Here is a 72,089-nt window from a genome sequence, read left to right on the forward strand (position 1 = left end):
TACGGTAAGCACCTTAGTGCGAACGATAGCACATACTGATATAAATAATTCCGCAGCGCCGATATCTCTTCGAGACAACTATAGCTTAAATCAGCTTAATTCTCCCGAGCACCATCGAATTCCTTGAGGATTGTAGGACCACGAGAGTGTAGAACTTGCGGGGCTTGTTTACAGTCACAGACGGCGCGCCTAACAAGTGTAATGCTTTGAGAACTTGTCCGGTCCACTTGTTGACAACCTGTTACCCTCTAACGAACATGGCGTGGTAGTGTTTACGAGGCAGACAGGAGGAGCAAACAAGCACTAATTTGTTAAGAGCGTACACTGAGATATCCTTAGAACTGCTCGTCGTGACGTACAGTCGGTGGACATCAGAGGGACTGACAGTCCGTAGTTTTGACGCTCACGAGGCGGCGTTCACCTCGGACACTCATTATTTTTATTAGAGTTTCAGCATACTGCCTGTCGAGGGCAGTTTTTGCTCCATTTCATGACCGTTTACGTTCTAGACAGGGATAGGAACTCTCATTACTCTTGCTCAGCTGCGTGTTGGGCAAAATATGGTGCAAGGATATAAAACTTCGAGACCTGTTTGAACTTGTAAGGACTGGCCTAAGGACAATGGTGTGGAAATAGACTGTTTAGCTTTTCCATATGACATAAACACAATGAAGGAACATTTTGAAATAGCAGCAGATAAATTGTAATGTACTTCATTGCAATATATTGTAATAACAACTAGACGATAACCGATTTCGCCGCTGTGGCCGAGCGGTTCTAGGCACTTCAGTCCGGAACCGCGCTGCTGCTACGGTCGCAGGTTCGAATCCTGCCTCGGGCATGGATGTGTGTGATGTCCTTAGGTTAGTTAGGATTAAGTAGTTCTAAGTTCTGGGGATTTTAGTGGGCAAGCATGTAGTCCACATCAACCGATACACCGGGGCCCCCATAGACCACGTTCAGACGGTTTCAGACCGAAGTGCAAAGTGCACTACCGCGTTATCATGCTGGAATCTCAAATCGCGCCGCATGCCCCGTAGCACTTCTTCCAAAACTCTGCCAGCTCTTTTTGCAGGAATATCAATACCTGGCACCCGTTAGGTGGGAAGGAACGATGTCCGGTCCAACCACGAGACCATTGCAGATTCCCGCCCAGACACTCATGCCGAAGGTGTGCTGAAATCTTCTTGATGCCAAATGTGGCTATTTCAAGGTTCAAAACATCTTCCCTGTTCAAATGCACTTTGTCGGTGAAAGAAATTCATTTTGGAAACAGAGGAATATCCACGCATCTGTGTAAGAATCAGTTACAGAAATTGACACGTGGCAAAAAATCCGCCGGGGAACATGGAATGTACGTTCTGAGGGTGATACGGCTGCAGTTTGTTTATGCAGAACACGCCAGACCGACGAGTTAGACACGTGTAAGTCACGTGCAATTGCTAGAGTAATCGTCGATCGGTTTTGTTCAACTTGATGAAGCACTTCCACTTCGAAAATGACAATGGTTCAAATGGCTCTGAGCACTATGGGACTTAACATCTGAGGTCATCAGTCCCCTAGACTTAGAACTACTGAAACCTGACTAACCTAAGGGCATCATACACATCCAGGCCCGAGGCAGGATTCGAACCTGCGACCGTAGCGGTCACGCGGATCCTGACTGAAGCGTCTAGAACCGCTCGGCAACTCCGGTCGGTGAAAATGACAATGCGCCTCCTTCTTGGAACACCACAGTTTGCTCTGTCGCTTATAATTTCTCACTTTCCCGCAACCATTGTTCCACTGTGGCAAGCATGGTGTGAGATGGAGTCACACGATTTGGAAAGTACTCGTAGTACAGATGCTGAGCTTCTTTTCAATTACGGCGAGCTTCACCGTAAATTAACAACATATTGGTGTATTCCGCGAACTTGTACTCAGGCATCCTTTTACTGCAGAGCCGGCCGCGGTGGCCGAGCGGTTCAAGGCGCTACAGTCTGGAACCGCGCGATCGGTACGGTCGCAGGTTCGAATCCTGCCTCGGCCATGGATGCGTGTGATGTCCTTAGGTTAGTTAGGTTTAAGTAGTTCTAAGTCCTATGGGACTGATGACTTCAGAAGTTAAGTCCCATAGTGCTCAGAGCCATTTTTTTTTCAACTCAGATCCTTTGGTTCTCTTCTTCTATGATTTACTTCCACACAACATTGTACTTCGGACGTATATTGTCGGAAATATCTTTTTCAAATGAAGATCTATGTTTGATGATAAATGATTCCTTTACCTGTTCCGGCCTCTTTACATCGTCTTTACTTTGTCTGGAATGCTTTATTTTGCTGCCGAGCAGCGGAATTCCTTTACTACGTACACTGCATCGGCCTCAGTTTTGTTTGATATTAAGTTTGCCTCTGATCTTGTTTCTGCTGCTGCATAATATTTTCATTTCCCTTTGGTTTACTATTAATCCATATTTTGTCCTTAGCATATTGTTCATTCTGTTCGATAGATATTGTGATTTTTCCCGACGTTCACAGCTAACAGCAAAATATCAGCGAATCTTATCATAGATGATTCCTTTTACCCTGAATTTTAATCCCAGTCCCAGATCTTTCTTTTATTTCCTTCATTGCTTTTTAGATACACAGGTTGAATAGTAGAAGAGAAAGATTGTATCCATACATTATGCCCTTTTCAATCAGAGTACTTCTCTTGTGGCCTTCCATTGTTATTGCTTCTTGATGTCATACATATTTTATGTTACCCACTTTTAGTTTTAGCTTATACATGCTTTTCTGATAGTTTCAAACTTCCTGCAACAGTTTATGTCATGGGACGCCTTTCATACGCTGACAAATCCCATGAAAGTACAGAAAAACTTGATCATAGCGGAAGCCGTATAATTCTGAAATATGGCCAAACCGTCTGTCCAGAAGCATTCAATACACTTTCATATGCTAATTTTGTGTGTAAAGTGGAACGTGCCTAAAACTGAAACGGAATGCAAATTTTAAGACTTAACCCTAGGACGCCCAAGCCTTTTTTTCTAACTTGGATGCCTAAGGGGAGGGTTCGGCGAGCCCACAGGTATTAAATAAGTTTACTGACGAAAAATTACAACTTTCAAAATTGTTTATGTATTTTAACTAAGGAATCGGTTTATAAATGTTGTTAATTGTTATAAATATTGGATTGAGTGCATAAAAAATTGACATATTACAATACAAAATACAGATGTGTTCATATACAATAGACTACTCTCGAGTCCTCAACTTGAAGGCAAGAGACACACTTCACGATTTTTTCTGAATGTGTGTTACACACGTGTTTATGACACTGTCCACAATACTGTTTTGGTTTACTTAGATTGTTGTACTTCTGCTTCTTTGTTTTAGCTTTTCTTACACAAACTTGGCACCGACCTTTCCCTGCAGGAGGCTGACGTGCTTCTGTTGTCACTTCTTTGATTTCCTTTTGTAGAATAGTCTCCATTGATTGAACAATTTGGTTAGATAACCCTCTTGCATTGGCACTTCTTTCTTCTACCTGCAATTTCACTACTTCCATCCCAGCTTGCAGAAGATAAAGTTTCCGTTTGTTGTGTTTCTTTTCATTCCATCTTGGATGTTGCTGGATAAATATAGTGGTTGCATTGATGGCACAAATATCGATGAGAGAGTAAAATACAGATAGAGGCCATCTCTTTGTTTCCCTCTTGCAGATGTACATACGCGCCATTTGATCAATGGTATCAATTCCACCTTTAGTGGAATTATAATATGCATTTATCTCGGTTTTATTCTTCTCTCCTCCAACAGTGCCATTATCTTGGTGCATTGTTTGACAACATCAGTAAGTTTTTACTTGGTTTCATTTTTGCTGTTTAGGACACCAAAGTTACTGGAGGCCTACCTGTTGGGAACTGCACTAATTCACTGCAAGTTTACAAGGTAAATAACAGCTGACTGACATCAACAATCACTTCCTCTGAAAGTAAACCGATTGTTGTGAATATCAAGAATACCAACCAACAAGAAACAAACTTGCATTGTTGTAGAGATGAGAAATACGAAATCCTACTAAGGGAAACTTTCTATAGCATGGAAGCCTAAGGGGGGGGGGGGGGGGTTGTTGGACCCATAATAAGTTTATTTATTTTTTCTTTCAAAGCAGGAATTTTATATAAAATATATTGACACTAACGTTTCATAAAATAGCCAACAAACAATAACTCAAAGGGAATATGTAGTATGAAAGTTACTTGGGGAAAAGCAGGGGACATAAAAAAATTGTGGTTTCAACGAACCCTCCCCCCCCCCCCCCCCCCCCCCCCGCCTTAGGCGTCCTAGGGTTAATTAATAATTCACTTTATATTGCGGAGCTTGTAGAGTACTCCTGCAGTACGGTCTACATTAGTTATTCACGACTCTGCTAGGTCGCTATGTAACACGAAAACTGTACGGCGCTGACAATGCTGTTACGCGGCGCAAAACCAAGAAAAGGGGTTCGGCGCAAGCTGGCGCTGCGGGAAAGGACATTAAACCGCCCCGCTCTGTGCAACAACGAACAAGCTTCGCACAGTGTCGGTACATCAAAGGAAATGACTCGTTCATGAACGCTTTGTTTGTTGGCGTTTCTCGTTTCCTATTATTATTGAGATGCGCAGGCGCACACTGGAACATTGTTGTGCAGCTACGAACACTCTGCTGCAATCTATGCAATGAAAGAGGTGGGTGTTGTTCCGTAAAACAATAGTTTTACCCTGCAAGGCCAAGCGTTCCAAAGAAATGCATTAGCATTATTTTCTGCCAGTTTCAGTTGACCAGTAGCATTTTAAGTGATAACATGATGTCGAACAAAAAGTATGTGTCACTAACATTTAACGGAATGGTTAAGGTAATCGAGGCGAGTGAGAAAGACGCGAAATAATGATCCGTTTGAAATGCGGTAAAACACAAATTCATGATAAAATGGTTCAAATGGCTCTGAGCACTATGGGACTCAACTGCTGAGGTCATTAGTCCCCTAGAACTTAGAACTAGTTAAACCTAACTAACCTAAGGACATCACAAACATCCATGCCCGAGGCAGGATTCGAACCTGCGACCGTAGCGGTCTTGCGGTGCCAGACTGCAGCGCCTTTAACCGCACGGCCACTTCGGCCGGCTAAATTCATGATAACTTAAGAAACAAGTGTAAGATAGGGATTAGTGGATGAAAGGCAACGGGCAAATGAAAAGAAAGGCAAAGAAGACTGGAAATGAACAAATTAAAACAAGACAGTGTGGGAATGGTTCGTAAGTGCGCTGGTAAAAAACTTACCTTTTGCCTGGACGCATGTGGCAGACTGAGGCTCTGTAAGTCGTTACATGGCGTAGAAATACGGAGTTTAAGGCATTCACAGAAGGGCTGAACAGCTTCAAAGCTAGGCACAACATCGTGTGGAATGAAGCTTTGAGGAACTTAATGATGTTTAAGAAAGTGTAGCAACAGCATGAAAGACAATACCGTACAACGTAACTGAGAATTATGACCGGAAAGACGTACTCAGTGCGGATGAAATGCAATTGTTTTATCGTGCACTGTCTTCGAAGTAGAAAGTGCTCCGACGGTAAAATGTCCAAGAAGAGACTCATTGTACCGCTGTGTGGAAACATGTCAGGTGAAATGGAAAAGCCACTGGTGATTGGAAAGACGGCAAAACGGCGTTGTTTCAAAAAATTAGGCGTCAGTAAGCCTCCAGTCACATGTCGAAGCGATAAAAAGATGTGGATGGTGAGTGGTTCTATGGAAGAACTACTGCGATCTTTCAATGCCAGAATGGAAAGAACAAATCGCCGAGCTCTGCTTTTCTCAGACAGTGCAACCTGCCACCCGAAAGTCAAGTTATCAAACGTGAAGTAGTCTTTGTTCCTGCCAGCTTCAACCAGCCTCACACAACCCATGGACCAGGGGGTTATTTACACATTCAAGTCCCAACATAGGCGGTTACTGACGCAGTCTCTTATTGTTAGTGTAGAAGAAACCGAAAGTGCATTTGCTCTTGCATGATCAGTTTCTGGACGCAGTAAGTTGGATTGGCTTGGTACTAAGGGAAATAAAGCCAGAAACTATTACTATTTGCTTCAACAAAGCAGGATTTGGAGGTGAAGGACAAAACGTTTCTGTGGCCATCAAAGCTTAAGAAAATGCAGCAGCAATTGCTGTATTAATTAAAATGCGAAACATTTCATGTAGTGCAGATGACTACAATCGAAGTGGCGACTTTCGTCAACTCAGTACACTTATATTTCAGCAACAGATTTGAAAGAAATCCGGAACACAGAAGATGATCAGGAAGAAAGAAAGGGAGAAGAAGAGGAGAAAAATGATGTCTTTAGAAAAATTAATGCGCCTGAAGAAGCTACTGCACGGATAAACGTTGTTATCCAATTTGCAGCACACAGAAATCCTCCCAGGTAATTAGAACTGTTGTATAGTGCAAAAAATTGCTAGATGAAACAATTTTGAAAAGGAAATTCAAACAGGTTACCCTTCCTGATATGCGACGAAAAATATGAAATACGAGGGTTATTCGGAAAGTAAGGAACGATCGGTTGCGAAATGGAAAATACAGTGAAAATCTGATGAAGCTTTGCACAGATGCGTTGGGCACTGTGTCTAGTACGCCATCGATCACATCATGTCGCTCTTTTCAGATCTGAGCTCACAGTGACATCGTAAAGATGGCTAGAAATTTGCGTCCCCCGCCAAGTATGAGGGCCTGGTGAAAGATTTCGCCTGTAACGTAACTTTCATGCGGTTCGTTCTACACGACAATTCTCGGCCGAAATCTGCAGGGGCAATGAAGATGCTCCTGCAGCGTTTTCGATGGTAAGTGTTTGATCACCCACAATACAGCCTGTAACTGGCTACCCCTGAGGTTCATCTCTGCTCAAATGAGTCGCTGGCTATGAAGATAATATTTTGACACAGACAACGAACTGCAGTCCAGAGTAGAAAACTGTCGAAAAGCACTGGCGGATGTCTTCTATAACGAGGGGACTGGAAAGTTGGTACAACGCTACGACAGATGTCCAAGTCTGAGCTGTGACTGCGTAGAGCAGTAGCTGGAAGGTGTAGCTAACTGTTGCAAATAAAACAGTTTTGATTTTCACTGTGGTTCTCATGTTCCGACCTATTGTTCCTTACTTTCCGAATAGTCCTCGTATAAAGCAAATGAACACAGGCATAATATCATTGTACATCAACACTAAAAACGAATTTAAAATTGAAGTAAAAATACAAAAATGCCGTATGTTTATTGGTTATTGGAAAATGTAGTGTTCTGTTTTAAAATATACCCTAAATGAAATCTACTGTGCAAGAATGAAGGTATTTAAATACTTGCATAATTACAAATTTATACTTTTGTGCGCGATGCCTGACAAATTTTGTGTAGCCTCGTGAGTTTTGTGTAATCCGGAAACTTCACCAATTTGGAAAGTTATTTTTGGCCCATGCGATTCTATTTCGAGCAGGTTTCACTGATACTGATTCTTCTTAGGTCTTGCTTCCATTACCGAGCATAGTGTGAGATCTTCCTTTGTGGTGTCCTTACATTTCAGTATGACAAAAATGGTAATTATCTAACAGATTCTCTATTTTCCTCTCAATTTACATGACAGTAATGACTACTGCAGTTCTTCGGTGGACCTGGAGGCGTATCTGAACCTTGTCCTCCCCAGTGCGACCTCAGTGTCTTAAATACTGCACCACCTCAAGGGTTGTCAGTGATGGACCAACGTTCCATAAGGTGGATGACCGAATGTCCTGTCTGATCGGTATACAACCCAAGGTAAACACCACATTTAGCGCCAGAGAAACTTATATGAGGAAAGCATTAACAACGTGATATTTAAAAATATTACGACACGGAGCCACACTTCTTGCCAGCATTTGACGGAAACGGTGTTTCCACATCCTACGCTGCCTTTCCCCACTCCATTCCCACCGAGCGTTCCTGGATGCTGTCCAGTTGCTGCAGCTGTAACTGTAGCTCATCTCGCGAAAGTTATCTGTACAAAAACAATAAGAAAACTGGATCCACGATAGAGAAAAGGATCGATATTCCAGGGTACAGAGGCAAACCGATGTTTAACAGCTAATTATTAATTTCGTCGTTCAATTAGCCCTGACAGACGTTGTGCTGAAGTTCATTTAAACTAATTACAGAGAGGGGAACTCAAGCAGTAGCGTGAAATAATCACGTATGTCGCCAGCAGCAGATGTAAATACGAGCAGCAGGTCACGGGTGACGTACGACACGTGTCGCGGGCAGTCGGGAGTCGGGACCATTACAGCAGACGTAAAGACGCGGTTAACAAAACGAACGACGCGCGCGAAATTGCGTGCGACGCAGGATTTAGTGGCGACTGTCTCGAACACGGGTACCAAAGTAATGTTTCCATTTTTTACCGCTCCTCCCGTAAGGGGCCCGTTGTTCACTACGCGAACACCTGCAAATATCGTGCGGGCCGAGCATCGAAAAATCAATTAGCCCGGTATTAGCATAACAGCGCCGTATTTCCGTACTAGAGGAAAATAAAACGAAGGAAAACGTCATAAAGTCTGTGTCGCGGTGGACGGGCGTGTGTGTGTGTATTTGCCGGTCGCTGGACACGGCTTGCGTCGCCCCTCACCTCACTGTAAGAGTGAGTACCTGATTCTTCTACACACCAAACCACGAGCGTTTTCGCAATAAATACGGTAAACGCTTCATACGTTACTGGTACACCCAACTGAACAGGGAAGTGAAAACAAACAAAGGAAGGGAGATACCTCAGTACACATCACAGCGTAGCACAAATTTATACATGGCATACATAGGGTGTTTCAGGTACGAGGCAAGCACAGTGTTGTGCCGAAACGAATACCAGGGAGACAGAATCCGATCGAGACATACGCTCCGGACCGTTTGTCGGACTTCAGCAGGCGTCGTACCTGTTTAAGTCGAACTATGCAAATAAGGAGCGGTCTTGCTTGAGAGCAAGTTAGAGAAAATCGTTGAAGGATTGCGCAATTCAAACTGGTGTGCAAGGACATAGCCAGGATTTTGCCAAATGGTAGTGGCGGGGGTTTCCGGTTTGTTAAAGAGGATATTCAAAAGACTCATGTTCTTCATTTATTCTTTCACGTTTATCTATTTTTTAATTTTTATACATAATTTTCTTTCGGGAGGTATTCATTCAAGTATTATCTCGTCTAAATTTAAGCAAGAAAATATTTTCTTAAAACAGTATGACACACATTATATGTTGCTGAGAAATAAGCAGATTCACAATTAAATTTTTTTTTGGTATTATGATAATTTCACTCTATTGCCAAACGAATTAACATTATAACATGCATTACCCTTGCTCACTCTTCTAGTACAGAGTTCACTCATAAAACTAAATAGGTTCAAATCTCTTTTGTCAATGGCTATTTTTCACCTTCAACAATCTTGTATTTAAACATAACAATTATCTGAAACGAATTCAGAATTCTTTCACCACATCAAAGTATCCCAGATTCGTCAATTCAGTTTCATATTTTGTTAAAATGTCTTTAATTTAATTAAAACTCTGCAATTTCCCTATTTTATCGAGAATTTTAAAATTATTTCAAGAGTCAACTTGAAACTATAGCAAACACAGTTATATATTAAACAAAACGGAATACACAAATACTGTGACGTACAGTTTCGGGATCTTAACGTTGATTCAAATGGCTCTGAGCACTATGGGACTCAACTGCTAAGGTCATTAGTCCCCTAGAACTTAGAACTACTTAAACCTAACTAACCTAAGGACATCACAAACATCCATTCCCGAGGCAGGATTCGAACCTGCGACCGTAGCGGTCTTGCGATTCCAGACTGCAGCGCCATTAACCGCACGGCCACTTCGGCCGGCTCTTAACGTTGATTCACGCATTGATTTCAACTAGACTTCTAATATATGTGACCTCATAAATCAGTTTGTATTTATCACAAACATCCATGCCCGAAGCAGGATTCGAACCTGCGACCGTAGCGGTCTTGCGGTTCCAGACTGCAGCGCCTCTAACCGCACGGCCACTTTGGCCGGCTCTTAACGTTGATTCACGCATTGATTTCAACTAGACTTCTAATATATGTGACCTCATAAATCAGTTTGTATTTATCCGTTGTAATATGGTTATACAGCCTGGATGCTAAAAATGCCCTCTACTATGTACAACGTATGTTATAGTTCGTATAACTTTTATTTACAAATACGCTACAGCTGTGATGGTTGCATTTGGTGTTCCAAGGATATACAAATAAGAAATTTCATTCTAGAACATCGTTCTTGTAGTAAAACTGGAAGACATGATAAAGTTTGACTCCTCTTCGATGAAGCCTTTTCATTCAAGTATCTTTAAGAGAATTTGTATCGTTCAGGAAAGAGGCGAATTCGGAAGGAATTGGCTGTGGCCTGTAGCACGGGACCAGCTCCTGCACTTGCCTAAACTGAAAATGGGAAACCATAAAAAAACTATTTTCGAGATTTCCGGAGGATAGATTCGAACCACCTCGTGTCCAAGTACAGAGATTGCTATCTCAGTGCCTGAAGCTGCAGAGCTATCCCTGTCGGTAGAAAATTTGCAAAGAAAACTGGTTGCTGTGTATTGTTTCAAAATAAAATGCATCACAACAAAAGACGGAATTCTGATACTGCATGTCTGATAATGCATGTTTGGTCATTTGATAGTCCATGAATGCATGCACATTTTAAGATTTAATGGTACATGGAATTCCTGACATCAATTATCATAGTATTATAAGAGTGTAAATAGATTTTGGCCGAAAGTAGGAGGGTAGTGGGGGGGGGGGGGGCGGTGGCGAAGGTCGCAGTCAGCTCGGACGAATCGAAACAGCCCGCGGAAAAAACCTTTTACAAACGAACGAATTGTGAAATATGCTGTCATCACATATCCGTTGCGCTCCGCTCTCCTTCCCCCCCCCCCCCCCCTCCAGCCCCCCCCCTCCCCACCATTGACAGGTTTTCGTAACTGAGTACTATCTGGGTGACCAGACTAGGCGCTATTTTGCCATTTGGGTCACTAATGATAGCATTTTGAGCAATTGTTTTAAAGAAATGGAGAGCATCGTTTCAAAACGTATTAAATGCAGCCGAGATCAAAATACAATTTGATGCATTTTCACCCCAGTTGTGGCAAGCTCTTTAACGCTGTTGAGTAAGATCGGCTCACTATAATTTAGTGTTGAAGAACACGGATCGGAATAAATCGTATTATGTACATGGCAGCAGACGGTCCAATATGTATTATGTTCATGGCAAATTTCCCAGCGTGCATTATTACCCCGCTCTTCTGCTTGCAATTTCCACATTTTCATCTTACAGCTCACAGTACGCTGTTAATTATATAAATGTGGACTTTCGTTCACCACAGAGAGATATATACCCGCGAGAGAACTACGGGAAGGAAGCAGAATGAGATTTAAAGTTGCTAAAACTAAAAGACAGCGTAAAAATGAGGCTCAGTAAGTAATACACCTGATATATTTTACGAATGATCATTTTCAGTGAAATTTGTAAGTCAGTGCATCGATGTGTTATTTGTATGGGAAAAATTGCACAAATGCATGCTTTTTGATTGAGCTTTATATTTGTAGTTAGGACCTGACGAGACGTGCTTCGTTTTAGGTACTTCAACCGAGATCCACATTTAAGTAATTTTTAGCCGCCTTGTAATAACAAAGAAGGCAGATTCAAGTGTGGAAGCATCGTAGTATTCCACCTGGCGAAAACAAAAAATAAAGCTCACATCATACGGAACAAAGTGGAACAAGATCGCAGACTCAGTTGTATGGTGAAGAAATGGAAGCGTTAAGAAGAAAAGAGAGTTAAGAGGAAAAGCACAATGGAAATTCCATGTATAAACCGCATTACTTGATGTTAAGAAACTGGGATGTCGATAAACTGTTGAAAACAAGATTTGAAGACAACTGAAAAGAAGTTGATATTTTGCAGTTTTAAGCACTAAACATCGATGCAACATCAGTTGAAACTGCTAGGCCGACTCATGAGGACGATGACACTGTCTGCACGAGGAAGAAGGACTAACTGCAAAACTGTAAGACATCGATCTACCATCAGCAACATGATGGTCTGTGTTCGACAGTAAAATCAATGAAAAATTGAAATGAATGTTTCAAGCCATATCACGTGAAAACATGATTGGATCAAAACGTTTGTCGCTGGGTGAACTGGTTCAAAAAGTAGTAAGTGCAATTTGAAAATTCAAATCGCGCCTTCATACATTGGGAAATGATTTCGATCATGACTGATTCTGGTACATAACCAAAATATTTAGTTCCTGCACTCCAGAATTTTGACATATTTCGTTTGGTTAGGAAAGAAAAACCTTTCGTTTTTGCTTCCTGTAAAATTGTGATTTGCGCAAATAATACAACTTGAAAAGATGCTCCTCTCACGCAACCATCGCTTTTTGGGCGACATCTATGTTGATCAACGCCGGTTTTGGGCTACACAGGCAAACCCAAACGTATTTTTAGCATTTAATTTAATTTAATGTCATTTGTAATGATGTTTAGCTCTCCGCTGCCCTGTGAAAGAGTGAAATAGTCCAGTGCTAGCATTAAACTGCTGTAGACAGGTAATTAGACTATTATAATAGTGCACACAAAAACAAAAAAACAAAAAACGGCGGCACTTACATTAAATTGAACTGCAAGTAAGAACTGAACAGATTAACAAAACAACAGCTCATGAATGCCAAAGATTTACAGTAGTTGAAGTTAGCTAAACTAGGGTTAGGCGATAGCCGATAGTGCTATTGATATGTCGATGTTTTAAATCTATCGATGGCGACGTTTACTATCGGTAGTGCGCATCCCATTTCCGTCGTATGACTGAAAATCAAAATATATTTCAGTTTCACAACAATGCAGCTGGGTCGTGCGCAGTTTCGTACAGGTGATATGGAAGGGAGGGGGGGGGGGGGGAGGAGGGGGGAGGGCGGCGGCCGTCCGAACCCACCGCACGCCCACACTTTGGCTGCGCCCTTGTGGTGTGCCAATCGCATTCACTCACAGATCTATGCACGGACTACAGCTGAAACCTTTCTGATGTAAGGCTACAGTATCTGAATTGGTCATTCGATAAACTATCGTTAAGTGCGAGGTTCCAGAATGACTTTGAGCACTTAGGCAACATACGTGCCTGACAAAAAGTGACAAACACTCAGAAGACATGGTCAGATGTCAATGTAATTTGGTACAGAGACGATCTCTGCGACGGATAGAAAGGCTACCAGAGCGCATTAGTGGTGTACGCTGGCTGGCTCTTAGCACTATGGGACTCAACATCTATGGTCATCAGTCCCCTAGAACTTAGCGCTACTTAAACCTAACTAACCTAAGGACATCACACAACACCCAGTCATCACGAGGCAGAGAAAATCCCTGACCCCGCCGGGAATCGAACCCGGGAACCCGGGCGCGGAAAGCGAGAACGCTACCGCACGACCACGAGCTGCGGACTTAGTGGTGTACGTTTTCAGTGTTGTTATGATGCCTTGTATAGTACTGTAAGGGATGTGAACAGCGCCAAACGTTGAGTGATCACTCCAAGGGCTCGGGGATTCCGCGTGCCCGCCATCACCTGACAGAGTTTGAAAGGAAGTTCATTTTAATTCTCCATTTCGCCTGCTGTTCTAAACGTGCAATATCCTGACATGTGGGGCATTCGGATGCGAGTGTGGCGTGATGTTGCACTACATGAGAACGCGAGGGCACACATACTCGTCGACAAGCTTTCGGTCGACCACCTCTGACCACGAAAAGAGAGGACAGCCGTATTGTACAGCCATTACATAGTAGCCCCTTCACATCTGCACCTGCGATGCGACAACAAGTGATAGATTCCCTGCAACGTACTGTGGCATTCCGCATCATTGATCAGATACTAGCAGCGGAATGACTAGGACATTACGTCCCATGTGTAGGCTGCTCTTACAAACGGCTGCGACTGGAAGTGATGTCACGACGCGGAGGTGGTGTCGTGCTGGTGAGTGAAGTCGCATCCTGTTCACAAAGTAGTTGCGGTTCTGAACTGCCGCAGGTGAGCATCGTCAGCGAGTGCTGTTATGATCAGTATCATTCTTCAGGCTGAGTGGTGTTACTCCTGGAGTCGTGGGGGATGGGGAGACATCAGGTGTGATTTCAGGTCGCGGCTGTTAGTGACTGAATGAGCTCTGATGGCACAACAGTATGTCACGGACGTCCTGCATCCTCATATGTTACTTCCCATGCGATGGTACCATTGTGCCATTTTCCAACAAGACAATGATCTTCTTTACATGACCAGTGTCTCTGTGAACGCTGTCAGCTGAGGTACTCCTTGGCCACCGTGATCCCCAGATCTGCTCCTGATAGAACATGCGTTGGACCGGCCTAGTGCCATTATCCTTGATATCAAGGAGCATTTACAACAGTTTTGGTTCTGCTTACCTCAGGAGAGGAGTCAACGGTGTTATGACACCATTCCCAACCGACTCGTTAACGGCATCCACACCAGAGGTGGTGCAGTGTTATACTGATATGTGAGCTCACACTCCCAAGTGTGATTTTATACTCACTGAAATAAGATCACATACCCCCTCAGTCGCATAAAGTTTCATTTCGTTTCCTTCTCCCCTTCTAGGTGCTTCAGTTGTTTGTGGTGCCGTATAGATGGGAGGGGGATGGCGTGGTTTGATTCGAGTTGTTGATGGAGTAATATAGACGAAGGTATTGAGATTGGGCGAGGAGGTGTGGGAATTTGATGAGGTGGTAAACGATTCATGTAGGTGAAGGTAAACAGATGCGGAAGGCAAGGCGGAGTGCATCTAGAGGAAGTGATAGAACTTGGAGTGAGCAGATAGATGCATCGGCTATCTGTATGCAATGCAGAATTGACAAATAGTTGCCTGGTGACGCGGATCTACCTGGTATAAAAAGATACGGGCAGTCTAGCTAGCACGATGCCTGTGCATAAGAGTTAAAAGGAAGACTACGGTTGTAGAGAAGATCTTTGTAAGCCACACTTTTCTGAGTTGGTATGAAGAGCAACACCACTGGACAGTGGATGACTGGAAACGAGTGATCTGAACTGATGCAATCACACTACTCACTCTGGCAGTCCGATGGAAGGGCTTGGGTCTTGTGAATGCTTGAGATCATGTGTAGTGCCAACAGTGAAGTACGGAGAAGGTGATGTCACAGTATGGGGGTGGTTTCAGGGGTAAGCGGCGGCCGACTTTTTTGTTTTAAAAAACGCGAATTTTAGAAGGATATGAGTACTTTTTTCAGCATTGTGTACTGCATACAGTAGAGGAACAGTTCAAAGTCGATGACTGATTGCGTCAGTATGACAATTCACTCTGCCAGGAAGCAGCATCTGGGAGACAATTCGCTGTGGACAGTAACTTTCCTGAAATTGTCTGACCCACCCAGGCACTCGACCTCAGCCCAATGGAACACCTTTGGGATGAGTTAGAACGTCGTCTTCTCTCCAGACCCCTGCGCCCAACGTCACTACCTTCTCTGGCTTTGGCTCTTGAAGAAGAATGGTCTGCCATTCCCCCCACAGACATTCAGGCACGTCGCTGAAAGTGTCCCCAGCAGAGTTCAAGCTGTTTTATAGCTGAAAGATGACAAACCCCTTACTAATGTCCATTATAGATGTCTGGATACTTTTCATCAGATAGTGCACGGGCGATGTTGACGTAAGAGAGGATTAATCAGATCAAGATTTTTTTGGGTATGAAGGCTAGAGGGAGGAATGGCTCTGAGCACTATGGGACTTAACATCTGAGGTCATCAGTCCCCTAGAACTTAGAACAACTTAAACCTAACTAACTTAAGTACATCACACACATCCATGCCCGAGGCAGGATTCGAACCTGCGACCGTAGCGGTCGCGAAGTTCCAGACTGAAGTTCCTAGAACCGCTCGCCCACGCTGGCCGGCAGTGGAAGGAATCAGTCCACATCATTGTCAGTAGCGTTGTGAAACCGAGTTATCTGCAGTCACATCTTCCCTCCCACAAACCCACCCTACCATCACTGGTGGCCCAATTACTACTTCAACAAACATCAGTACTGTTCTGCCCAGCGCCAAAAGTATATCACACAAGCCACAGTACAAGAAACATTCCACACATGGACTTTACGCATGATGTCAATTATTCGTTCGGCAAAGTGTAGCAACGTAACAGGCACCAAATTTGACTTGACACCAAAGCCTTATTTCCTTGTTATTTCCCCCGCTCTCGTTTTGTTTTCCTTTCTTCTCCTCACTGCCGAGATGCGCCGACAGCTGGTTTTCTGTGTAGAAGGCCGCGTCCCACGATCCGGCGCGTGTCTGCGCGAGCCGAGGCGTGCCGTCACGCGTGATGCTGGCGCGGGGGCGTGTGAAGCGACAATGGCGCCTGCCGTGGCCGCGCCGGGCCGGGGCGTGTCACTTAGCAGCTCTGCCCGCTGTAATTACAGCGCTTGCCGTCCTAAATGCCCCGCCGGCTACGCCCGATTAATACTCCCCACTCCGTAATGACGCCGCGATCCGACATAATGGCGGCCCACGCCCCCACAGCGGCGGACCGAGCCGGCCTTCGGCGTTCCGCACAAAACGCCGCGCTCAGGAATGTCGCCGTCGCCGTGCGATACCTGTCAGCCCACAACGCGAGCTGAGCTGGCCGTGGCGTGGCGTACGGGCCCGGACACACAAAGGTCGAGAGCGGGGACATCAGAGAATCACGTCTTACTACGGGATCACTTCGCTACAGAAATTCCTGAATTTAGTACAAAGGAAAGGTGATGTGAGAAGCGCTAAAGAGCTCTGTAAATCCATGTATGTGGTATAGGACAATGAAGATCGGGATGAAGCACCGGTAAGACTGGACTCGAATTTGAGAGAACGTCTTTCTGCATTCGCAGTTATGAATATGAACCACCCTCGGCTGCATATTAGAAGGACGACAACGAAAATTTCTGCCTGACTAGGACTCGAACCCGGAAATCCCACTGTACGCAAGCAGTCGCCATAACCCCTCAGCTGTCTGTGCAAAAATCACTGCGAGACCCAAGCTCTCTTCGGACATACATGTCCGAAGGAACTTAGAATCGTACTTCTTAATAGCACAGGCATTAAGATTTCGTATTTTTTCGCTAATATCAGGCCCTCGACTCTCATGAAATGTGTCCGTAATGGACGGAAACCTACGTAACGTAGCTGTGCAGGAAAAGGACATGTGAAAGTTTGGATCTGGCTATGATTCGTTCACGGACAGCCGATTAAGGTGACGCGTAGAACAGAAAATTCGGTTTCGAGATCCGGTCCGGTAGAAATTTTCATTGTCGTCATTCTATTATAGAACCGAAAGTGGTTTATATTCGCGACTGCGCGCACCTTTCCTGTATTTCTTGATTTTTTGGCGGCTGTAGTCGCGATAGTGCCTGTTCCTTTGGACATGGGTGCATGTCCGAAGGAACATTGCTTCATTCTTCTTAATAACACAGGCACCGCTATTTTGTGTTTCTAATACCTGACAGGCCATCCAGATTTTGGTTTCTTGTAGTCTCCCTTAAGTGCTCATGGAAAAGACGGAACTGATAAGTACGCGGACGATTTCCCCGGTCCGATCTTCTACTCCGTCTCTAATGCCCTAACCCTACAACTTCCTTCCTTCTTCCATTATCCTATCCCATTTCTATCTCCTGACTGGTTTGGTGTTTCCTCTCGTGTGCTAATCTCTGCATTTCAGTGTAGCACTTCCACCCTACTTCCTCAGTTACTTGTTGAATGCATTGCAATCTGTATATTCGCTGCTGTCTTACACATGTCCCTAAGTCATGTCTCCTCTTTTCAGCGTTTTCTAGATGTTACTTTCTACGCCAATTCTATGGAAAACACTCACCCTTTATCTTAACAGTCCACCTAATCGTTAACATTCTGCTACAACAGACTTGTCAAACGCTTCAAATGGTCCAATTGGTCTCAGCACTATGGGACTTAACATCTGAGGTCATCAGTCCCCTAGAACTTAGAACAACGTAAACCTAACTAACCTAAGGACATCACACACATCCATGTCCCAGGCAGGATTCGAACCTGCGACCGTAGCGGTCGCTCGGCTCCAGACTGTAGCGCCTAGAACCGCACGGCCACTCTGGCCGGCGATCACTTTAGTAGACATGTTGCTTTTTCTATGTGCTGTGCCAATAAATCTCAGTCTTTGGTTTGCTTCCCCACAACATTTAAGTTATTTGTAATTGTAATCCCTAAATATTTAGTTGAATTTACAACCTTTACATCGTGTAAACGAAATATAGCGGATTCCCTTAGTACTCATCCGTATGGTTTCACACTTTTCATTATGTATAGTCAATTGCCACTTTCCGCACCATACAGATATCTTAACTAAATCATTTTGCAATGGGTTTTGATCATCTGCTCACTCTACAAGACTGCAAATGACAGCATCACATGCAGCCATTCTAAGAAGAGCGCTGAGATTGTCCCTTACATAGTTTATGTATATCAAGAATATAACGGTCTATAACACTACCCTGGGGAGCGTCAGATATGACTTCTGTCTTACACGATGACTTTACGTCCATTACTGCGAGCCGCGCGGGGTTAGCCGAACGGTCTAGGGCGCTGCAGTCATGGTCTGTGCGGCTGATCCCGGCGGAGGTTCGAGCCCTCCCTCGGGCATGGGTGTGTGTGTTTGTTCTTAGGATAATTTAGGTTAAGTAGTGTGTAAGCTTAGGGACTGATGACCTTAGCAGTTAAGTCCCATAGGATTTCACACGCATTTGATCATTACTACGAACTGTGAACTTTCTGTCAGGAAATCACGAATCCAGTCGCACAACTGAGACGGTACCGCACAGTCACGCAATTTGTTTGGAAGTCGCTTGTGAGAGACGGTGTTAAAAGTCTTCTGCAAATATAAAAATATGGATTTATTTCGACATCATCTATCGATAGCAACCGGCCGGTGTGACCGAGCGGTTCTGGGCGGTTCAGTGTGGAACCGGCGACCGCTACGGTCGCAGTTTCGAATCCTGCCTCGGGCATGGATGTGTGTGATGTCCTTAGGTTAGTTAGGTTTGAGTGGTTCTAAGTTCTAAGGGACTGATGACCTCAGATGTTAAGTCCCATAGTGCTCAGAGTCATTTGAAACAATATCGATAGCACTCATTACTTCGTGAGAATAAAGAGGTAATTGTGTTTCACAGGAACCATGTTTCCTGAATCAGTGTTCGCCATTTGTCAATAAATCATTATCATCGACCGAATTCACAATGATCGAACAGAGTATACGTTCAAAGATCCTACTGCAAATCGATGTAAGTGATATGGGTCTATCATACAGCATATCAGTCCTGTTTCCTTTCTTGGATATTGGTGTGGCTTGTGCTACTTTGGGCACGGACCTTTCGACGTGCGAGCTGTTGTATGTGATTAATAAGTACGGAGCTATTGTATCAGCATACTCTGAAAGGAACCTCACTGCTATACTTTCCGAACAAGACTTATTAAGAGATTTAAGCTGGCTCATTGTATCTAGGATATCTGTTTCTAAGTTCCTTATGTTGGCAGGAAAGAAATACACGCAATGTTTCAGTTACATGAGTACATAACCATTTACGCAGTGAGCGACAGTAATACGGCCTCAATAGTCTCATGCATACTTACACAAATGAAAAAAGAAATAAACTCCTATCATTAACTAGATACATCTACACTGCTGGAAAAAATCCGCTGGCACAAAGACTGTGTTCAGTGCCACCAGGGTACAATATGTGCAAAAAAAAATTCAGAAGTGTGTGAAATCTTATGGGACTTAACTGCTAAGGTCATCAGTCCCTAAGCTTACACATTACTTAACCTAAATTATCCTAAGGACAAACACACGCACCCATGCCCGAGGGAGGACTCGAACCTCCACCGCGACCAGCCGCACAGCCCATGACTGCAGCGCCCAAGACCGCTCGGCTAATCCCGCGCGGCAAAATAAATGCATACTGAGGGGTTGTAGTGTTAGTGATTCCTGTGTCATGGTCACTTTTGTCTCAACAGCAGTAGCTTTACCGAGTTTAGAGGTGAACAGTATGTGCAACATTCAATTTAGGGTACATCCATGTCCCGTCGACGAGTACGTACACCTGCAGCAGCCTCAGCCATTTGAATAGTCCTGCAGGAACCTGGATGGAACGAATCGACTCATATTTTTCTCAGAATTTCGAACGTCTTCCGTCACTATGTATTGTCGAACGCTTTTTGTAGGTCAACAGACCCTATGAATAAGTCTTCATTTTTCCTAATTCTTACATCTGCTATCAAGGGCAACACCAGTACAGCCTTTCTGGCGTCTTTACGTTTCCCAAAGTCACATTCATCGTCATATAACTGATCCTCAATTTTCTTACCGTTATCCTGTGTATTATACTTGTTGGTAACTTGGATGCATGAAATGTTCAATTGTGGGATTGCCATCACACTTACCTGCTCTTGCCACCTTCGGGATTGTTTCGACGACATTTTTCCGAAGGTCTGATGGTACGTCTCCAGTCTCATAGATTCTAGCAGCAACTTGGTTGCCGCATCCACCATCAATTCTTGATATTCTGACGGAGTGTTATCCATCCTTTCTGCTTTATTCGATCGTAGGTCTTCCAAAGCTTTGTTCCACTCTGGCCCTAATACTAGATCCCCTATGCCTTTCTTATAGACTCGAGTTTCTTCTTTCATCTCATCCGACAAGTCGGATACCTTAGGTTTATTACTTCTACCTATGACGCCTTTGCGTTTAACAGTGGAATTCCCGTTGCACTCTTAACGTTGATGCTCTTCCTTTTAATTTCACCGATTGTTGTTTAGACTTCTATTCATTCTGCAAGAGTCCTACCAATGATCATTCTTTCTTCGATTTTTTCACAGAGTTCCTGCAACCGTTTCGTCTTAGCTACCCTGAATTTTCAATTTAATGCACTCCGTGGTTATTTATACTGCTGTAGTCCTGTCTTCCTCTGAACACTTCTGAACTTTCTTCTTTCGCTGATCAACTGAAGTGTTTCTTCTGTTATCCAAGGTTCTTCGCATTTGCCTAACATGTACCTATATTTGTCTGTACAGCTTCTGTGACTGCCCTTTGTAGAGATGCCCACTCCTCTTCAGCTGAACTGCCTACTGTGCCGACTTACAATAAGGCCTCTGTCCAAATCTGTCAGGTAATAACACCGTCTCACACGAGTACACGGCATCTCTCTGTCCTTCAGTGACCACACGTCATCTGAATCTGCTCACGCCCCGTGTATATGCTGCCTGTCTATCTGTCACAGAGCCGGCCGCTGTGGCCGAGCTGTTCTAGGCGCTTCAGTCCGGAACCGCGCTGCTGCTACGGTCGCAGGTTCGAATCCTGCCTCGGGCATGGATGTGTGTGATGTCCTTAGGTTAGTTAGGTTTAGGTAGTTCTAAGTCTAGGGGACTGATGACCTCAGATGTTAAGTCCCATAATGTTTAGAGCCATCTGAACCATATCTGTCACAGAGAGTCGCAACTTTAATCATTTACACACCCTCCGACGGGATGTACTTGTACAGAGCTACGTTGACATCCGACCGTATGTTCTGTGTGTTCTACCTTTTTTGTCAGGCAGTGTGTATATGTATATACTGCCCAGTTACATTAGTGCGACCATCTATGAAAAAAACTGTATAATCAACTTTCGCAGCGCCAGACGTACGGGAAGAGAGTCAAGGAGGTTCTAGAAGCTACCGACAGAAATGTGAAGCCATGCCGACACCAGAGCCGTGCCATCTGCGGTGTGTTCCTCGGATGAGGATCCATGGCGCGAACAGCCTGATCGAGGTGGTCCCACAGATTGTCGATTGGGTTTAAATCTGGTGAATTTGGGTGCTAGGGACGCACGGTAAACTCATCCTTCTGAACTACTCTCCTACACTGCAAGCGGCGTGCCCTGCTGGTAGGTACAATAATTCCGAGGAAATGGTTCAAATGGCTCTGAGCACTATGGGACTCAACTGCTGAGGTCATTAGTCCCCTAGAACTTAGAACTAGTTAAACCTAACTAACCTAAGGACATCACAAACATCCATGCCCAAGGCAGGATTCGAACCTGCGACCGTAGCGGTCTTGCGGTTCCAGACTGCAGCGCCTTTAACCGCACGGCCACTTCGGCCGGCTTCCGAGGAAAGACAAACTGTATGTAGGAGCGCACATGGTCTTGTGTTCATCCATTGCGCCTTCCATAAGGACTAGACATCACCACGAAAACATTCCCCAGCCCATAACGCTCCCTCCACCGGCCTGCACCCGTCTGACAGTTGTTGAGTGGTGTCTGCTTTCAGACGTTTGACGCCGATGGGGCATAAAACGTGATTCAGCTGAAAGGGTTATTCAGTATACGTCCAGTTACGGTACTGGCTTGCGAATTCGAGCCTTCGTCGTCGATGAACAGCAGTCATCATGGATGCATGCTGCAAAGGCCCGTACACAGCAAAGTTCGCTGAATGATCACTGAGGAGGCACTGTTGGTAGCCCTTTGGTCCACCTGAGCTGTCAGTTGGTCAACGCTTGAACGTGTATTCTCCTGTAGCAACACAGCTGCCTCGGCGCTAGTTTTGGGTAGTACCATTTTGCCATCTATGGTACACTTTAATCACGGTGGCATACGAACAGTGTACATGCCTAGCCATAGCGGAAATACTTCCACCCTTGACCTGAAAGCCATGATCGTACCCTCTTGGACGTCAGATAAATCGCTGTGTTTCTGTGTTATGACAATGACTGCACTGTCGTCCACATCCAACTGTCACACTCTATACCCTCCACTGCTAATGCTGCCACCAGCCATCTGTGAGTGGTTGGTTACTACACTTTGACATCGAACATAGGGAGTTATTAATGTGACTGGACCATACAGGTATCTACACAGTGATTCAGCTGCCCCTCCCTACACATGGTTTTTATACAACTTCCAACATTTTCAAATACCATGAGTAAGATTTTCATATTCTCTCGCTCGCTACGTGCAAACTGTTAGTTTGACAGAAAAAGGTGAGTAGAACATTTTTGTAGGAAATTTAATATAGTTAAATTCTGTACTGGAATACGTTTTCTTGAATACCTCGAAAATCGTGAACTCCAGTCAAAACGTATCCCAGTAAAAAATTTAACTGTATTAAACTTCCTAAAGAAAGGCCCCTTTCATTTTTTTGTACGACTAATAGTTTTTGCATAGTGAGCGAGAGAATACGAAAATCTCACGCCTGTTTTTGAAGGTGTTGCGGGTTGCATAAATCCTATCGTTAGGGGCACCAAATCACCCTGTATATACAGGGTGAGTCACCTAAAATAACCGCTGGATATACTGACGAATCGATTCCACAGACCGAACGTGAGGAGAGGGGCTAGTGTAATTGGTTAATACAAACCATAAAAAATGCATGGAAGTATGTTTTTTAACACAAACCTACGTTTTTTTAAATGGAACCCCGTTAGTTTTGTTAGCACATCTGAACAGATAAACAAATATGTAATCAGTTCCGTTTGTTGCATTGTAAAATGTTAATTACATCCAGAGATATTGTATCCTAAAGTTGACGCTTGAGTACCACTCCTCCGCTGTTCGATCGTGTGTATCGGAGAGCACCGAATTACGTAGGGATCCAAAGGGAACGGTGATGGACCTTAGGTACAGAAGAGACTGGAACAGCACATTACGTCCACATGCTAACACCTTTTTATTGGTCTTTTTCACTGACGCACATGTACATTACCATGAGGGGTGAGGTACATGTACACACGTGGTTTCCGTTTTCAATTACGGAATGGAATAGAGTGTGTCCCGACATGTCAGGCCAATAGATGTTCAATGTGGTGGCCATCATTTGCTGCACACAATTGCAATCTCTGGCGTAATGAATGTCGTACACGCCGCAGAACATCTGGTGTAATGTCGCCGCAGGCTGCCACAATACGTTGTTTCATATCCTCTGGGGTTGTAGACACATCACGGTACACATTCTCCTTTAACGTACCCTACAGAAAGAAGTCCAGAGGTGTAAGATCAGGAGAACGGGCTGGCCAATTTATGCGTCCTCCACGTCCTATAAAACGCTCGTCGAACATCCTGTCAAGGGTCAGCCTAGTGTTAATTGCGGAATGTGCAGGTGCACCATCATGCTGATACCACATACGTCGACGCGTTTCCAGTGGGACATTTTCGAGCAACGTTGGCAGATCATTCTGTAGAAACGCGATGTATGTTGCAGCTGTTTGGGCCGCTGCAATGAAGTGAGGAGCAATGAGGTGGTCGCCAATTATTCCGCACCATACATTTACAGTCCACGGTCGCTGTCGCTCTACCTGTCTGAACCAGCGAGGATTGTCCACGGACCAGTAATGCATGTTCCGTAGATTCACTGCCCCGTGGTTTGTGAAACCCGCGTCATCGGTAAACAGGTAGAACTGCAACGCATTTTCTGTTAATGCCCATTGACAGAATTGCATTCGATGATTAAAGTCATCACCATGTAATTGCTGATGTAGCGACACATGAAACGGGTGAAACGGTGACGATGCAGTATGCGCATGACACTACTTTGACTCAGTCCACCGGCTCTCGCAATGTCCCGTGTACTCATGTGTGGGTTCATGGCAACAGCAGCTAACACACCAACTGCACCCGCTTCTCCTGTAAAGGGCCTGTTACGGACCCGTTTGCGTGTTACGACCATACCTGTTGCATACAGTTGGCGGTAGATGTTTTGCAATGTGCGGCACGTTGGATGCTCTCTGTCCGGGTACCGTTCTGCATACATCCTGCAGGCTTCAACTGCATTTCGTCGACACTCGCCATAGATGAGTATCATCTCCGCCTTTTCAGAGTTCGAATACACCATGGTCACACTACACTATCACAGACGCCTGGTAACACGGTGTACTACAGTTGGTCTGCGTGCGGAGACGAATGCAGAATAACAATAGCAGCAAGCGGTACATGCGGACACTGCGACAGCTAGACCAAACCACAACAGTGCACTACAGCCACACTCGTAAACACGGTCGTCATCGTAAACACGTCCCTGCAGATGCTGCTTGCCGACCGTGGCCCGTGTTTGTTACTACATGCAACTGACCGACGGAGGTTTCAAGCGTCAACTTTAGGTTACAATATCTCCGGATGTAATTAACATTTTACAATGCAACAAACGGCACTGATTGCGTATTGGTTTATATGTTCAGATGTCCTAACAAAACTAACGTGGTTCCATTTAAAAAACGTAGGTTTGTGTTAAAAAACATACTTCCGTGCATTTTTGTATAGTTTGTATTAAACAATTACACTAACCCCTCTCGTCACGTTCGGTCTGTGGAATCGGTTCGTCAGTATTTGATGTGGTTTACGAAATATATCCAGCGGTAACGTTAGGTGACTCACCCTGTATATTGACTGAAGAAGAGGAATGGAATATATGTGCACTATGCCATCAAAGGTATCCGGACACCTGCTTGAAAATGACTTACAAGTTCGTGGCGCCCTCCATCGGCAGTGCTGGAATTCAGTATGATGTTGGCCCACCCTTAGCCTTGATGACAGTTTCCACTCTCGCAGGCATATGTTCAATCAGATGCTGGAAGGTTTCTAGGGGAATGGGAGCCCATTCTTCACGGAGTGCTGCACTGAGGAGAGGTATCGATGTCGGTCTGTGAGGCCTGGCACGAAGTCGGCGTTCCAAAACATCCTAAAGGTGTTCTGTAGGATTCAGGTCAGGACTCTGTGCAGTCCAATCCAATACAGGGATGTTACTGTCGTGCAACCACTACGCCGCAAGCCGTGCATTATGAACAGGTGCAGGATCGTGTTGAAAGATGCAGTCGCCATCCCCGAATTGCTCTTCATCAGTGGGAAGCAAGTATGTGCTTAAAACATCAACGTAGGCCTGTGCTGTGATACTGCCACGCAAAACAACAAGGTGCCCATGAAAAACACGACCACACCATAACACCACCGCTTCCGAATTTTACTGTTGGCACCACACACGCTGGCAGATAACGTTCACTGGGCATCCGCCATAACCACATACTACCATCGTATCGCCACATTGACATTTTGTACCGTGATTCGTCACTCCACACAACGTTTTTCCACTGTTCGTCGTCCAATCTTTACGCTCCTTACACCAAGCGGGACGTCGTTTGGCATTTACCGTCGTGATGTGTGGCTTATTAGCAGCTACACGACCATGAAATCCAAGTTTTCTCACCTCCCGCCTAACTGTCATAGTACTTGCAGTGGATCCTGATACAGTTTGGAATTCCTGTTTGATGGTCTGGATAGATGTCTGCCTATTACACGTTACGATCCTCTTCAACTTTCGACGGTGTCTGTCAGTCAACAGACGAGGTCGGCCTGTACGCTTTTGTGCTGTACGTGTCCCTTCACGTTTCACTTCACTATCCCATCGGAAACAGTGGACCTAGGAATGTTTAGGAGTGTGGAAATCTCGCGTACAGACGTACGACACAAGTGACACCCAGTCACCTGACCACGTTCGAAGTCCGCGAGTTCCGCGGAGCGCCCCATTCTGGTCTCTCACGATGTCTGATGACTACTGAGGTCGCTGATATGGAGTACCTGGCTACAGGTGGCAGCACAATACACCTAATATGAAAATCGTATGTTTTTGGGAGTGTCTGGATACTTTTGATCATACAGTGTACTTATGCACAGTAATATGTACTACGGCAGTTAGCAGAGCATTTCTTTGGCACATTTACACCTACTAAACAATCCTGTGTTGAATCCTGCAGCTCTTGTTTGACCATTTCTGTCTCTGCTGTCAATCCACCTTGGTAAGTATCCCAGATTGGCGAGCAATTATGAGGAATTAGACGTACTTGGGTCTTGTGAACGGCCTCTGTCGTGCGTGATTTACATTGCTCCAGGATTTTTCAAATAAATCTGTGACACTACATGTCCTTCAATATCTACATACATAGTCATCATGCCAACACACTGTGCATAGCAGAGGATACCTTGTACCACTGCCAGTCATTCCCTCTCCTGTTCCACTCGCAAAGGGGGGGAGTGAAGAACGACTGTCCATATTCTTCCATACAAAATGTGATATCTATTTCCTTACACGAGTTGTGCTTTGTTGGCAATAGACTCATCCTGCAGGTTGTCGCAAATGCCTGCCTTGTAAAGTTTCACAATAGCGTTTCGCGAAAAGAACATCTTCTTCCTTTCAGGCATTCCTGTTTGAGTTCGTGGAGCATCGTTTTGATCGAGCCTGCAGGTAATAGAGTTAGCAGTATGCCTCAGAATTGTTTCAGTGTCTTCTTTTAATCCGATTTGGTGGGGATCCCAAACACTCGATCAGTACTCAAGAACTGTATGCGGTCTCTTTCATAGATGAGCTACACTTTCCTAGAATTCTCTCAATAAACCGATACCGATCACTCTGTTTTCCAGTTACCAACTTTACGTGCTCTTTAAATTTCATGCAACATTACGCCTATTTAATCGAAGTACCTGTGTCAAGCAGCACACCATTAATACGGTCTTCGAACCTTTTTTGGGTTATTTTTCCTACCCATCAGCACTAACTTACATTTTTGCACACACAGAGCAAGTCGCCATTGATCAAATCGAATGGCAATTCTGTCCAAGTCACTTTTATACCTTCCTACAGTCAAATAAATATGACGCTAATAAGGACACTATGGGATCATCAGAAAACAATCGAAGATCACTGCTGGCCCTATCCGTCAGAGCGATTACGTATATAGAAATTAAGAGCGGTCCTGTAACACTTCTCTGGGGCTATCCTCACACGATATCCATATCTCTGATGAACACTCGCCGTCCAATACAACGTACTGGGCTTCATTACTTAAAAAGTCTTAGAGCCATTTACATACAGGATAACCTATTCCGTATGCTCGGACCTTCGCTATCTGTCTGTAGTGTGGTTTTCGACATTGTCTACCACTGAGGGCTACATATTGAACCTGGAGCATCGATGGGAGTCCAGATAGCGACACTGGTCTCTGGTGAGAGTTTCCTCAGCCGTGGGAAGCCGCAGTAGCTGATCTTCAACGGCTCATATAACCTACTGATTGTCCATTCCCCGCCACATATAACAGAATGCCATTTACTGATGCTGTGGATCTGCATGCACTCGCAGTCTTCTGCAGTTACGTGTGCGAACGTTCCTTGTATGTGAGACTCCCTCCTTACAAGTAAGACTTGTTTTTATCGAAACGGCCACCATAAAGCTTCTGTAATTGCTTCGGTGTCGTAAAGGCTTATTATTTCGCAGAAGGCAGGTGGCAATCTCATAGTTACCGCTGGACGAGAATCTCCTGACTTATTGAAGTTTCGTTCCGCTGACGGTCTTATCTGTAATCTGCCTTGCATCATGAAGCCATCTTAGGAATCATGATTGTCTTGATACTTAAGTTCGCATGAAACTAATAACAACCAAATGAAAAGACGCTTCTGTGTATTCCTGAGCGCACGCAGGCCGAACTGCCAACGGGATGTCTCCCTGTATATTGTAATTTTCTAAGGAAAATCAGGAGGTTGATGACCTGTTAGCAAGCTGCCTCCCGCACTCGGGGAGGCACGAATCAGTTAGTTTCACGTTCCCTTGATCGTTTGTATGATAAACCGGGTGATGTGGAATGAGTCATTACAATCACATCGCAGTTATTTTGTAAATATACCTACGTGCTGATCCTACACAAAGCTTATTTCAATATTATTATTACATATACAGATGTGAGTTAATAATTCCTACCCACCATCTTTCACCACAGAAACTCTTCTGCTGAATATGTGTCGCCAAGGAGAAATTTTTTCAGTTTAGTTTCAGATTTTACTTTGTTGACTGTCAGCCACTTTAAATCGCTGGTTAAGCGATCAAAAATTTTGGTTGCTGCACTGTAAGCCCCTTTCTGAGCTGAAGACAACATGAACGTGGCGCAATGATTGTTATTTTCTCTTTTAGTACTGTAATTATTTACAACAAACTTAATGAGGGAGTAAATATATGTGAAGCATCGTGAAAATGCTTAGCGCCTTAAAACAGATATCTACAAAATGATCTTGGGTGAAATTCGCATATTATTCGTACAGAACGAATTTGAGCAATGAAGACTTTCTTTCTTACAGATGAGTTATCTCATATGATATTATTGACTGAAAATGCACAAAATATGTCAAATTATTAATTTGTATCTCGTCAAGATTTTCAATTATTCTCAGTGCAAATGTCTCTGAACTTAGTCATTTCAGAGTTCCAAAATATGCTTTTTCCAGTTTAAATTCTGATTAAAAATATGGCCACCTAAGAATTTTAAAATTTCCACCATATTTATTGTTGCTTTACCATGCATTACACTTATCATTGGTGCAGTACTTCTGCCTGTACGGAAATAAATATATTGTAACTTAAAAAAAAAAATTAAATCCGATTCCATTTACAGAAAGCCAGTCAAATACACGGTTAACAATAATGTTTCCCATTTGTTCTGTTGCGGTATGTATGCTTGGACTGATTACAATACTAGTGTCATCTACAAAAAGAACTGATTCTGCTTTCTGTACATTAAAAAGAAAATCGTTTACATGGTTGAGGAACAATAACAGACCTAAGATTGAGGCTTGGTGAACCTCATATGTGACTTGTTCCCAGTCAGAATAACGTCCCTTAACTACATAGGTCGAATAAGTACAACTTTCTGCATTCCTTTGGTTATATATGACATTACCTGTTGGATAGCTACGCTGTCAGTCCTATAAAACTTCAGTTTATATGGGAGAATATTGTGATTCACACAGTTAAATGTCTGAGATAGGTTGCAGAAAATACCAGCCGGCACTATTTTGTTATTTAATTTGGTGAGTGAACATGTAAGTGGCATTCTCAGTAGAGCAACTCTTCTAAAATGCAAACTGTGATTTGCTGTGGTTATTATTGTCGCTGAGCTGAGATACTATTCTAGAATATACCTTCCCAAAAATCTTGGAAAGGTCGGTAGTTGTTGACATCTATCCTATCATCTTTCTTAAGAAGGGGTTTAACAATGGCATATTTCAGTCCTTCTGGAAAAATGGCTTGAGTAGTGATGCATTACATATTTTAGATGAATCAGAGCATATTATATGGGATTATGTCTTTGGCGCTCTATTCAAAAGACTGTCAAATCCAGATAAGCTTTTATTTTTGAGAGAATATAAAACATTCTTAATTTCACAGTGAGTAGTTTGCGATATTAATATGACTGAATTTTATGAGAGTTGCTTTTTCAATACACAGCTGTGATATTTCTCTTGAACTGTTTGCCCCTATCCTTTAAACATTTAAGAAATGATTATTAATTGTATTTAATGCCTGTGATTCATCACTTATATAGCCGCTTCATTCAGTTCAATACTGGTTGTCCTGTTTCTCATTTCACTACCTGCCATATAGCCTTATAGCTGTCGTCAGAATCAATGATTTCTGATATCGAGTGTATGTTCCTTGATTTTTTATACCTTTTTTTATTAATTTTGAGTAGCTGTTGTGATGTGTAACTACAGCAGGAGCTTTACTTGTTCTTGTCAACAGATATGTTTTCCTTTTCCTTTCGTAAGATACTTTAATCCTTCCAGTGATCCCGAGAAATTTCTAGGTTATGCAGAAAGCTATTTCCAAATTATGAGATCAATTTACCATGCACTAGATTAAATTTTATAGTAGAATTTGGTTCGTTATGAAGTTCACCCCAGTTCATGTCTTTTAAACTGTTCGTAAAAATATGTATTCTGCAGTCATTGATTATTCTAACTGATTTACTTTGAGGAGTATCTTATTTATTCTAACTGTATATCATAATCAGAGAGAACATTTGTTACTTGATAAAGAGTTATTTTCTTGCTTTGAGCTTCACCAAAGAAAAGAGTATCAGTTGGGGTCCTAGTGTCTTTATCCACCCATACTGGAAAGTTAATTATTGAGATGAAATTTTAGGATCGAAATACGGTTTTCAGAACATTTTTCCCATCAAAATCCTTAAGTACCGTCATCGCTGTGCTTAGCGAGGCTGTTCCCTGCTCCACCTACTACAACAGCCCTATCCTCTTTGTCAAAATCTTTGCACAATTTCCGTATGTCTTTCTTCACTTGGCTAAGACCAGTACTTGTGGGCTGGTACCGTATTCCTAATTTTTCCTGTACACCTGGCCACCGCCCTTACCACGGCTACCACATACCTACAAGACTCTTTAGTTTTTGCTCTCTTTTGGTATTGACGTACACTTAGTTCCTTTGCTAGAATTCTGCTGCGCTCCACTGTGACCTACTGCACGATGATACTCTTCCCCTCCTAGCTTCAGGTAACAAGTCGAATTTATTCGATACTGTAAGCTGAAATATAGATGAAGATGTTGAAGAGTTGTTCCCCTTTCGCCCATCGCCTATTGCTTATTACTTTTACCTGGTTCCACGATCTTTTTCCCCCTTCAAAATATCTACTTCAGAGTTCGCGTGTTCTAATTCAGCGTGAAGGTCATAGGTCTTTTCCTCCTCCTCAGCGACTCTCTTGTCTTGTTTGCAGAGCCTACAATTCGATGTGAGATCGTCACTGAGTTCCCTATTCAGTTCCCCACTATTCACCCTTTGAAACTCCAGCCGCCGGCCGATGTGGCCGAGCGGTTCTACGCGCTTCAGTCTGGAACCGCGCGACCGCTACGGTCGCAGGTTCACATCCTGCCTCGGGCATGGGTATGTGTGATTCCTTATGTTAGTGAGGTTTTGTAGTTCTACGTTCTAGGGGACTGATGACCTCAGATGTTAAGTCCCATAGTGCTTAGAGCCATTTGAACCAAACTCCAGCCAAAAATTTACACATACTATCCTACGGCACCATCCACACTTATCACGCGTTTCAACACAGATTAAACCCCTAAGAATAGAATTTAATCACTTAACGTACTTTACACTTCACGAATTTTCGTTATTTACGAGTTGCAAGAATTGGTCCTACAGGTAAGATATGTAATGCAAAAGTTTCATTATTTGTTCTTAAAATAAGTATCATCTTAATTGTAGTATCTGTTAAGTATCTCATTCACAATAAAATGTGACTTTTAATGCAAATGTTTCTGAATGAAACAAGATTTACGCTACTTTCCAGAAACAAGAACTCAGTGACGAATAGAGATTTTGCACCTAAAGTGCTGGAAAAGATAAAAGGAAAATTAAAGGGGGTTCTCTAAGTTTACTGCGCCAAGACATAAACAAAAATGCGACTGCAGCCTGACTTTGCGATCTTTTCGTGGTTTCTGGAATAATATGTAAATAAAAGTGAAATATTTAACAGTAAACTTAAGAACACAGTAATACATGTATTTTAATGAGCAGTCAGTACTGAATCAACTGTAATTAAAATCTAAATATCTTGGCCTTATGAGAGCGCAAGAACTCTCATGTCTCGCCTGGTTGCATTGAACTGAATGACGTTCCCGGATCGAATCCGCTCGATGGATTAACGACGAAGGCTGCCTGGCTTTAGACGGTTACCACATCCGACTAGGTGAATAAAGGGCTGGTACCCACATCTCGCCTTAGTTACGCGATTCGTAAACATTTAAAAAACTCGCACACTTGTGCACGGGCTAATACCAGACGTTGGGTACACAAACTCCACCCCATCGGGAACGGAGTGTCTACAGGAAGCCTATCCAGCCATCCGTTACCATCAATATCGCCAAACCTTATAGTTAACATTCCGACCCCGTGAAGATATGGGATAAGGCCAGGAAAAAACAAAATCCGAAGGTTGAGGGCGACGTTGTTGTTTGCTGAAGGTCCACTGATGAGACAGCGTGGAATGTACGTAGGCTGAATTGATCTAAAAGATGGGCATATAAGAGAAACAGCGCAAATGATACAAATACTCGACAGTACGAGGGCTGTTCGGAAAGTAAGGTCCGACAGGTCGCGAAGTGGAAACGACAGTGAAAACCCAATGAAGTTTTGCACAGGTGTGTTGCACAGTGTCTCTAGTATGCCTATCGATCGCGTAATATCACTATTTTCAATTCTGAGCACACAGTGAGCACGTCAAGGTGCCTAGAACAATAGTGTCTCCTACAAACCAAGTGTGCACGACTCGAGGTTTTCCCTGGTTTTATGCAACCCCACATATGGTACATGTCATGCACTTCTTTCTTCACGATAATATTCTAGCCAGCTCACTGCAAAGGTAATGGGACGCACCTGCAATGGTTTCGGTGGGAAGTGTCTGATGAACCACAATACAGCCCGGACTTGCCTCCCTCTAATGTTCTTCTGTGCTCATATGAACCGCCGGCTATGAAGACAACATTTTGGGACAGGTAACGAGCTGCAGACCAGCGTAGAGAAGTGGCGGAAAGTACATGCAGATACCATCTTTGACGAGAGTATTGGAAAGTTGGTACAACGCCACGAGAGGTATCTAAGTCCGAGCGCCGATTATGTAGACAAGTAGCTAGAAGCTGTAGCAAACTGTTGCAAATAATATATTTTTTATTTTCACTGTGGTTTTCATTACGCTACTGATCGGACCTTACTTTCCGAATAGCCCTCGTACATTACACGGTGATTCCGTGGCGACGTTAAGGAATGTATCAATTTGAGGTAAGGGACCCTGGTCTGGAACCTAGAGTCGGAAGTTATAAGAGAAAATCGTCATGATATCACTGACAGAGGAATACACGTACCGGTAATGTTGTTGCCAATATTCTACTGAACAATTTTCCATAACTCTTAAGTTATGCATTTTAGAATCGATTTTCACCGGACACTTTTTTCTCGTTTTGGTCCATATTACCTCCCCAAAAATATGGAAACTAAAGGGCTTCCAGTAGAAGAGATGTATTGTACAGTAACGAGGATGAACAAGTGCTCACAGTTCTTAAGGTATGCATTTTGGAGCCTATGTTTACTAGACTTTTTTCTTGTTTTGGTCCATATCATCACCCCTGTAAGTTGTCTGTCCTACAATATTAGCAAAAATCGGTATCAGAACGATTTTCGCTTACAACTTTCGACTCGATCGTTCGCGGACCAGGGTCCTTTACCTCAAATTGTTGTATATACTCTTGTCCATTATCTCTGATAGTCAGTAACATAAACACAAAATCACTTTGTGTTCGTATGATCATCTGCATCACAATGACACCCTCCACCACGTATATTACATTGTGTAACTGAGAATATCTGATCATGGATTTCGCTGTAACCAATCAGCAATGGACTGAATGAATGTTATTTTAGTGATTGATTGCCGTTATTACCAAGTCAGTCATTTCATTTTAGACACTCATGGATTTTTTCATAATTCAACGAGAAAATAAATAATCTTATTCATTTCCTAATCTGTCATTTCAGGTACATTAGTACTTGCGGATACATGGATGGTTACAGAGGTTCTTCACGGTCTACATCAGATGATGTATGTTGCCAATGTTCAGCGATTTCCGCTTGAAGACGGAGCCTTCTGTATTCGAAATAGATTGCATTTAAACTGGAAAAAATGCAGCTGATTAGACAAGGAAATAAAAGGAGAGGAATGAGAAACTATTTATTTTTCTCAGTAACTTTTTCTGCCAATATCCCCACTATTTCTCAGCACTACCGTTTCTACAAAGGATTTCTCATGTCTGTTACGCATAAACTTGGATATTCATGTTGAACTTTCCTTTTGAAATTTTCAAAGTCCCCTAAAATGCAGATATTAGTTGCGACACTTCGCATATTTGATGGTTACAGTCATAGAAGGCAGCAGTACGTGAGAGAGAGGTAAACGATCCTAACTCCGATTTCCGCAGCTTCTACCTAGAACCACATCTGTAATACACACACGCTACTTCATTTGTAGAAAAACTACAAGGACCATTCATGCACAAAAGAAAGAGGCTATTAAACACTCATCGGACCGACCCTTAAATGCAGCTCATCGCTCTGGGACCGTTAACTCATAAGGCTAAGAACTGTGCGCTTCGTCACAGTTTAATACCATAAGCACGGGAGTCTCACGGAATGCCATACTAGAGTGGTTGACGCTACAGGAGAGTTGCTATTTGTTGCGTAGACTTATCGTTAAAATTCCGAGGGCCTACTGTGAAGGAAGAGCCATGTATTACATTTCTTTCTGCCAGACACTTCTCACGATATGGTCATTACTGTGAAATCGGACTTTGTTGTGGTGGTCGGCGGGGAGGAGGGGGCATCGTCAGACTTGTAATTAATTTGATACACCCCGCCAGGACTACTTCTCACTTACATCCAACGAGCTCATACTGATACTTACACAAACATTTAATACAATTACAGTTATCTAACACATTGTTTCTATTTTCCGTCCGTCCCTTGTATGGTTGTTTGTAATTGTATTTGAGACGCCAATAATCTTTGGTACAGGTATAATGTGTATCATAAAACTTAACAGCTGCCAACCGAGATGGGACACGGCAGTTCGAGCTCTACCGTGTTCCGTAAAATCATTCGGCTTTATTTATAAAATAAAAATCCCATACGGGAGTTGTACAGGGTGCGTGAATCAGATTTTACCAATGTCAGTGCAGAATTTGTGTGTGGTAGCTTTAGTTTAGAACTGACTTTTGAACTGGCGAGGTATAGATACTCGTACCCATCATACATCTACGTGGATACTCTGCAAATCACACTTAAGTGCCTAACATAAGGTTCATTGAACCATCTTCACAATAATTCTCTGTTATTTCGCTCTCGAACAGCGCGTGGAAAAAACGAATAGCTAAAGCTTCCCGTGCTAGCTCTTTTATTACGATGATCGTTTCTTCCCATCTAGGTCGGCGTCAACAGAACGCTTTCGCATTTGGAGGAGCACGTTGGTGATTGAAATTTCGTGAGAAGATCCCGCCACAATGAGAAACACTTTTGTTTTAGTGATGTCCACCCAAATCTTGTATAATGTCCTTGACACTTTCTCGATAATACAAAACGCGTAAGGATCCCACTCTGCGTAGCAGTACTCAAAAAGAGAACTGATAACTACGCTTGGCAGTCCTCCTTCGGCGTCTTTAGTAGATCTGTTGCATCTTCTGTTATGCCAATAAAACGCAGTCTTCGGTTCGCCTTCCCCACAAGATTTTCTGTGTGTCCTTTCCAATCTAAGTTGTTTTTAGTAGTCATTCCTAAGAATTCAATTGAATTTAAGGCTTTTACATTTGATTGATTTGTCGTGTAAGCTATGTTTGACGGATTCCTTTTAGCACTCATATGTGTGACCTCACACTTTTCATAACTAGGACATGGCTGTAATATACGGTATTATTTTCAATAAACTGGAAAAAGCTTAGAATAATCGTTATCATGAGATATGTTTATATCAAAATTCTTCGACAACTGGGGCAGGTTACAAAAATTAATATCCTGAATAATTATCTAAAGAAAATGGTTGTTGCCGGTGCACCAGTTGTGAATGAGGAAGGCAACAGCGAAATGGGAACGGCTGATAGTGGATCAGAAAGCACCATTCGCTACCCAGTATAAGTTGGACTGCAGAGTGTGTGAGTGTGTGTGTGTGTCCAGAAACAGTATGAAAAGCTTGTAAGGGTGTTGTAACGCCAGTTGTGATGAAAAATAATTCTTAAGAAAAAAATTCGATGAGTTTCATCGTTCCCATTTTAGCTGGCGTTGAAGTTAGCTAATTAGGTCATTGCGCACACAAATCCAAGAAGCCATAGGCGGTGTTGCCAAACGTGTTCTCTGTAGAAACTGAAAAAAAAAGACACTGGGAACCATTGGACGGTAGTGAGTTCAGTTCTTGCTACCGTGCAATACCTAATTTTTGTATCGCTCTGTAGTTCTGTTTGAGGAATCAGAATGAAGAACACGCTTGGCAGCACCATCTCTGGCAAGCTGCTTGAATTTGCGGCGCGCGACGACCTAACTTCATACCCAGTTAAATCTGAAACGGTGCAACGTATAGAATGTTTTCTTAACAACTATTCTCAGCTGAACCTATCCTGTGATAGCCTTACAAGCTTCTCAGAGTGTTTCTGGCCACCCTGTATAGATCCACAGTATTATTCAGAAAGTAAATTAATTATCATTCATTGGAATGTAAATTGGGTATAAATAAACTGTATACAGATGGAAACAATAAGTTTTCAAGTCGACAAGTTATCGATATGCCCTCTATTGCTGCACGACAAACATCCAAATCTGTCTATCACAAAGTTTCGTCCTGCGCATATTTCGGGCAGTAAACTGACGTTCCAGATTGGCAATCTGGCAACACTGCATTCACATGTACGGTAACTAACTATGTTAGCAAGTACAACAGTGCTGTGCAATTGGTAGAGTGGATAGCGTTTTGGTTTAGCATGCAGGAAGTCGAGGGTTCGGTTCTGGGTCGGGGCTTATTTGTTCATACAGCAATTACAGTGGGTCTTCTACAAAACATTTTCAGTTACGTAATACGAACACATAAATGTAAGTACAATTGTTTTCATTTGTCAGCTTTTAAAGAAGCCTTTTGCACGTCGTGGACACAAAGTTTCGCGCCACTACATCTACTAGATTCGAAACCTGTTTTCTCTGTACCCTCCCCTAATGGTCTCATGAAATTATTTGCAAAGCTCATTGCTAGCCCTACTGATGACGTGAGGCCTAATGAAAAGTAATGAACCTGAACGTGGCAAGAATAATAGTTGGTTGTAATCAATAGGACTATTGGGGGACGGTACACAGAAAAAAGGTTTGGCATCTAGTAGATGGAGTGGCGTCCACGACGTACAAAAGGTTTATTTAAAAACTGACCAATGAAAACGATTGCACTTCCGTTTCTGTGATCGTAGAATGTAACTGAAAATGTTTTGCAAAAGACCCACTGTAATTGCTGTATGACAATTATGACGCCAGATACCGTACCACGCAGACAACTTTTAGCAAATAAAAACAAATAAGCCTCGATTCAGAATCTAACCCTCGACCTCCTGCACAATAACCCAAAACACTATCGCCGCCCGGAGTGGCCGAGCGGTTCTAGATGCTAAACTCAGGAACCGCGACACCGCTACGGTTGCAGGTTCGAATCCTGCCTCGGGCATGGATGTGTGTGATGTCCTTAGGTTGGTTAGGTTTAAGTACTTCTAAGTTCTAGGGGACTGATGACCTCAGCAGTTAAGTCCCATAGTGCTCAGAGCCATTTGAACCAAAACACTATCCACCGCACCAACAACACAGCACTTCATCTCTCTCCTGGCAGTGGTAGTTACTGTACACGTAATTACAATGTTGCCAGATTGCCAATCTTTAATGTCCATTTATTGGAAATTTGTGGTAAGGTCTTAAGGACCAAACTGCTGAAGTCATCGGCCCCTAAGCCTACACACTACCTTATCTAACTTAAACTAACTTACGCTGTGGCAACACACACACCCATGCCCGAGGGAGGACTCGAATCTCCAACGGGGGAAGCCGCACGGACCGTAACAAGGCGCCTCAGATCAAGCGGCGATTTCCATTTACTGCCAGAAACATGTCATCATCATCATCATCATCATCATTTAAGACTGATTATGCCTTTCAGCGTTCAGTCTGGAGCATAGTCCCCCTTATAAAATTCCTCCATGATCCCGTATTCAGTGCTAACATGGGTGCCTCTTCTGATGTTAAGCGTATTACTTCAAAATCATTCTTAACCGAATCCAGGTACGTTCTCCTTGGTCTACCCCGACTACTCCTACCCTCTATTGCTGAACCCATGAATCTCTTGGGTAACCTTGCTTCTCCCATGCGTGTAACATGACCCCACCATCTAAGCCTGTTCGCCCTGACTGCTACACCTATAGAGTTCATTCCCAGTTTTTCTTTGATTTCCTCATTGTGGACACCCTGCTGCCATTGTTCCCATCTACTAGTACCGGCAATCATGCTAGCTACTTTCATATCCGTAATCTCAACCTTATTGATATAGTAACCTGAATCCACCTAGCTTTCGCACCCATACAACAAATTTGGTCGAAAGATTCAATGGTGCACAGATAACTTAGTCTTGGTACTGACTTCCTTCTTGCAGAGGAGAGTAGATCGTAGCTGAGCACTCATTGCATTAGCTTTACTACACCTCGCTTTCAGTTCTTTCACTATGTTGCCATCCTCTGAGAACATGCATCCTAAGCACTTGAAACCATCCACCTGTTCTTTGTTCCTCCTATTTGGCACTCAATCCGTTTATATCTCTTTCCCACTGACATTACTTTCGATTTGGAGATGTTAATCTTCATACCATAGTCCTTACATTTCTGATCTAGCTCTGAAATATTACTTTGCAAACTTTCAATCGAATCTGCCAGAAACATGTGCAGGACGAAATTTTGTGAGACATTTTTGTATTTTCAGTTAGTGAAGAATCACGCTGCGAAGTTAAGAATGCGCGAATTTTTCTTCAACCTGTATGTATAGTTCATGAAATAAAAGTAAATTAAATCAAGTGTTTCTTTGTGAATAACCCTGCAGAACCAGCGCAACAGAATGCGGTTAGAAAGTTACCAGAATGTCCTGTGCCCGCAGGCTGCTGCCGCGTGTCGTGCATCGGCGTGACGCCCGGCCCGGAGCCGCCGCGCCGGCTGCTGCTGCAGTACCTCGACCTCACAGACTGCCAGGCCGTCGAGGACTCGGGCCTGCGCGTCATCGTGCGCAACTGCCCGCAGCTCGTCTACCTCTACCTGCGCCGCTGCGTCCAGATCACAGGTCGGTGCCACCTCGTACACCATTACAGTTACATTTATTTTATTTAGCGTATGGCTAATACAGACATATCATGAAATTACATATACATATGTACATATTGACACACAAGAAACTTAAGTTTGTCTTTACAACTGAATATCCAGTCCTTCAATCCAGCGCACTGCATCTGGAGTTGCTAGCAGGAAGTCCTCTTTGGCGCCGTGATAGGCTCGAATCCTGCATTCACTGACAATGTGGTGAACAGTCTGGTATGGAGCCCCGCAGTCACAAGCTGGATCAGGCAGCTTCTTCCACTTAAAGAGAGCATCCCTGCATCGCCCATGGCTGGTACGGATTCTGTTGAGAGTAGACCACGTCTTGCGTGGTAAGTCGAATCCACTTGGAAGATGTTATGCAGGTGCACATCTGTCACTGCTTCCCACCGACCTTTCCATTCTTCAAGAGGTTTGAAATTCTTAGCAACCATGTCAGCAGCATCGCACAGAGTTGGATGACGTGATTTCAGTCTCTTGCGATTTAAAAGTGGCAGGTCGCTATGCACGGGTAGGTTAGAATTCCTGGAGATCTTGTGGAAATCTCTCATAAGGGCAGTACATCTGCGTAGATCAGTAGGCATTATACCGGTTAACAGTGGAAGCCAGATATTATGCGCATTGTCGTATTCAGCTGTGTATCAACAAGCCTTGTTGATGACTATTCATCCAAACAGGTGCACAATACTCAGCACTTGAGTATACCAAGCCCAGAGCTGAAGTTCGCAGGGTGGTTGCTGAAGATCCCCAGGTAGTTCCGCATAGCTTATGGAGGATGTTGTTTCGAGTCCTCAGCTTTTGAGCTAAGTTAAGAAGGTGTTGTTTGAAGCATAGTGTACGATCTAGGATGACACCAAGATATTTTGGGTTCCAGTTGTGACGAAGAATTCTGCCTCTGAAACTTACCTCCAGTTTCACGTTCGCCAGCTGGTTATTTAGATGGAAGCAACACACTTCTGTTTTACTCACACTGGGTTGGAGTCTCCAGATTTTGAAATAATTGTCTAATGCAGACAGGTCATTGGCTAAAATCTCTTCTGTTGTCTTCATTTCCTGGTGTTTGACGGCTAGAGCCAGGTCATTGGCATAGCAGTATTTTCTGGACGAAGTGTCAGGTAGATCAGATAGATATAGGTTGAACAGTAAGGGTGGGAGAACTGATCCTTGAGGCAATCCGTTGTTCAGCTTCCTCTCCGTACTCATGTTGCTTCCAGTGATTACCTGGTACTTCTGATCACTTAGCATGCTGTTAATCAGTCGAGCCATTGTTCTGCAGGGTATGATGCGGAGAAATTTGTAGATAAGGCCTTCCCTCCACACAGTGTCGAAGGCGGCAGTTAGATCAACAAATGCCACAGATGTTTTCTGCTTCATTTGGTATCCTGACTCTATGAAGGATGTGAGAGACAATACTTGGTCGAAGCAGCTACGCCCTGGTCTGAAGCCTGCCTGATCAACTGGAACGTTCTCTAAGATAGCGCTACTTAATCTGTTATATATTAGCCTTTCAAAAAGCTTGTAGCAGCAGCTGAGTAGGGAAATGGGGCGATAGTTTTCTACCCTGTTGCTGGGTTTGCCAGGTTTCAGAACAGATATTATCTTCACCTTTTTAAACTCAGATGGAAGTTGACCAGTCAGCAGGATGTCAGTGAAGAATTCTGCCAGCCATATCTTAGCTTTTTCTCCCATATGGATCAGGAATTCTGGGTGGATACCATCGAATCCAGGTGCCTTAAGAGGTTTGAGGTCCTTCAGTTCAGAGTCAATGTCTGAAACTGTGAAGGGATGGGTATACTCAGATGAGGGAGATGCCTTCTTTTTAAGGTCACGAAGCTGTCGTCTGAAATGTCTTGTATGTTTCTTGTCAGGAGGTACTCTTGAGGTGGTAATGATGTGGGAAGCAATTTGGTCTGGTGTTACTTCGGAATTTTTTCTGCATGCTGGTGCACTTCCTCCCAGTTTTCTCAGAAGACTCCATGCTTTCCTGCTCGAGTGGGTAAAGTCCATAGTTTAGACTGTTTCTGCCCATTTCTGCCTCCGAGACATGTCCAAGCTGGACAATAGTTCCGTAGCTATCTCTGGGTCACCACTTTGCTGGAAATATTGGTACAGTGTTTCACTTTCCTCATTCCATCCTGGAACATATTCTTTTCGGTATCCTTTTGGCATACACTTTTTAGCTGTTGCTGTTACTGCACCAATGAAGCGTTGATAGTTATTATGTGATGGAGGTATCCATCGAATGGTCTTATCCAGTTCCGTTGAAAACTTCATCCAGTCGGCTTTCTGGAAATTCCATCGAGCATGCGGAGTTGATCGTATGACAGGAACAGTGCAGCCAATTTGTATTATTACAGGTCTGTGTTGGCTGTGAGGAAAGGCATCTATCACTTTCCTTGTGGTGTTGATGGGAAAGCCAGTTTCGTTGCAGCTAACAAAGCATAAGTCAGGATTTGAATCCTTGTCCCAAGCACCTGACCAGAAAGTGCCTTGATCTTTGGCATCAAACACTAGATGAAGATTATTCTCTTCCATCCATTCTGCAAGCATGCTCCCATTTTCATCATTTTGAGAGTATTTCCAAAGTTCATGGTGACTATTGAAGTCTCCTATGTAAATTGCAGGATGTTCTGCTGTGTGTAGGACAAAATCGGGCCATGTTGTTTTGGGTGGTTTGTAAACATTTGTAATAGTAATGCCGTGCAATTGTATGACAACTGTATGTATATCTGCCTCCACACTTACAGAAATCAGCGAAGCTTCGTTTATGTTGTTACGGATATACGTAGCAATTCCATACACCTCGTGGTAAGTCACACCAAGTGCAGAATATCCAGGAATTCGACCTCGGCTTCGGAATATTTCTTCGCTGGAAACACGAGTTTCATGAATGGCGACGACATCGATATTGTTGTCCAGCAAAAATTTTGACAGGTACTCACACATTGCCCTGCTAATGCTTTCGATATTCAGTTGAAGGAGTCTGATAGTTGGTCCAATGTTTCTTGTTAATGAGCTCTGAAAAGAACTGTTTCTGCTATTTAGTTGATATGTCATTGCTAGGAGATCCTATGGATAGTCTGGCTGCCTGTAATCACTGTTTCTCAATTAGCACCACCCAGGAGGCACGTGTAGGGTATTTTAAGGTTAAACCTACGGACGTGAGCAACGCTACCTCCCATTACAGTTACAAGTACAGCAGGAGACAAGAGAAAAACATCGCGTAACACCGCCTGTCGGCTTTACAGTCGCCTCGATTCCTTCAGGAGGAGAGTCCGCAAGTTTCTTCATCCGTGCTGTATCCAGCTAAAGCCACTGCTAGAAGATTACATTTCCTAGAGCTACCGAACTTCAGGAATGATGATGATTGGTTTGTGGGCGCCCAACTGCGCGGTCATCAGCGGCCTTACACAGTCCTATGTAGCCAGTATCAAGAATGATGATGATGATGATGAAATGTTGAGGACAACGCAAACACCCAGTCCCCGGGCAGAGAAAATCCCCAACCCGGCCGGGAATCGAACCCGGGACCCCATAAACTTCAGAAATGTTACATTTCACCTGCTGTTCCAGATAGATCAAGATATTTTCAATGGGACAAATATCGGACGATTTAGCGGCCCAGTCGAGGTGCAATAATGTCCCTCGAGTCTTCTTCCAGCCGCTATATTACGCTTGTAGTCCTGTGAACACGGCTGTTGTCACCCTGTAGTGTCCACAGAATACTCATCGTGAATGTATAGAGGAAAGGAGAAGACTCATAGTGAATGTATAGGGGGAAGGACAACACCTGATCACGAAGAGTGACCTTGAATAACTGGGCACAAGTTTTGATACGAGAAATACAGCCGAAACGTCGCATAACCGTCTCATTCCTGAACTTTGCCCCTCTACACATTGCGTATGAAACACCTCCATGGGCAGTGCATTCGACGCCTTGTATGATGAAACTGGGGAAAATCGTGACGTGACGTACCACATTATATGCTTCCAGTCGGTAGTGTCCAGTTTCTGTGTAGTTTCGCCCGCTGAAGACATGCAGCTTCTTTTGCCGCTGTAGGCTGCCCCGATAGCTGAGTGGTCAGCGCGACGCATTGCCCTCCTACGAACCCGGATTCGATTCCCGACTGGGTCGTGGATTTTCTCCGCTCAGGCACTGGGTGTTGTCTTCACCATCGTTTCATCCCCATCCGGAGCGCAGGTCGCCCAGTGTGGCGTCGAATGTAATAAGACCTCACCAAGGCGGCCGGACTTGCCCCGCAAGGGGCCTCCCGGCCGATGACGCCAAACCCTCATATTCATTTGCCGCTTTGGGTAATGGTCTTTTCGAGGACCCCGTTTACAAATAACCACCGCATGGAATTCGTTTTGAAGGATCCTCTTGGTAACTGGTTGAGATGGACGTGCACTCACTGATAGCAATTCCTGTCGGGTTTGAAAACTAATGGCACTGACAAGTCCTGAGAAGCGTCTTGGTCCCTGTTGCATAGGATCCTTTTATGGCTGCGATTTTTTTAACTTTGTTACATGGTTACGAGTGGTACACCATTCCTTGTCGATACGTTGGACAGTCCGCGTTGATACTCGTAATAAACCAGGAAACTCCATTAATAATGAGGTCACTGTAACTCCCTGACGCCTCCACATCTTACTGCAATTCTTCAGTACAACAGGCTGAGCCTGACACACACAAACCGCTTCACTGTGATGAGGCTGAACGGTCACATGTCTGGTACCGGTTGCACACCACCCAAAGCACTACAAAGCGACCAGTCTGCTTATCTACGGGTGTGACCAATGTTTTTTTCCTGACTGCTTAACTAGATGCATTATTAAATATAGTATATAACTACTTGTCACCCGTTTTGGCACTGAACAACGCTACTTTCCAACCAGCTATCAAGAACTTCCAATCGTTGAATGTTGTTAATGAGGTAATTTGCAGCGATAGTGACTAAAGAAGTATGTTGCTAACTTCCTTAGTGCTCTTTGGGATTTTCAGCTTCGTTCTTAATAAGATGGGTACTTTTGAAGACTTCTGCACCAGAGTACATAATTTGTGAAAAGGTGAAAAATCGTTCCCAGCTACGTGATTTGGGAACGAGCACCCACTACACTGCTCCCTGCCCTGACCGATCCTAAACCACTGAGTTCGTTCTGCAACTACAGGCGTGATTCGACGTTGTCTTCATAATCACAATGATAGCTTAAGAAGAAAAGGGAGTAGCACAAATCTGCTTGACAAAGAGTCGACCACAGACACTGTTAAATATGTATACTGACCTAAACTCTCTCAAATGAATAAACAAAAAAGCACATTCACACTAGTTCAATAATTTAGTCAAGTGACGAGTAATTTAGTAATTATATGTGTCTGAACAATATCGTTTAGCAAAGCTGGAAAGTAAAAAAGGCCCGATCCAGTAAGCTGAATAGTAGCTGGTCAAGCAGCTTTTCCCATTTCAGCTCACTTCTACCACTGGCGCGCCACTGGGTACGTGTAAGTACTGTCTGTTTAGTGGCGCACTTTATCATCTGTCGTCGTTCCGTTCTCTCTTTTCATTCATCTGTTTACTGTGGATCAGAATCAAAAATGGTTCAAATGGCTCTGAGCACTATGGGACTCAACTGCTGAGGTCATTAGTCCCCTAGAACTTAGAACTAGTTAAACCTAACTAACCTAAGGACATCACAAACATCCATGCCCGAGGCAGGATTCGAACCTGCGACCGTAGCGGTCTTGCGGTTCCAGACTGCAGCGCCTTTAACAGCACGGCCACTTCGGCCGGCCGGGATCAGAATCATGGTTCGTTGAAGTGACGATACAACGATTCAGTTTGTTTCTCTTTACGTGGAGAAAGAAGGCTGCTGGAATGTGAAACGTCCTCTGTACTGAAAAAGACGATGGGAATACCGCAGTTCCAGGAAAAGGAGATTAGTTGACATCTCTAGTCGAAACAGACGTGTCAGGATCCTTAAACTACACCTAGCATCAAGAACGTACAACACTACCTGCAGTTTGCTTTCTGCAGGTACCGCTTGTCTTAGGTGAATATCACTACACTAGGTTTTATTTGCGAGTTCTTTCAGAAGCACATTTGATGCGGCCTGCTAATCTCTTCGGCCAGTTAATTTTCGTGCCCACTTTTTCATTCTCTTCCTTACAATTTCAGTCTCTTCTTTGTTTAACCTCTTACAGTATAACCATTGCTGCGAACTCTCACTTCCGAATCATCGACAACAACCAACACTTGACTGCCAACTAAATCTTGCAGAACGCGCACTTGCTTACTTGAAGTTTAGCCGTCAAGTAGAGCTGTTAAACCACTTCCTACTTGACTAAATTACTGACCTAGTATGAACGAACCTATGGACTGAACAGCATAAAAAGGCTCTGGTATAGGTAAAAAAGAGGCTGGATACTGGCAAGTTATTACTTGACCAGTGGACAGCGCTCCATCAGTCAAACAAAACTACCCACATAACTAATCAGAGGACACAAATAAAGAAAGAGAACACGTAATTTAGGACGAACCAGAGAGACAGTAATGATGGCACGAGGCAGTAGCAAGTGGAAGATTACCTCAGCGGCGGCATGGGGGTGTTAATCGTAATTTCTGATACTGTAATTGTTGTAACTGAATGGCAACGAGATTATTAACTGTTTCTTCGGCTAACTGACAATCTATTATCGGCCGTTCTGGTGCCTTTAGCACTCAGCTGCGACGTCACACATGGCGCCTAAACAGCAGGAGTATGTGCTCTGAGACTGTACCAAGCTCGGAAGCGCGCCTAGGTGGCAGAAGAAACTGGATTCAGTGAGGCAGAGCTCTTAATGTGGGCCGCGCGGGGTAGCCGCGCGGTCTGGGGCGTCTTGTCACGGTCCCCGCGGCTCCCCCGATCGGAGGTACGAGTCCTCCGTCAGGCATAGGTGTGTGTGTTGTCCTTAGCGTAAGTCATTTTAAGTTAGATTAAGTAGTGCGTAAGCTTAGGGACCGATGACCTCAGCAGTTTCGTCCCATAAGTCAACAGTTGCGGTTTCAGAGAATACGGCCGACTGCGCAGAGGGCTTTACTTTTCATAGCCAATCTAATATGCCCATTTGCACAGTTTTGGGCAAGTTGCTTACTTGATTTGGGTTGTAAAACACTGATCTCAAACGGGCAGAACTACTTCTGTGTCATCTCTCTGGTGTGGTCATGCACCGTTCAAACGGCATGTAGGTCGCTCTTAACAACGGGGAAAGTCATCTTGGCGAAAATTCTGAATTCATCGTCATTGCGATCAGCAATAATTATAGACAGTACCTCTATACCAGCTCGTCGTTACTGTCTACTTAGTACCCCTCATGCAACACTGAAACTCACATATAACCACTAGTTAATTTATATCAACAAAATTAGTTAGTCTTAGTGATAGCCCCAAAGGCCTGTTAATCTCTAATTCCCCTAATTCTGCTTCTTCAATAATAGGATGACGCCCCTACAGGGTACGGCATGACAGACTCCAGTCTGAACCAGGACGAGGAGGAAAACTCTACTTGCAAAACCATTTTTGCTTCTTGGATTGTATTTCCGCAGATTTCAGTTCAGCTGAAACAGAATTTGTTATTGTCCGCTAGAGAAACAGTAAATATATTGGGAAGTAACTGATAGAAGAATTCAAATGTCGCAAAAAATGATCTTTGTGAGAGCAAGAAGTAAACTATTTGCTGAGAGCGAATTCTGGGCCTCTCTGGACATCGTCCGAGCAGCGTCCGAGCTATTTTAAATTATTAAGTGTATTTCAAAGCAGTCTTCATAGGTACTAAAAATGCTTAGTTTATTCCTCGCGGTTCATTTTATTTATTTAAAACATCGACAATGATATGGAACGATACAGGTTTATAATTTTGTTTTGCTTTGTAGTCTAGCAACGTGCGTTCAAAAACATATTGAACTTCATTTTTACTTGCTGCATATCTACCTAATTTCCTCTTACATCTGGGAATTTTGCATGCATGCATATTCTTGCGTTTCACACTGATAGCTTTTGGCCTAATTTCAGTTTAGCGTGCAGCATTACACACTTCTTAGCGATGCAATATTGCACCACTTATCTTTGCTTCCGTTCTCCTTGTTAAAAACGTGTCTGTATGTTTTGTGTATTGTTGAAAACTTACTTGCTGCTTCTGGTGTTCACTTAATCCAAAAACAAGAAAACGTTCTATTAATCTGTGATTTGTTGTATGTTTGTATTTATGTACACTGCGCAACGAAATTAAAAGATTACTTTTTCGAAACTCGTAATTATCCCCCATTCCGACACATAAGTTTGAAATTTGGTGGAAAGGTGCCTACGACCTACCTCTGGAATGGTGCGAAAGCATGGAGCTCCGTGACTTCCTTCGGGCTCTTCGACCCTTCAAACAGCAAAGTGTCGACACATGCGAAAAAAGGCCTCAACTCAGAAGTTCATGTGATCTGTATAGGGGATTAATGATGTCGCACTGCCACCAAATTTCGCCACAAGTCTGCTCAATGCTACCATGAGAAGGTCGTCGCAGCTCCTCTCACGCACATTTCATCCCTTCTATTGACGTCTGGACGATGGAATTCAGAACCAGCGATACCCAGCGTGGGTAAGACGGACTATAACGACCTCTTCATCGTATAACCCGGCCACGGTGGCCTTGTGCAGAATTGTGATGAAATTTGGTGCCAATGAGACATCACTGACCCAACTTACCACTCACATGAACTTTCGAGCTTTGGTGTTTTCTTCGCCTGTGTCGACATCTTGTTGTTTGAAGCATGCCAAGCCCGAGTGTTACGCCGCAAGGGCGCCGTGTATTTGCACCATTACACAGGAAGTCTGTAGGGACCTTTGAGCCAAGTTTCAAATTCGTGCGTCGCAACATATGGCAATTATGGAGATTTCAGGTAGGTGATCTCTTAATTCTGTTGCACAATCTATATGAGTTGCACGAAGGAGTAGTGTTTGGAGTTACTGATCTAACTGGAGAATGGTTGATGCTGGTGGTGACATAGTTGAAGGCAGTGAACAGTGAACATAAACTAGGCGAAGGAACAGTGGGTTGGAGGGGTGTAGAGATAAAATGGGAGGAAGAGTGAACGAGAGAGAGAGAGGGGGGGGGGGAGGGAGAGGGAGAGAGAGAGAGAGAGAGAGAGAGAAATGGGAAGGTAGCAGGCAAAGATTTTCTTTTTCTGTGTTACGTGTTCGATGTTTTTCGATAGTGTTTTCTTTCCAATAATTCTATGGTCTTTAAGCAGTCCTTTACTGTGTGTTGGTGCTTAGTTGTTTTAAGTGAATAAAAGCAAACGGGTATGATAAAAGCACACGTTTTTGTTCTTGCAGAGGTGGTTGGTTGGTTTTTTGGGGAAGGAGACCAGACAGCGAGGTCATCGGTCTCATCGGATTAGGGAAGGACGGGGAAGGAAGTCGGCCGTGCTCTTTGAAAGGAACCATCCCGGCATTTGCCTGGAGCGATTTAGGGAAATCACTGCAGAGGTGGATTTAAATAATTGTGACACAACCTTGGCCACTTTTACCACACAGATCAAGAATATTTTTAATTTGTTTCTGGTGCGATACATTACAGACAAAATCTAAAAGCCTACAGTGTGTATGTGTATTTATGTTAGTAAACGGAGTCTGTTCTTGCTCAGCACGTAATACAGTGTAAGGATGTAGTTGAGAATCTTGATGTTGTCACACTTCTTCGCAGATAATCCATTTCCACAGCCACCAGCCCGCAGTAGGTCCAAGGGCTAATTGGAACGTTGTCCTGTTGGTTTGTTACAGACGCGGGCATCAAGTACGTGCCGAGCTTCTGCTCGATGCTGCGAGAGCTGAGCGTGTCGGACTGCACGCAGGTGACGGACTTCGGGCTGTACGAGCTGGCCAAGCTGGGCGCGACGCTGCGCTACTTGTCGGTGGCCAAGTGCGACCAGGTGTCGGACGCCGGGCTCAAGGTGGTGGCGCGCCGCTGCTACAAGCTGCGCTACCTGAACGCGCGCGGCTGCGAGGCCGTCAGCGACGACGCGATTGCCGTGCTGGCGCGCTCGTGCCCGCGCCTGCGCGCCCTCGACATCGGCAAGTGCGACGTCAGCGACGCGGGGCTGCGCGCGCTAGCCGAGAGCTGCCCCAACCTCAAGAAGCTCAGCCTGCGCAGCTGCGACCTGGTCACGGACCGCGGCGTCCAGTGCGTCGCCTACTACTGCCGGGGCCTCCAGCAGCTCAACATCCAGGACTGCCAGATCTCCATCGAGGGCTACCGCGCCGTCAAGAAGTACTGCAAGCGCTGCATCATCGAGCACACCAACCCCGGGTTCTTTTGAATCGCGGTCTCGTCCATTGGACAGCATGGGCGACTGTCAAGGACTCGAGGAGCTGTTCTAATAGTTGGCCCTGAACGTCACCTATCATTTGGGCACTAGGCGTCAATGCCAAAATAAAGAGCAACCAGACTAAAACTCTCTCCTGTCACCATCAAGTACTGTGATAACCTTGTAAGAAGTACACACACCATCAAAATTACTGCAAGCACACTGCATAATCGGGTACATCAATCTGGAATTCTTCAGCACTGCACTCTGCTGCGATGGATTTACTTCAGCACTGGCGACTCTCTAGGACTCCCTTGAAGAACTGCTCCATTAATTGTCCCAGTACATCACCTGTCACTTGGGCAATACCTATTAATGGCAGAATGGCAAGCATCTTACATCATTAGCCTACCTCCCATCAAATGCTGTGATAACCTTGAGAATTACAGTAAAAAGTTCCAAAGATGTAAAGAAGTATTGCAGACGCCCTTCATCGAGCACACCACCCCAGTCTTCTTCTCAACTGTGGTCTGGTCCACTAAGTGTACATCAGCGTGAGCTATTGCCAGTGACAGCCTCGAGAAACTCTTGTCGTTTGGTTACAATGCGTCAGTGATGGAGGCTTTCAGCCAACAACTTTGTCCTATAACTATTACATAATGTGATAAATTTAGACTTATTCTAAGAAGTCCATCACTACATTCACACGCAGATCAACAGGACAATCTTACCGTCAGTATGGTAGGTAGAGATCACCATCAGAGGATTATGACTTTGAGTGAGCCCTGTCAACTCAGCTGCTCATTGAGTCGCAAACAGTTGTTAGGACGAGGAAGGAGCTTCAATAGTGAATTTATTGATTTCGTTTGGATAAGCATTATCAGTTGTAAAACTGAGACACTAAAAAAAGGAAGGAAAGAAAGCTGAGTACTCTGGCACTTGTTAAATTTGGTGCTTTGTGAAACTACAGCATCCTCAAAAGAGTTCTCTGTCCCAGAAGTATACTGCAAGTGAACAAAACAGATTTTGAACCTGACAGACATGTTGCTGAATATAACATATGAGGAAAGGGGCTAAATATATCAACTGATCTGATGAACATCATTATTCAGGGAAGCTGACGTGGAAGAAACATATCTGCAGTGACCAAAATTTAACGATTGTCTACATTATGTACATTGGCATGTTGCGGTGGCGCACTTTTATTAATAATGCGACTGACACTGGACTTGCAGGCATCGTGACTACATTTATTGCAAATGCTATGAATAATTCGAATCATCATCATGCACGTTGTTTCTGGGTTCTTATGCATCCAGTTATTTAAAAATATAGTTAAATTCAGCCAATAATCGTTGAAACCAAGGAAAGAAAATAAGAAACTGTACAACAGCTGTTTTATTGAACGCATAAGCGAGTTCTACTTTCACCACAACCAAGAGCACTGTCCATTGGCCAACTATCACTCTTCTCCCTTTCTTCACAGTATTACAAGGCATACAATTTCATAACTTTGAACTTAATAGCGTTCAAAGCCAATACACTTTCACTTCTGACACAAAGAGCAAAGTTGCTTCTAGTGTGATTTCAAATGGAATGTGATAACACACTGGTCAATTTAACATAAACATGTGTGTGAAATACCTTTGCTGTTATGGCACTTATTCCAGAAGATTTGTGGGAGTTTTTAATAAACTGTTTTGAACATTAGGGTTGGAATGCCTTCCAAAGGCTGCAAAAATATAAGATGGCATCTGGTTAACAGTATACATATTTCTTTCCTTGAGGCGTTTTTTGAGTAATTTAGTCAATAGAGGACGAGGTTTTACATATTTGCTGATTTTAACAAACTATGATGTAAAAATAATCTCCATGATTCAGTAACACACCTATAAATCATTGTATTCTTTAATGATTTAGCTCATATCTGTAGTGAATCTGTTCAGCAGCGCTGAGTGTTGAGCAAGTACAAAAATTGAATCCCTGGATCAACTCACATCCATAAACATAGAAATATGTGATTATTAATTCCAGATTCATGCAATGAATTCTGGCTTGGTGCAGGCAATGTAATGTATCACCGGACTGGTTCCTCTGTCATTGTGCAAAGTAAAAGCTACTGAGATATAAATTTGTTGAAAAGCAGCTACAGAAGTCGTCATCAAGAAAGTTTCATTTTTCTCTTGTGTCAGCAATGACAATTCTCTTGAGTTTTAGGCAGCCACACGTAACCTATTTCACTCCTAACAAATTTATGATTGATGCTGTTATTATTTATGTACTGAGAAACTGTGTGTTCAAATGGAAAAAGATTCCATAACTGATATAGAAGATATCTGATATTCTCTTTATTCTCTTTACCTATATCAAGAAGATGTAGGTTAATGCTGAGACCACCAGCAGTGACTTATATTAAGAATCAAACAACTACTTCATTTTACCCATTTTTCAGTAGTTGTCAGCTTTTTACAGCAATTGGGTAAATGGAGAGGCACTTTACACCATACTACTCCATGTAATTTATTTAACAAATGTTTAAAATCCACATACTGAAATAAATAAATTACAATAAAAGAATTTTGCATATGTATTGACACACCATACTAATGCTACATGTAATGAAAATTGAATTCAGTTGCATTTGTTATGCTCAGACAGAGTAAATTTTCATTTCATTTATCCCAAGAACAAATGCAGGATTTATCAGCATTTGATGAAATAAACTTCAATTTTCATGTATTATTTGTCTTTGAATTTATGTAAATACAAGTGTCTCAAAAATATTTTATATAATTTTTTCTTGTTGTGAATGCTATACAACAGAAACTATTAAGAAAAAATTACACTTATGTCTGTTGAAGTGGAAGGGTAAATATGTATGACCAGTGTCCTTATCTGTATTATAAACAATGTCAAGTCACTAATTTAACTGTTTATGAAATGTGGACTTTTTAAAAGAACTGCCTGTTGTTTCTTCCATTACAGCCTCTGCTATCACTTATTTCCATTATTATTATTGATTGAATGTTCATAAAATCCACCAGAACAAAAACCAAATAAAAGAAACAGGATTATCTTCAACAGTTTGTTAATCATTTCTTTCAGACAGATATAAACTTGAGTTGATTTATAGAGTATTTGCATCATAATACCATTTAAACTTAATCTCTAAAATAGTATGTATATCATTAAGATTTTTCATACCAGCTCTTTACTTTCATTTCTCCACATGAACATATCTTACAATCATCTATTCTCTAACACACTTCTCAGTAAAGTCATATGCATTATATCTAGGATGCATGCCTCAAATGTTGCTTCATTATTGTATCCTTATATACCAGCTAACCTTCAAGTCTAAACTCTTTGCTTCTCATGTGATAATGCTCTAGTAAATACATTTGCACTGTTTACAGTAAGATTGGTGTGCTAGTCTGCAATGACAAATTTGTCAATATCTTAAGGGAATAAATCAACACCTATACTTGCTTGGTTATGAAGTAAGATTGTGACATATGTTTAAAGGACTTCTGCAAGAAAATTAATTCTGTATTTATCTGTTTACATGAGACTAAATAGGGAATAGAGTGTACTTTTTTAAATTACTGATGAAGTAAACAACAGTACTGTAACAGTGGTAGACAATTGATGTCCTGAGAAAGTGTCAGTGCCAGAAGTACAATTACATTCACATACAACCAGCTCTAGTGAAGCATATTTCAGTGGAAATATGGCCAACATATCTTTAAGGAAAAGTGGGGCACATTCCTTTTGAAAGACACTAGTTTGATGAATAAGAATAAACATTATTTTTGACAAGATTTTTGTAAAAAGGACTACCAAAAACCTAGTGAAGGCTGATATTAAACCTGCAATATAACTTATTTTTACTATATGTTTGTAATTATTTTTAATAAATACTTGTAACAACATGTACATGTTAAAGAATGTATAAATGTATAGGATCTGGCAGAAACTTAAAATGTATATAACTGAAGGAAAATTGTAAATATCCCCAAGCTTTACTTTTGAAGTAATAAATATTTCTTTTATTTAATTATTATTGTTTTCTCTCAAATTTTATTATTCATTTTGCATTATTTTATAAGTCTACTTTATTTTCCTTTCCCATCAAGCATAAGTTGCTTACTTTTTTCTTCATAATCCTTTCTTTAGGGTCCAAGATTATATATAATGGCTTGGAGTTACCTTATGAGATATAACTTCTAAATTTCTTGTAAATCTTCAAAAAATAATCACACATGTCGGTAACAGGAATAATACATACAAAGGAAACTCAGCCCTCATTCAACCAACACAGAAAAAAAGAGACAAATGGACCTTAATCCTACAGAGGGATTAGTGTACTACTGATAACATAGGGAGTTCCCCTCAAATGCAATACTCAAACAAATTGAGATACACATGGTTGGTTGGTTAGTTTGGGGGAAGGAGACCAGTCAGCGTGGTCATCAGTCTCATCGGATTAGGGAAGGATGGGGAAGGAAGTCGGCCGTGCCCTTTCAGAGGAACCATCCCGGCATTTGCCTGGACTGATTTAGGGAAATCATGAAAAATCTAAATCAGGATGGCCGGACGCGGGATTGAACCGTCGTCCTTCCGAATGCGAGTCCAGTGTCTAACCACTGCGCCACCTCGCCCGGTGAGATACAGATGGCCTCTTGCATTGATGAATCCCAGTCGAAGATTAGGAGGTTCAGAACCACAGAACTAGCTGTGCTTAAAACAGCCTAAATTATTTCAATTGGCATCCTGAAGGCCCATGATTCAATGAACAGGCATTATTTCTTACTGAACTAGAAACTTCTAAAGAAAGCTACTCCAACCAATACCACATCAAAGTCACTTTTAAATGGGGGTTGTCAAACAGCTTCAAGAACCATACATGTGTTCGACAAAGGGGTAGTTCACAGAATATACGCCACTATGCATCAGAAGATCCCCTTCAGTACATTGAATAGACACTGCAGACAAAACTTCAGAGATCCCTCTCGTCTTTAGGTGGGGAAAACTCCAAGGAAGGCGACGTGAAGATATGGATAGGAAAGAAGATTACTACACTAGAAACACAAAATTGCACTGACATGACGCACAGTCTTATAAGTTACACTGACGATAACTGCTCCATTCGCAAAAAAATTGAAAAGCAACCGAATTCTCTTTTGTAGAAGTTGGAATGTCCAGAAGTGGAATACGAGGAGCAGTAATAATGCTAACGTTCTATAAAATGAAGTGTGAAATGTTGGAAGTACAAAATTTGTTGGGAGAAAGTAAACCCTCAAAAACGTGAGTAGATCAAAGTTAGACTAAGAAAGCCAAGTGAAGTGGAATCAAGAAAAAGAGCTTCCTGATCACATGATAACAGGATACTAGAAATTTTGTCAGTAAATTATATTGCGGTGTGAATAAGAAGACAAGTAATAGGAACATTCACTGTGAACAACCCAGTGACCATATAATTGTTCTGATGACTTAAGTCGACTCCAAATGTCACTGAAGAGATTTACATGCTCAAGTCATAAGCTGATAGTGAGAATATATGAGGAATAACTGAACTGATGAAAGATGTGAAAGATAATGCAAATATGATACTTCTAGATTATCAGAACACCGGAGTGATGGAGAAGGTAGAAGGAAAACTCACTGGAGAGTTCAGGCTGGGGCAAAAGAAATGAGATGAGAGCTTATAGCTTTCACCTCATTATATCGAAGTCCCTGTCCCAAGTCACAAAGGCAGGTATAATTAGATAAGAGCAGGAGACATGAGTAGGTATCATCTACAGTACATCACAGTCAGACAAATATTTAGAAAACAGTACTTCAATAGCACCTCTGGATGTATTACTATCTATTGCCAGTACCCTTTTCAACTAGTGGCAAGTCACTATCAGGTTTCCGTCAAATGATGCAAGTGGCAAGTCACTATTAGGTTTCCGTCAAATGATGCAAGTGCATTAGAAGTAAGACAGCAGCAATTTTAATACGTTAGTAATAAGGTATAAACTAAAATGGCAGCTACCGACAATGTACAAATGTCACATATAATTTATATTCAAACGTTATCGTCAAAAAGGTACATTCGCTTATATCGGTAGTGTTTGTAGTATTAGCGACGTCTTTTTATGGTGTTCGAATAGCCTGTTGGTGATGTTGACTGCTTTATATTCACTAGTCCTTCGTCTACGCACAATAAAGTAGTAGGATTTAACGTCCCCCTAGAACAGTGGTTTCTAAAGGATGCTATGTTCGAATGTACTAAGAGGGGATGCAGACGTTTTTCATGCCACGGACAGTTTGCTTTGTTCACAACGTAATACTGTGTGGCTAGAAAACACACACAGAAACGGTAAACGAAATTTGTACGTGTAACTGTCACATCAGATTTCTTAGACTTGACATTTACTTCGAATGTAAGTTGGGCCTACCATATTTGAATGCAGAAAACCATTTAATGGCAAGATAATGAAGATCAGCAACTATCCAACACAGTTTAACAGGACCTGGTATTTAATTACTACATTCTTCTGTAGTTGCAGAGTCCATTACACCTTGCAGTAATCAGGACTGCGAAGCTTACCAATGTGCAGACCTAGACTCACAATCAGATAATAATTTAGTACTTTCTGTGTTAACGAAGTTACAGAAAAAGGACTATGTGATGAAACGGTAAACTGAAATTCAGAATCTGGTGAAATTAAATGAAAAATATTTGAGACAGTAAAAGCATCTAGAGTAGTCTAGTGGAAAACAACTGCAAGGTGCATTTTCGAGACTAGGTTAATTCTCTCCACAGCTGCCCAAGTAAAATCAGTGTAATGAGGATCACTATGGTTACTTCGACCGTCTGTTAAACACAGAAGACACTTCTCAGGCATGTAGGTGGTAACAGATAAACGTCACAATCAGTGGATACCTATACAATTACATCTATACGAAATCATGTTCGTTAACTACTGATGACAAACACACAAAGACAACACGTTACCAAAATGATGTAATATACACCGTCTTATTCCATATCATTCTATTTAACTCTTAAAAAAACTGTATGTAGACTGACTGTGCAGTTAGTTTCACATTTATCCGCTCCTACCTTTATCAGCGACACCATGATACTATTGTTTGTTGTTGAGTGAAGTGACGTGGAGGGTCATACAGGGTGAAATAAAATTTGCTCACTCGTACGCCAAAGTGATTTCTACCGTCAGCTGGCAAGGAATCGCCCCGTCCGAGTGCACAAATTTTGGCTCATCCTGGGTCGCTTACGAAATTTCTTCCCATAAATATTTGCGGTAGAAGATGGACGTCAAATGAAGGTAATATGGCAACGCTGTAACGCTGTGTCTGACAAGAATCTTGTATTTTTAGTATGCAAGGATCTATACTGCGGTGTCTGAGTGAGCAAATTTTAGTTCACCCTGTGTAATAAACACCCTACCCCATGTCAACTTCATTTACCAGAAAACATTATCATCATCGAGTCGCTAATAAAGGTACGAGCGGATAAATGTGAAAACAGTCGCACTATCAGTCTGACATATCACTCTTGCAGACTGAAGACCAGAAGAAAAAAAAAGGAAGAAGTATTTAACAAAAACTGGCTTGCTTTCAGAAAGGAAAAGGTACTGGACTAGCAATTATGGTTTATGAAGTACAACTTCCGAACGTATTTTGATGCTGGTGAAGACTTGGCAGTTGTATGTTGGAGTAACACAATCTCAATTCCTACAACGTTGTGGATAATGCACAGTGGCAGAGGAGCAACATTTTTTCGAAAGAAAACAGATACTAATTACAAAATAGTAATTTTAAAATTAGAAAACGGTGAACGGAACGGGCAGTATATTTTGTACACAAAATTGGAAATGATACAGTGTAGGAAATGAAGTTATACAAAGGGCGAAAAGTAGACTAAATCATCAGTGAATCGGGGGCCACGGGAAATCTAGAGGAAAGGGTGAAACTGAAAGCATTTGAATGCGATTCTATCGACGCCTGTTGAGAATTCAGTGAATATATAAATTAAACTAAAGAAGTGTTTCAGGCAATACTTGACGAAAGACATGTATGGAAGGGCTTTAGTATAAGGAGGAACAGGTTGGTGAGACATTTGCCACTGTACTCAGAAAGGAGCGGTAGTGGGGAAAACTTGTAGAGGCGAAACAGATTTAGAGGATGTTATGAGTAGTAGTGACAAAGAGCTAACAAGATTAGCAGAAAATAAGAAGAGATGATTTACGGCAATACACAAGTAGATAGACTGCTGACAAAAGAAAAAAATGACAAGTACGGTATCTTGCAAGGAATAATCTTGAGGAAAACTGTGGTTCCTCTAAGGGAAGAGATTACAAAAGACGCACGTCAAGAAACTGTAGAGTTGTATAGAGTGCACCACTACAGGTGTGATAAGGATGCTGTGTCGTCATTTAAGATGATCGCCATAAAGCTCTCCTCGAGAATCTTGAACATTGTGAAACAGGTAAAGCAGAGAATGTTAAGTGAATAAAATTAGCTGGAAACACTTTATAACCAGTTACACATTTATCTTAGCAAGATCTGAACCGTTACAGTTACAAAGAGTAAAGTCTTACTCCGTGAAGCAGTATAGGAATACTGTTTACCAGAAGTAGAAAAGCTAGAGCTCAGGCTTCCCTAAAACGAAATAAATAACCTGACTGTTTGCATCACTAACACAGAAGACTCAGGGAACGGCATTTGTGCAAAAATGGTCATATTGTAATAATATCGTAAATATTCGCTAGTATACTAATAATGTATAAGACGTTCTCGCAAATGCTGAAGAGAATCTGTAACACCAGTATAGTGTGTCATTAATATAGCTATTGCTCTGTTATCATTGTCTGTTTATAAATGTATATAATTTTTCACTATTTGTGGTAATGATGAATATTTCTTGTGTGTGGTTTATGTATGAAATTACAAATTCATGCATAGGAATCGACACATAGATGTGTGTTACATCTACATCTACATATCTACATGTATACTCCGCGAGCCACCAAGCGGTGTGTTTTGGAGGGCACAATTTGCCCCAGAGTCATATTTCCCCCCCTCTGTTGCACTCGCTGATCGCGCGAGGGAAAAACGACTGTCTGAACGCTTCAGTACGAGCTCTTATTTCCCTTATCTTTGAATGGTGATCATTGCGCGATTTGAAAGTTGGTAGTAATAACATATGCACTACATCCTCTGTGAAGATCGGATTTCGGAATTTAGTGAGCAGCCCCTTCTGGTTAGCGCGCCGTCTGTCTGCAAGAGTGTCCCACTTCAAAGTTTCTATGAGGTTGAAACGCTTTCGCGATGGCTATATGTACCAATCACGAATCTTTCCGCTCTTTTTTGCACCTTCTGAATCTCTTGAATCAGACCCAACTGGTAAGGGTCCCACACAGACGAGCAGTACTCCAAGACTGGACGAACTAACGTATTGTAAGCAATTTCCTTTGTTGAAGGACTGCATCGCTTCAGAATTCTACCAATAAACCGTAATCTAGAGTTCGCCTTACCCGTTACTTGTGTAATCTGATCATTCTATTTGAGATCATTTCGAATAGTCACACCCAGATACTTGAAGGACGTTTTCGCTTCCAAAGACTGGGCATTTAGTTTGTACTCGTACATTAATGGTGATTTTCGCCTTGTTATACGCAGTAGGTTACACTTACTAATATTGAGAGTTAACTGCCAGTCATTACATCACGCATTTATTTTCTGCAAATCCTTATTGATTTGTTGACAACTTTCGTGTGATACTATTTTCCTGTAGACTACAGCATCATGGGCAAACAGTCTAAGGCCGCTGTCAATGGCATCAACCAGATCGTTTATGTAAATCGTAAAAAGAAGAGGACCTATTACGCTGCCCTGGAGCACACCTGAAGGTACGCATGTTTCTGTTGAAGTCACACCGTTCAGGACGACATACTGCTTCCTGTCTGTTACAAAACTTTCTCTCCAACCGCATATGTCATCGGATAGACCGTAAGCGCGCACTTTTTGTAGCAAGCGACAGTGCGGAACTGAGTCGAACGCCTTTCGAAAGTCGAGAGACATGGCATCAACCTGGGAGCCGGTATCTAGAGCCTGTTGTATATCACTACATTATCACTACTATATTACTCGGGAACGAAAAGCTGGAGGGCGATCCCTAGTTGTATCTCAAGTGATTAGCGCACCAAAGTAAAAGCCGTAATGGGGTATAGTGAGGGCGCTAGTAGAGGAGCAACCAGCAGTCAGTCGCTAGCCTTTAGAATGTCGACACCTTGGAGATGAAGCAGGGATATATTATCTCCACTTTAAGAAGCAATAAGCCTCGGATTGATGCATAATTAGATTAAACTTTATTGACATTCGGATAACTTACGGTATTAGGAATATGACTCTAGCACAGGTTACATGACTAAGGTCAATAACTGTCTTGGAATGCAATGAGATTAAATTCCACAATTGTATTAGACCGGAGCAAAGGAGCTACTGATCCCGCTTTTACCAATCTAATGAAACGTATTCTGCCTGGAGGCGAAGACGTATTGAGCTGCGACGGTGATGGCGTTGACTACTTTTGGGCAAGTATCGTTCAGCAAGCAAGCTTCTCTAATATAATTCTTCCTTCTATATCCAAACACCTCAGAGCATTGCAGAAACAGTCTACCCTGCAATAACACAATGACTGCTGCACACTTGGCGAAGGATGTTTACCGCCAGGCCAGACAAGGCACTCACCGTCAGGCTTGCGTCTCTGCTGTGGTCGGTACAGTGTACTACAGGTAGAAACATAGTACTATACGAAAGAGATACTTCAACAAAACCGCAATTACTGACGACTAGCTGCACTCGGTACGCGTTGTAATGGCTCTTCTTTTTTTCAAGTAGGTGCACATACACAAAACAGCCACAATTACATGTATCATCATTCTCTCTGACTGGTTCAATAAGACCCCGCCAAACACAAATATTTCTCCTGTGCCAACATCTTTATCTCAGAGTAGCCCTTGCAACATACGTCCTGAATTATCTGTTGCAGTATGCCAATCTCTGTCGTCCTCTAGCGTTTCTGCCCTTTACATCTCCCTCTAGTACCATAGAAGTTCTTCCCTGACGTCTTAACAGATGTCCCACCATCTGTCCCTTCTTCTTCTTCTCAGTGTTTTCCATATGTTCATTTCCTTACCGATTCTGCCGATAACCTTCTCGTTCTTACCTTATCAGTCCACCTAATTTCCTTTTCTTCAGTAGCATCACATCTTAAATACTTCGATTCTCTTGTTTTCCAGTTTTTCCCACTGCCCATGTTTCACTACCACGCAATGCTGTGTTCCAAACAAACATTCTCAGAAATTTCTTCCTCAAGTTAAGGCCTATGTTTGACGCTAGTACTCTTGGCTAGAAATGCTCGTTTTGCGAGGTCTAGTCAGCCTTTTATGTCCTCCTTGCTCCGCCCATCATAGGTCGTTTTGCTGCCAGGATAGCACGATTCCTTAACTTCATCTGCTTATGATCACCAGTTCTAATGTTAAGTTCCTCGCGGTTCTCATTTCTTCAACAAAAGCAAGTAAATTTTTCGGCTGTCCCTCCTTGTGAACATGAAATGTTACGAGAACGGATTTTTTCAGATTTAATCCAAACGCTGGGAGCTTTCTGCCTGCGGCTTTACCTGCATACACATATGTTAAACAGCTGTATTTCGCACATTAACATCCCAAGACAAAAAAAGTCGGTAGACGTGATGCACGTGGAGAGACAAAGAAATGATTACAACTTCATCACAACTGGATGAATTATTTAAAAGGAAGAGTTTCACAGACTGAGCAAGTCAATAACTGATAGGTCCATCTCTGGGCCTTATCTAGGCAGTTATTCGTGTAGGGATTGGTTAATAGAGTTGCTGGATGCCTTCCTAATCTGTATCGCGCCAAATTCTGCCCAGATGGTGCGTAAGATGGTCAAAATTCTGAAGTAGTTGGAGAGCCCTACTATAACGCTCCAAACGTTCTCAATTCGGGATACATCCGGCGACAGTGGTGGTCAAGACAGGGTTTGACAAGTACGAAGACAATCAGTAGTAGAAGCTCTCGTTTTATACGGGCGGGCATTATCTCGCTGATATATGAGCCCATGATAGATTGCCATGAAGGGCAACAAAACGTGACGTAGAATGTCGTCGACGTACCGCTTTGTTATAAGGGTGCCACTGATGAAAGCCAAAAGGGCTCTGCTTTGAAGATAAATGACATCCGGATCTTCACTTTTGCTTATTGTCAGGCGACAAAAAAATGGTTCAAATGGGTCTGAGCACTATGGGACTTAACATCGGAGGTGATCAGTCCCCTAGAACTTAGAACTACTGAAACCTAACTAACCTAAGGACATCACACACATCCATGCCCGAGGCAAGACTCAAACCTGCGACCGTAATGGTCGCGCGGTTCCACACTGAAGCGTCTAGAACCGCTCGGCCACAGCGGCCGGCTGTTAGGCGACAGTCAGGTTGGTATCCCACTGCTGTCCAGCCCGTCTCCAGGCATATCTTAGGCCTGGAATCTCACTGACTGGAACAGAATTGTCTGATTGTCTGCAGTGATTAGTCCAAATTGAGCTCCAATGAGCAGCAAAGACGAGTCTGGAGACGCCATGGACGGTGGTGGGATACCAACCTGACCGTCGCCTGACATACAGCCCGACGGCCTTGAGTGACGGTCTGTGTTGCCATTTTGTTTATTAGCAGGGCACCTTTGGTTGTCATCCACGGCATCCTAACAGCACAATGGTACGTCAACGATTTTCTGCCCCCGTTTTATTGTTCTTTATGGCAAGCTATCTTGGACACATTTCAGCAAGATAACGCCCACCCGCACACAGAGAGAGTTTCTACAGCTTCTCTTTGTGCTTGCAAACTCTGCCTTGGCCAGCAAGTTCCCGGATATGTACCCAGTTGAGAACGTTTGTAGCATTACGGGCAGGGCCTCCAACCATCTCGGTATTTTGAACGAGGTAACGCATTAACTGGACAGAATTTGGTACGATTTTCCTCGGGAGGGATCCAATCACTCCGTCGGTTAATGCTAAGGCGAATAACTGCTTGCGTAACGGCCAGAGATTGACCAACGCGTTATTGTCTTCCCAATTTGTGAAGCTGTTTCTCTTGAATAAATGATCAATTTTATCTGAAATTTTAACCATATGTTTGTCTCTCCATGTTCATCACATCTACGGGTTTCCGTTCCATTTGGATAATTCCTTCCTTTTTGTCTCGGATTTTCACACATACACTGGTGCGCAAAACTTAAGTTTGAAAGTAACTTCGCGTGATATATCACTACCAACTAACATAACTTAATGAAACTTGGGAAATTTATACAAAGAATAGCTGCAGTATAGTAGAGAAAGTAACTGAAAAAATTACGTAATGAGACGAACAGGAATGACACTTTTACTAAAGACAGTAATTGCATTGAAGTCACCACAATTTATGATGGTACCCTGGATATAACAAAAAGCGGAACATGTATGATCACCACGAACAGCAATACATGGTCTTCAACGATCTCTCAAGCTGGCTACAAGGTTGGTTCAAATGACTCTAAGCACTATGGGACTTAACAACTGAGGTCATCAGTCCCCTAGGCTTAGAACTACTTAAACCTAACTAACCTAAGGACATCAAACACATCCATGCCTGAGGCAGGATTCGAACCTGCGACCGTAGCAGCCATGTGGTTCCGGACTGAAACGCCTAGAAGCGCTCGGCCACAGCGGCCGGCTACAAGGTTAGTAAGGAGTTCTTGTGGTAGGTTCTCCACTCCTCCACCAGTGCGGTTGAGAACTCCTGGATGGTGGCTGGTGCATGTGGACATACGGTAGTATCTCTCCACAAAGCATCCCACTTATGCTCAACGGCATTTAGGTCCGGGAAATGGACATGCTTGTTCATTCGCTCAATATCCTCCCGTTCCAGCAGCTTCTCCACGTGCGCTGTTCGAGGTGACCGCGCGTTGCCTTCCATAAAAATAAATTAGGGCTGTATGCGCCCCTGAAAAGAGGCACATGGTGAAGGAATAGAGTGTCACAGCAGATCCGCAAGACCGACTCCATGTGTCCACTAGAGATCACAGAAGGGCCTCCTCACCCCTACCGCCATCACCGACCTGGCCGCCCGGTGAAACATCCATCACAATATGTGCGGCATTCGACTTATTAATGCACCATGGAATGTTTGGGCATCGCTGTATATTGTTGGGACATGGGGACATGGAAGGAAGAAATATATAACATCAGTTCGAATGCTGAACCGCGCTTACGAAATACTAGAACGCCATCACCACCGGCGCTCAAAGCATCGTCCCCTCCAGGCAATGCAGTTTCATTAGATTTATAAGAGTGCATGTATCACCTTGCTGTGATTTTTGCTCATTAATCTTCTTGCGTTCCAAGGCAGTTATTGAGCTTAATCACGTAACGTGTGCAAGGATCATATTCCTAATTCCAAAAATTGTCAGATGTCAATAATGTTGACTCTGATTACAGAAAAATTGGTTTTGTTAATGATAAAACACCAGTAAAGTTAAAGAAAGCATTCAGCTCTTAGACTCTATAATCTGAGCCGAAAATTTGTTTGTTGAAGAACATAGCGTCCTATCCCACTATATTTTGAAACCACTCTTAAATAAACAATTGATACAAAGTTGAGTATTCTGTAACGCATTTCTTTTTTAAAAATATTCCAAATCAGTATAGCCATGTGTTATTGTATTGAGAGGGTCCCAAATTAATTAACTGGTTCCTTTTACCAACCTCCCGACTCAGGTGATAAAGTTGTTGAACAGTTCAAATATGACTTGAATCTCATTTCAGATAGATAGGTACTCCCCTTACATAATCATAAGTGGTCGTGTCTCCAGTCTACCCTCAATACATTGGCTGAACTACGTGTTTAACCCAAAAACGCTAAAGGGAGAAAACTGTTACATTGCTATTAAGTTTACTACTCCCCATTTTATTCAAAGGGAGTCATAATTTATAGGTTATGCATTAGTTAATTGCAATTATTAGTTAATAACAATTATTAGATCTCCAGTGGAACATTACATACCAAACTAAGTAAAAAATATCCTATTTTGTACACTACTGCAATCGAAATTTTTACGAGGGTTTAGCAATCTAAGGTTAAAGTCGGTGGTAGCCATAAAACTCTCCTGAATTTGTACTAAATGCTTTTTTCCGAAAATTATTTGTAACCATTGATTAAGCAGCCCTCTCGAAGTGTAAATGGCTGTGAAAATGTACTCGACCTGTTAGCAACAAATAATCCAGAGAAGATAGGGAGCATTATGAGAGATACAGCGATTAGTGACTACAAAGTCATTGTAGCAATAATGACTACGGAACATCCATACAAACTATAAAGAGAAGCAAAATACAATTATTCAAAAAAGAAATTATAAGTTCACTTGACGCCATCCAAACAAATAGCCTCGATTCACTCCGAACGAACTACAAAAGTGAAGACGAGGTATGGCTTAGATTCAAAGAAATGGTATCGACAGCAATGGAGAAATTTATACACCCCATGGTGCACAAGACAGAACACTATTGCAGAAACGAAATCCTAAGGTTACAAAAGTTTTACAGAAGCTTGAAAGTTAACGTGAACTTCGATGCGAGATGCTTTTAATAGTTTCCACGACGAAACACTGTCTCGAAATCTCCCAGGAAACCCAAAGAGACTCTGGTCGTATGTGAAGTGCGCCAGCGACATGATGCAATCAATGCCTTCACTGCGTGATAGCGAAGGTAATGTTACCAATGACAGTGCCACTAAAGCGGAGTTACTGAATACCGTTTTCCGAAATTCCTTCACCAAAGGAGACGAGGTAAATATACCAGAATTCGAATCAAGAACTGCTACCAACATGCTTAACTTAAAGTGCATGCTGTAGGCGTAGCAAAACAGCTTAAATCACTTCATAAGTCCTCCGGTGACTGGAACAGGTATTACGTGTAGAGCAGAGAGCACAACATTTGAGCAAGCATTTTCATAACTAAACGATCTAGTGAACTCTGTTAACTTCGGTAACGGGTGTAAATACCATAAACTGGCTACATGTGTGATTGTGGTGTGCGTGGGAACTTTACATTGTGTAGACACTTAGTACGGACTTGGCAGTATTAACTGTGATCTTTATCGTAAAAATACAGCTGAAAATTTTCATTGCCAAGTTAAAACTTTTATTTCAGTACTAGACACATCCCGTTTACCGGACAATTCTATGTATGTTGCGACCTGCAGTAGACAGTGGTGGTCTAGTATTTTCTACTACAGCTTTTAGCTAGACAAATGAACAATGCTGGACACTGGCAGGGCGGTAAAAAGAAACGTGCCGCGCCGCACACTGTACATATAAATTAGTTTACAGTTCTCTCTTGTACGAGCGTTCGCGTAAACATCGCGACGTGGCTGATTGTTGATGATGAGGAAACACGATGACCGAACGCACGTTCTCACTCTCGCTACAAGACACTTACACTTGATTGCTCTGCTTTGTGGTAAACTATTTTACTGATTCACATCAGTTTCATTCTGGGAGGCCGAACACTACGCGAATGGTTGATGTGTTACGGCACGGCACGCAAACGGGTGGATGCACAAATACGTTATCGGTGGCACTGCCCATACTTAATTACTTCCTTATGCACTTTTCACTGAATCCACTTCCATATCTCATTACTTCACAATAATAGTACTTGCAACCACAGTTGAACTTCCATAATAATGTCTTTCGCATGCAGAGTTACCCACAGCAGAGCATAGCAAGCAGCTCCATGTCCCGTGCTCGACTCTCCAATGCAGCCGCTCACAAAGATATTCCGCAACCAAGCAAGCGGTATGACAATACGCTTAGATTTCCTAGATCGACTAAGCCAGCGATATGACAATATGCTTACAAGTAGGCCGTACAGTTGAAGAGGAATGGACATCACTAAGAAGGGCAATCGTAGAAGATGGAAAGAAAAACATAGGTACAAGGAATGTAATGGCGAAGAAACGATGGGTAACGGGATAAATGCTTCTGCTGATCGATGAAAGAAGGAAGTACAAAAATGTTCCGGGAAGTTCGGGAATACAGAAATAAAAGTAGCAGAGGAATGAAATAAACAGCAAGTGAAGGAAAGCTCAAACTAAGTGGCTGCTTAAAAATATGTGAAGAAATCTAAAAAGCAAAGATTGTCAGAAAGACAGCTTCAGCATGTAGGAAAGACAGTACAATCTTCGGTGAAGCCGGTCGCTGTGGCCGAGGGGTTCTAGGTGCTTCAGTCCGGAACCGCGCTGCTGATACGGTCGCAGTTTCGAATCCTGCCTCTGGCATGGATGTGTGTGATGTCCTTAGGTTAGTCAGGTTTAAGTAGTTCAAGTCTAGGGGAGTGATGACCTCAGATGTTAAGTCCCATAGTGCTTAGAGCCAATCGAGCTGTCAGTGAAATAAAACAAGTGTGGTAACATTAAGAGTCTAATAGGAATTCCAGTGTTAACTGCAGAGGAGAGAGCGGATAGGTGGAAAGGGTACATTGAAGGCCTCTGTGAGCGGGAAGATTTGTGATTGAAGAAGAAGCAGGAGCTTTGGAGGACTGAAGAACAAATAAGGCAGAAGGGGTAGATAACCTTCCATCAGAATTTCTAAGATAATTGGGGGAAGAGGCAATAAAACGACTATTTACGTTGGTGTATAGAATGTATGAGTTGGCGACTTACCATTTGAGTTTCGCAAAAATACCCTCTACACAATTCCGAAAAATGCAAGAGCTAACAAGTGCGAGAGTTATCGCACAGTCTGCTTAATAGCTCATGCATCCAAGTTGCTTACAATAATAACATACAAGAATGGAAAAGAAAATTGAGGATGTGTTATACGACCTTCAATTGGATTTAGGAAAGACACCAGAGAGACAATTCTGACGTTGCAGCTGATAATTGAAGCAAAGCTAAAGAAAAATCAAGACGCGTTCACAGGATCTGTTGACTTAGAAAAAGGGTCTGGCAATGTAAAGTGGTGTAAGAAGTTCGAAATTCTGAGGAAAACAGGGGTACGCTATAGGGTCAGACAGGTAATCTACGTTATATACAAGAGCGAAGAGGGAATTACAAAAGTAGATGAACAAGAACGAAGTGCTCGGATTATGAAGGGTGTGAGACAGGGATGTAGTCTTTCACCCCTACTGTTGAATCTGTACATCGAAGAAGCATTGATTAAAATAAAGGAAAGGTTCTGGAGTGGAATTAAAATTCAAGGTGAAAGGATATCAATGATACCATTCGCTGATGACATTGGTATCTTGAGTGAAAATGAGGAAGAATTACATGATCTGCTGAATGGAATGAATGGTCCAATCAGTACAGAATGTGGATTGAGAGTAAATCGAAGAAAGATGAAAGTAATGACAAGAAGTAGAAACGAGAACAGCGAGAAACCTAATATCAGGATTGATGGTCACTATGTAGGCGAAGTTAAGGAATTCTGTTGACAAGGCAGCCAAATAACCAATGACGGACGGAGCAAGGAGGACATCAAAATCAGACTAGCACATGCAAAAAAAAAAAAAAAAAAAAGAAAAGTTCCTGGCCAGGAGAAGTCTGCTGTTATCAAACACGAGCCTTAATTTGAGGAAGAAATTTCTGATAACGTACGTTTGGCTCACAGCAATGTATGGTAATGATAATGAACTGTGGGAAAACCGGAACAGAAGAGAATCGAAAAATTTGAAATGTGGTGCTGCAGACGGATGTTGAAAATTAGGTGGACTGATAAGATAAGGGATGAGGGGGTTCTGTGCAGAATCAGAGAGGAAAGCAGTTTGTGGAAAACACTGATAAGAAGAAGGGACAGGATGATAGGACATCTGTTAAGACATCAGGGAATGACTTCCATGGTACCAGAGGGAGCTATAGAGGGCATAAACTGTACAGGAAGACAGAGACTGGAATACAGCCAGCAAATAATTGAAAACGTAGGTTGCAAGTGCTATCCAGAGATGAAGAGGTTGACATGGGAAAGGAATTCGTGGCGGGCAGCATTCAACCAATCAAAAGACAGTTAACAAGAGAAAAAAGGTCGCCCAGTGTATGCAGTACTGTGTGTAGCCTGGTTGCTAGGTCCGTGACAACACCTCCAGCAGGCAAGCGTTGCACCCGTAATTCATATTCAAGATGCTTATTCTTGAGACAGATATGACCAAACAATCTCAGTGTTCCATGCCCATATATGGTTCTCTGAAACAGGAGTTTAATACAGAATTTTCAATTCTCAAAGGTGAAATGATGCTAAAGTGCTAGACAACTTTCCTACCCCACCCCACCCTCACATCCTCTTACTCGGTAAGAATGCACCAATGGTCTGTGGCTGCCCTTTTAAACCTCAAGATACACTTTGGGGTAGAAAATGAATCACATTTTGAATGATCACATTTATTTACACATGAAAGCACAAAATACAATAATCACCAAATATCTCAGAACATAAGAGGTTGTTTAATGAAAATAAGCCTTTTTAAATTTGAACCACAAATTGACGCGACTGAACTTTCAGTTCCTGCTGAAACAAGGAAACAGGTCCAGCAGCAAATAAAAATACATCATGATAAAACCCCTCTTAAACAATAAGTGAAAGATAACTCTTGCACTGTCTTCTTAAAGAGTCGCAGCTATTAAGTTAGGAGCTGGTAATTTAGAATAAACAACCGAGCACGGCAAATCTGACAAATTTTCTTACTTCCATAGAACGGATGGAGTGACAAATTAAGCTCAAGCAAAGAATAGTGAATTACAATTAAAAACAGAAATCTATGGAGGTGGCAATCAGAACTGAAATAACTTAAAATTTTCCTCGTCACACCAAGTACATACGCAAATATTTGAACAAGCAAAGGACCTACCTCCAAATTTTATTACAATATCGTTCACGTATAGGAAGTTAAAACAAGCACATCAGACCTTTAAGAAGGGAAAGGGGGAACTTAAAAAAAGGTGAGCCGCCAAGGTGGAGAGTTCCACTATATCAAAAGCGGACAAACATCAAACACACCCGGAATGCAGGGGCAGAACAGTGACAGGCTCTCGTTGCCGGCAGCCGCCGACGTGTCGGGATTGCGCTTCACAGGGCTAAGAGACGCTGCTAGCAGGCAGGATGTGGGTGAGATATAGGATACAGAAATAAATTACGTGGACAACAATAGCCACGTTAAGATTTCATGGACGTAAGCCCAAAAAATCCATCATAACTTAAGTAGCAAGTGTTACCTCAAAAAAAAAAAAAAAAATGCCTAAAGGAAATAGTAGTAGGAACACTGGTAAGGACGTATAAAAATATAATAATTAACACCTCGCCAAACGATTTAGGTAAACTTTACACAAAAAATGCTCAGCCAGGTGCTTACTTGAATCAGACAGATGGAACACACACATGACTAAGCTCCAAGGGAACACTTAGTGACTAGGGATTACAAACAGTGTTTCCTTGAATCGGTTATTAAAAAAACGAAAAAAATGTGATATTAAGTGTGTTCTATCTCAAAAACCGTTCGGAATAGGGCATACGTCCATATGAAGTTTTTTGTTCAGAATCACTAATACTGTAACCCCTCAAAGCATATACCTTTCCTCCTGACTCACCTTCTTGGTGTTTTTCCCTTAAAGAGCGCAGTTGGACTAAACTAAATGGCCAGTTCCTTTTGCTGCCTTCTTTGCTGTGTTTCTGATTCCGGTCCTCTGTCCATGCTTCTTATTGGCTTCGTGTCTTCGGCTTCATATTAATTGCCTTTTTGGTTGCCCATATTTCATTCATCTTCCGGCTGTGATCTTGCTTGCGTTCTTCGGACCATTTTACGCCTGTTCTTTTGTCACAGTGTATCTCATGTAGTTTACTTTTCAGAAAGATGTTTCTGAATTTTATTCTGTCGTTTATTGTGGTGTCTGCTGCCACCCAATTGTTGTTTCTCGTGGTTACCCAGTCAAAGATCTGTTTGGTCAGTGTGTGTGATGGCATTCTGTATAGGTGTCCATAGAATTGTAGTCTGCCTTTTTCTAATCTTTTCTGTGTTTGTCTCCGTATGTTTGTATAGTTCCTCTGTATATATATATATATATATATATATATATATATATATATATATATATATATATATATATGCCGAACGGGGTAGCCCAGCGGTCTAGGGCGCCTGGCCACGGTTCGCGCGGCTCCCTCCGTCTGAGGTTCGAGTCCTCCTTCGGGCATGGGTGTGTGTGTTATCCCTAGTTATTTAGTTTAAGTTAGATTAAGTAGAGTGTAAGTCTAGGGACCGATGACCTCAGCAGTTTGGTCCCACAGAAACTTACCACAAATTTCGGAAAAAAATATATACAGTATATCTATGAATGAATTAAAATACGCTCGAAGACTAGCCAGAAATTAGTTGAAACGTGGTAAACAAACATTCTGAAATGACACACTGCGACTGAACTGGAAATTAGTGACGGGTATTGGAAACGGTTCCGCCAAACCAGCATTAAGTGAGGTACATTATCACTTAACCTTAATTCAGATGAAAAGCTGTCAGGCTTTGAGAGTATTCTGGCATTGTGACGTGCGTCGTTTGATTCTTGAGAAAACCGATTTTAGGCGAGCTTTGTGAGCAGTGTAAAGCAAACAGTTTCTGCCAACAATATTGTGGCTCAATTCACATTACTGCACATCAGATTGGACTGGAACGGAAAAGTCAATAAAAGTCTTGTTCCAATTTGTAATTCGTAAAACATTGTTTAATAAAGTAGAAGTACGATGAATGTCCTCCTCATATGTT

General features: G+C 42.7%; 1 protein-coding gene across 1 annotated transcript; it reads left to right on the forward strand.

The window, feature by feature from the left end:
* Window positions 1–16,352: 16,352 nt before the first annotated feature.
* On the forward strand, window positions 16,353–54,230 carry LOC124613677 (F-box/LRR-repeat protein 7-like). Its single transcript, XM_047142394.1, has 3 exons — window positions 16,353–16,527; window positions 39,680–39,859; window positions 49,696–54,230. Exons 1-3 carry the CDS (start codon window positions 16,353–16,355, stop codon window positions 50,229–50,231), a joined length of 891 nt encoding a protein of 296 aa, XP_046998350.1. The 3' UTR covers window positions 50,232–54,230.
* The last annotated feature ends 17,859 nt before the right edge of the window (window positions 54,231–72,089 follow it).

This window comes from Schistocerca americana, chromosome 4 (assembly GCF_021461395.2).
Source record: "Schistocerca americana isolate TAMUIC-IGC-003095 chromosome 4, iqSchAmer2.1, whole genome shotgun sequence".
Classification (NCBI taxonomy): Eukaryota; Metazoa; Arthropoda; class Insecta; order Orthoptera; family Acrididae; genus Schistocerca; species Schistocerca americana.

What these genes read in the sequence shown, in the direction of transcription:
- LOC124613677 (XM_047142394.1), top strand. Translation starts at nt 16,353, where the DNA reads ATGCGCCGACAGCTGGTTTTCTGTGTAGAAGGCCGCGTCCCACGATCC. An exon ending in ACTTAGCAGCTCTGCCCGCT is followed by an intron (nt 16,528 to 39,679) that starts GTAATTACAGCG and finishes CTGTGCCCGCAG; the next exon opens with GCTGCTGCCGCGTGTCGTGC. An exon ending in CCGCTGCGTCCAGATCACAG is followed by an intron (nt 39,860 to 49,695) that starts GTCGGTGCCACC and finishes GGTTTGTTACAG; the next exon opens with ACGCGGGCATCAAGTACGTG.